Raw genomic sequence first — 71,743 nt, forward strand, 5'->3', positions numbered from 1 at the left:
GGTTGTGTGGTTTGCCGAGAGCAAAAAGCAGCAAATTGAACTAATGCTGCTTGTTGCATCAAGCCAAACCAATCTGGTTTAGTAGAGGGGATTCCTCAAATAGAAATAAAATGAAAATATTTTGTGTGAAAAGGGATGAGATAAGAACAAGAAATCAATAATGTAAAATGCAGCAGAAAGAACGAAGTTATTCATTCAATAAGATACGATTCTCATGAAAAACACATCCGGTTTAATAAATGGTTCCGAAACCGAATGCCATTTGCCATTTTTGCCACTGATTTTTTTTTTTATTTTTCCATAAGCCCATTTCTTTTGTGCGGTGGCTTCAAATCCATGTTCAACTGTTCCAAAAGCTCGCGGTCCCACAGCCATGTGAATAATTTATGAGCAATCGCTTTAATAAGCAAAACACAATTTTCTCCCGCACCGAAGATTTACCGAAGATCAGGTCGCCCAATATCCGCACACACATTAGGGCTGCACGCCGTAACGCCTGCGAATTATGCGAAAAGCAACAACTTTCTCCACCGACGGCACATAAGTTTGATTAGGTTTGCCGGGCGCGCGAAGAAAGCGAAATTAATTATCCAACGTAATGGCAGCTAAGCTCGGCCCAAAGTCACGTAAGTCTAGGAGATTAATGGTTGGGGTCATACACACACACACACACACACACACGCACAAGGAGCCTGCAGCAGACTGACAGATGGACCGAAGGAGCGATCCGTTTTGTGGCTCGTCAGGACATGAGCCCGTTGCCATTTGCTGCGTCTTACACTGATTAGGGTAAATTAGTTTAATCCAACCGGAACCCGTAGAGCCGTCAATTTTCATAACATAAATTACGCCCACGCGAATCGGATGGGGGGGGGGGGGGGTTTTCGCGGAGTTTTGTTTCTGCACGCGCGCACGCTCGCGCAATGTCCACGGTGCAGGTGTAACGCTGCGGGTTTGGATAATTCAATCCATCATCTTTCACGTCGTATTTGCAAACGCTAATGAAGTGAGCTCCACGGAAGGGATCGGAAGACCGGGCAGTGAGGTGGTGGTGGTGGTGGTGGTCGGTGGGTAAAGCTTGCGGGAAATGCGGATCATGTCCATCGGGTAAGCAACAGATGATGATAGTGGTTTATTTCGATTCTTTCTTCCTTTCGACCGTATTACAACAGAAGGTGGAAGATTTATGAAGTGACCATTAAAAGTTCGCACTGTTGCTTCGTCTCGGCTCGGTTGTGCTGTGAAGCAATGCTGACTCTATTCGTTTTCGGTACGCTTCATATTGTTCTACTGATTCCGGGAAGTAGTCCTATCCCAGCTAATTTATTAAATGTGGAATGTTTCCATGTCTATCAATACTGAATCTAACATGCCACGTGCAACTTCGGACATTGATTCGGGTGACTGGCTGTACTGGATCTAATTCAAGCAGGTTTTTGAAGGTATTCAAGAAATCAAGAATACCTAACAACGCGTCAAAGTGATAGGAGGTTGAGCGCAGAAACGTTATCTCTGTGATTGAAGGTCCGATGTCTAAGGTTCCTAGAAGTCTCAGTCAAACGCATGTCTTCAATATGAGAAAGATCACCGTCGCCTGGCTTGGATATTTGGATATTATGGATCATCTTCAACAACCACTCGATGCAGCAGGAAGTATGTGCATAATTAAGGCTGTTTTTCTATTATTATAACTAGAACGGCCAGGCCGTATATCTTATAGACTACACTTCATATCTAGTAGTTCAACACTAAGGAGTGGGTCATTTCCTTCTCTCATCATTAGTATGCACCTTATCCCGGGTGATATCGGTAGGAGTAACTGCATCGTTTTGGAGTACCTCGTATACTTCTTTTTCTGTGGGCTTTATTTTCGGCCTATTTCCACATTCAAACAAGCTTTCTGCGGCGTCTTTTGGTCGGAGATAAGCTTAAGTGGGCAAGACGGTCAAAACGGCCGGCGTCCGATGACGAGCTTGCAAGTCAACAACTTGGAGGCATGATTAAGACTACATGTGCTCTAAATATTCTACAACTTTATATGGATCATCTGGAATAATTGTTCTGGTTGGTGTAACAACAGCATCATCTTTAAGTTTTTCGGATGATTTAATTCGCTTTACGATTGTGAATTCATTATACAGCTCGTAGAGTTCGTAATTATAGCAGCTCCTCCATTGTCTTTCCACGCATACGGAGCCTTGGGCTGGGATCTGAATGATCATCTGTATGATCTAGATATAGGTCTGGATCTATGTGTTGGGTCTATAGGAATGATTCGCAAACATTGGAGTTGAGATATTTTTCTTACTCAGATTTTCAACAAGTACAGATTTCTACTGAAGTATTGCATGGAGGTCGATATCCTCAAGGAATGCTGCCTAGTTCATGAGGACTTATGAGGACTTGATGGTCTCAACTTAACAATGGTTTCATTGGACACGAATATATCTTCGGTTGTTAATGTTCCAGCTGTTGTCCAACGAATCATTCTCAATTCGCAGGTAATAAAGAATACATTGCAATCCACAAGTGTTTAATGTTTAATTGTTTAATTATTTATTAATTTTAAGTAATGACAAAACATGAGATTACCTAGACTAAACCAAGATTAACACAAGAAGGCGCGTAAATAAGCATAATTTACTGCATGTTCACTAATTGGCCGTACAAATGATGATTGGTTGAAGTAATTTAACAACAACAAAAAATGGTTTCCCTCCCATTAAGACACATTAAGTTCAAGTCAAACGAAGTACCATGAACGAGTGGTGCAAGTTGAAAGAGGGCGAAATACAAAGTGTGCATGGGAAAGTAGCATTAAAAGAGAGCGAACGTTTCAACTATGTGCCAACTCATTTGTGTGTTATTTGGATGCTTTAGTTTTCCAAACGAACAAACAATTCCCACTCAACTCCTACGACATCAAGGCATCATTTAGCTCCCATTCCCGCCACGACTCGACAGTCGTATGGCAAAGCGATGTGACGAATCGTCAAGAAAGTAGCAAGAGCAACAATAAAAAAAGAAAACATGCACAAATAAGATGATAAAATTGCATTCACTCTCACCAAAACTAGGCAGCAAAGGAATGTGCACAACAATCAAGCGCAGTGTGAATGGGTGAGCAAAGCGAAAAATGGTGAGAGAGCGCACACACATAATTATTTGCCACCAACCACCCCGCCTCGCAATCTCATCATGTTCGCATGAATACACACGCGTACTGCAAATAAAAGGCAGCTAACGAAAAAACAAAATCGAGACCCACTCCACCCCACGCCATCACACAATCATACACCGAAAGATCTTGCCGACAGTTCAAAATAAACAAAGTTTTTAATTAAATTCCAAGCAAAAACTTTCCCTCACCCGAACATGACACTTTTTGTTACTCTTCTTCCGCGAGGATGGGAAGCTGTTGTTCGGGGAAGGGAAAAAAATTGGCATCACGAATGCTGCTTTGCTGCGAACTGCGAACAAACCCCCGGCTGCGCCCAGGCAAGCCGTAACGGGCCGAGAAACCGAGTCAGGAGACGACGAAACGACTGATCTTCGCGTCCGATGTCAAGACAGCATTTTCGCTACAAAGTTTCCTCCGTGTCGTTTACCCCGTGTGCCGGAATCACGGATCGTTATAGGCTTTGCTTCAAAAGCAACTTTTTTCCCCTGCTTCTTCGCCACAGTTTACCATTTCCATTCACAAAAATTTCGTTCGTTTAAGCATCGTTCTTACAAAAAAAAATGGCAACCCATCGCGAGCTCACCCGCAAAGCACGCGATGGCAAAGTTTAGTACACATTCTTTTCGGTAGCTTGCTGTGCTTTTAGGGGTTTTTGTGTGTGTGTGTGTGTGTGTTTGGTTGTTTGCGAGAATGGTAATTAAATTTATAAAAAAGAATAAAATTTTAATGCCCATTTTCTTTCACTTAAAATGACCGCAAATCGCTTCGTTTAAGCAGGCCATGCGACACCGAAAGCGGATGGGGTAATGGATACTCACCCATCGACCCACACCAGGGGCAGAGCAAACCGCAGCACTGGTTTTGCTTGGATTAAATTTTTATCATCTTCAACTTAAACTTTTCAGCACACCAATCGCTGTGACGCTCTCTTTTGGGACTTTTTCTTTTTTTTTGGAACCCCCCGACCCTTGCGGGTGTTATGTTCGACCTTGCGTCAGGGCCCAATCGTTGCCCACAAGCTGAGTTTTCCGTGGAGCGGGGGGCAGCTTTTTCCAGCCCAGTGTAAGCCTTCCGGGAGCCTGTGGAACGTAATTTCCGGACCAGACCAAAGATCTTTTCCCATTCGGTTCCGGTCCGGTGGTCTCAATACCACCGCCAGTGCGTGGCACGGTGTTTTCGGGGGAGGGTAGCGAGTGGGATAGAAATGAAGTGCCAAGTGCCGTTCCATGTACCTTCCCCCCAAGCTGTGGCTCATTTTTCAGTGGCGTTTTAATCCCCCCGAAAACAAGGAGGCAAATTTTAACCAACCGTCCGCACCAAACCGTTTCCTGGTCAGTGGACCGAACGTGGTCAAACCGTGCTAAAGTTTATCAGCGATATTAGCCAGGCGGAGCAACATTATCATTTGGGTGGCCGGTTCGTTGTTATGCAGGAATGGGTTTTTACTATGTAAAATGAATTTTAATTGCATTAATGTAAATTTTTGCGCGCTGAATTAGTGACGGCCATTATTTGATAATTATTGCCACATTTCAGTAAAAGCAAAGCTAAATGAAGCAAGATATTTATGAAAATGATTTTATTTATAGCACATTGAAATTCTTTGTGCCTCTCGTACCTCGTTCAACCAATTAGTTTAGTTACATTCTATATTAAGGGGGAGATAAGATCTATATCAAAAGTTACGGTGAGAAACAATATGCATTCAACAGAAAAACGAAAGGAAAAACAAGCATTCTTGTTGGTTTTTTTCAACAGGTTTTTCTTCAAATTTTTGTACTTTTTAACTAATTTATAATTTCTTACCATTCGATTCTCACCGTAATTTAAAATTCTGGACACCGGAAATATGAAGATTTTTGTAATTGGTTGAAGATGATTTCACTCACAGATCTTTAGCTACTTTATTCGTCTTTGTCTTGAAACTTTCAAAACATGTTTCTAAGTTCTATAACAATTTTGTAATTAAATTTATAATAAATTGAGAATTTTTGCAATTTTTTGTCCAATAGAAAGTTTTACATTCAAACGACACTTCCTCACCTTCATTCACGGCAGGTTTTGTTCTAAATAAGATCTACGCTCACAGATAAAGCACAAATTAAATACTATTCATCTCATCCGCCCTGGCTGCGATTTTTCCGCATAAACACCTACCTGTGCGAACGGTGCCGAGATGTCTCATGCAGCTATTCAGCGGAAACCCTGCCACCGACCCAGGGCACGTGCGGCAAGAAAATTAAGCCATCAGTATGAGTTTTCCGGAGATTGCTATTTCTGTCTCTCCCATTCGCTTTGTTCTCCCGTCCCTTCCACTCACAATTCATCGTAGTTTTGCTTCTGTTTTGACTTCACCTTTACTGCGATGTGTGCGTGTCCCTTTTTTTTCTCGCTGTCCAGCTCATCTCCGCATCATTTCTCATCCGAGATTGCCACCCGGTCGGGGAAGCCACTTTCGGGCGAGCGTGGGCATCCACTTTCCACACTGTAATGGGTTTCCACTTTGGTTGCGCGTGGACGTCCAACGCCCGCCGGCAACGCGCTCCACAGCGGGGCAAAATGGATTTCCACCGAGACGACGATGATTATTATTATTATTATTACCAGAGCGATAATCGCTTCCAGGAAGTGGAACTTTGTCAACCTAGGCCATGCCCGTCGACTGTGGCCGGTCCGGTGTCCTTGCAGGTCCTTGCTGCATCCGTGTGCTCTGTGTGCATCCCGCTGGGTGACACGAAAACTTGTGCAGTAGCGAAACGGCACCGCGAAAGGAAAGCGTAGCATCGAAGAAAGTAGTTAAGGCGGTGAAGTGATGGTGATTTGAATAAATACTGCATTAGCGTCAACCTACCGCGGAGGGCCCGTAAGTTAGCTCGTGTTAGTTCGGGCGAGAATCTGGCCGGGATTTTGCGTTACCATTTTCGCGACGTTTCTCGCTTCCCCTCGCAGGATGCATCCCACTTGAGCCGGGGGGTTTCGGAACGGCTGCAGGAAAACCGGGATGACGATGGGAATTGACGGCGTATCTACCTACAATCTGCTTACAAATAAGTCAATTACTGGGCAAATGGAAGGCAATGTGTTCAACTTTTGCAGCGGAAACAATGACGTATTAATTATTCAGCGCTTCATGTGCGTACTGTCGGTGACGATGGCAAATTGAATTGAATTTAGAATGATTGTAAGACGTAAAATCAGAACCTGATTGGGCGTTTGAATATGGAAGGAGGATTTTCTTTAGTTTAAAGCAAATAAATCTTACTAGCCCTAATACAAAGTGTAAGTTTGGTGTCCGCTAATTCAGGGCCTTTCGCGATCGCACTGACTCGGTACTGACGCGATTGCATATAGGAATTGGAATCGATTTGATCAAAGTGGTAGGATAATTTCAAGAAAAATTGCTAAAATAATACATTTTGTAATTATTTTGCAATTAAAACATCATTAAACTACATTATTATTAGCAACTGCTTCTATCTTTCAACTTTCTCTAAGTATTCAGGGTTCTCTCAGGGATTGGAAAGGGAAAATTCATTCAACAACTACAACTTTTTGCAATAAAATACACAGGAAAGATAAATTTTACTCTTAAAAAAAGCCCTCTCTATGGCACATTATGCCTGCGCATAACTAGGATATGTGCCTATCATCCGTGTTATCCCATTATCCGGCTACTGTCGAGTCCCGATAAGCACGGATATTCGGCGCTCCACTGTAGTTCAAGTTCAAGAATATTATGAATAACTATTATATTTAGCCAAGCGGCAGACATGATTACGGAACAAATAAGCAAATCTGAGCTTTACCCAGCATTAATAGAAGTCATAGTTTGAATCGACTCATAAAATATTAATCAATCTTTAAACTAAAGATGCATCAATCGCAATTTAAATAAACTCCGAAGGTACTCAAATTTTCAGCGAATCATTCATTTAAAATGGAAAATCATTCTTCATCAGCAATTCAATTTTTTTTTTTGGGAAATTCATAATAGATTTGCAATCGTTAAAGATTCATTAATTCTCTTACTAGAGTTTCTAAATCTCTGACTCAAATTCTCGAACGTAATTCAGATTCACCAAATACCAGTCCCAAGACGGGTATGGACAATATCAGACCAAGTAATGACCCCGCACATTATAATGAAAATTCAACAGATTAAAGATATCAACCTCTACCTCTACTGAAATGGTCATTTACATTCCGAGCACACCTAACTCACAAACACCGAAAAATTCATCAGTATAAATCATCCTGCCATAAAGCAATAATTAATTCACCGAAATTTGGGACCCAGTTTTTATCATTCCACAGTACCTCCCATCGTAAACAGTTTGTTGATTTATCACTGAAAATCAAACGTTCCAGTTTAAACATCACTAAACTGTAACCGTAACGCATACATCATTCTTTCGTTCCATTGCAATTAAGATGCCTGTCAGATAATGCACACTTTAAACCATCGGTTGGTCAACTGCACGGTTATCAATGCGCGTTTGCTTGGCGGTCCACATGAGTTTATGTGAACCAAACAAAAGAACCAACCCAAAGTCGTAAACTGTGCACAAACCATGAGAGTGTTTAACTACGAACATAATTTTTGCTCCAATTTTTTTTTTGTCCCAACTTGTCGCTAGTTTACACCAAGACAAAAGCAATGCTTTTACGCGCGTCGAACGGTACCATGTGCTGTCTGGTTACGCGTGCTCAACTCTACGCCGAGCAGCGAAAGGTGACAGCTTACGTTTCGGCAAGCGCGCCCCATGACTGCAGATAAATGGCGCTGTCCCTTTTGTTGTTGTGACCCAGACCGTTCCTGCCGAACTTCCACCGGTGTGCGGGTTCTGTGGTCACCTTCGGTGCTTTTCCCTCTCACACCAGCGATGTTGGGGTGTTTGGGTGCCCATAAATTACCCGTTTGCAATTCATAGGAAAACAAAGCACTCGCATCGCTGCTTTGTGCAGGTCACGTAAGGGTGTCACGCTGGTAACCGTTCCCCCATAGAGAGAGAGAGAGAGAGGGAGCGAGAGAGAAAGGAAGGTCTACTTGCGGAAGTAAAAAGGGCCAAAAACACGCCACAACCCACACTCTAACCGGAAATAAGTCACCTCAAATGGACATTCTACGCTTTGCGCTTCACGTGAGACGGTGCGATGTAGCAAATGTGGCACTCGGTACTCGGATTTCGCGTACCATTTTGCTCATTTGCTGCTTTTCCGTGATAAGAGTGGCGTTATGGAAAGGGGTGCTATAGAGAAAAAAAAAACAGAAATGGCAGTGAACTGCAGCGATGCAATTTGAATATTTTCCGGTACAAATCACTTTCGCTTTTGGTAGCGCATGTGGTGTAGTGTTATCGGGTGTCTGTGTGTGCCAACTGTTAATTAACGTACAGGTGGTGGTAAAAGTTTACTCGTTGAAACGGGACACTTTTTTCTAGCACTCATAACATCAAACATCATAATTACACTCAAATTCGCTAATTAAAAACAGTACCGTAACTGTGAAGCTTTTTAAAGCTTTTGAAGCTTTTCTGTTGGAATCACTCAACGTTACGCAGTTTTTGGAAATTTGACAATGAGTTAGTTTAGAGCACGGCCAATCTAAGCCAAAAGGTGAAAAATTGGTCGAAAATACCTTCCTTAGTCACATAAAATATTGGTTTTTAATTGATTGTAATGTATCCTTTCAAAAATTCGCTTGTTTCGCTGAATAAATTAAGTGCAAAGAAGGCAGTCGACTCTGTGACCGTGAAGCATAAATGAAATTGCACCAGGATGCGACTTACGTGGATTTTTTTTATCGTTTTTTTTAAATTAAAATCCACAGTTGGAAAATGGTATTCATTCCTTTTCAGAACACATTCCAACATCGACTACTTCAACTAATCCAACTTCTCCATCGTATCTAAACAGCACTTTACACCCTTTCACAATAAAAAAAGCACACTCCAGCATGGGTTTTTGTGTTGTGAAAACATAAACCATGCGCCAAATCATAAATGTAAACGGCAAAAAGAGCCACTGGCGCGCATAAATTTTCCGCGATGCCCGCGTGCCAGAAGAATGGAGCCGTATTCTCCCACCCGCCAGCATTTATGAACCATGTGCATACAAGGCGATGATGATGATGGTGTGGAGTAGGGCGTAAAAGAGATGACGACGACGATGATGATGATGCATGGACCGGAGGGCAGAAAATGGGAAAACTTTTGACTTTTCAAATTAATTAATTTGTTGACTTCACGGTGAGTAGGTGGCCAGCGGTGGTGGAATTCCGCGGAATAGCGCCTCTTCTGTTTTTGGGGGTCGAGGTTTTAGAGGTGTTTTTGTGCGACACCATAAACTAAATGGAAATAAAAGCACCTGCCCGCACACATTCACTCACACTCTAAATAAAAGGATTCGGTGAATGAATTCGTACACGATTGTTAATGTGTTTGGCGCCCGGTACCGGGGGTGGTGGTAGCCTCTTTTGTTTTGCTCACGCTTTATGCGGTCGATGTGATGTGTTTGGTTGTGATAGGATTTGTATGCACAAGAGAAGTTTTTTTTTGCTACACTAAAACATCATAAAAACGCCGGCTTTTGCTTGCATAGTTTGGCAATAATGTTTTACTGTCGATGAAAGCTTGATGGGGGTGGCAGTTTTTTTAAGCTGATTGTATGATTATGGCTTTACTTCGGGGTTTGTACATTTTTAGAGAATCTCTTTAAATGTTTGATGGATGATCATGACGATATCTGAAGATAACCTAAAGGGCTGAGAACTGTTTTAAGGATAAGAGGGAGGAAAAAATATGCAACATGATGCAAATATGCTTTTATGCATATTTTTAAGGAAATTCATTAAATATCATTCATTCTAATACTTCATCATTGTATTAGAAGTCAATGCTGGATTTCCTTCAACTTAAACTCCTGGTTAATTTTACCAAATAAAATTGTTGCTCTACAAAACTTTCTCAACTGACACATCCGCCATGGTGGAAAAGGCTTTGAACAGAATCAATTTGATCTTCCAAGAAGCTCGTAAAAGGTGAAAAAGTTAAACATCTACCTTCACATACAACACATCAACTTGAAAAGGATCAAGAAATTATTATATTTTTATTTAAATGGAATATAATTTGCCTGAAGTTGTTATGAATTATGTCGTTAAATAAACCTTCTCACAGTAAGTCAGCAGCTTAGATATCCTATTGGACATAAAGGCCCCTCAAGAAACTTCCCCATTTTGAGCCTAACTTACCTTATTGCTACCTTGTCCGAACTAGATCGATTGTACAACGTATCTTTTGATCTTTCAAATCATTAAGGCTTCAATAGAGCACACTTCCGCAGCTGTAAGAACACTAACAGACTGCTTACAAATGTGTAAGCTCCCCATCTATTGTAGCATTGAAGTTCCAATGATTAGCGAAACTATGTTTTTTTTTAAATAAATTACCGAGTGAAAGACTTCTTTTAAAATTAAATAAGCATTAGCAATAGTAACTAGGCCAAGTCTCATACACGCTGGAGGGTTATTGCTATTGTATTTGGCTTCATCACGATCAGAATAAATCAGAATCAGAATCACAAGAAGAATAAAGAAAGGATCCAACAAGAACTTGCTTGAATCGATGAAATCGTAATGGTCATCAAAAGAGAAGAAACTTAAAATGAGGATAAATGATCATAAATAATCAACACAAAGTTGATGACTTTCTTTCTGAAATTTTGCAATACATAAACATAATGTTATAATGCTACAGAGAGGTAATACTGATAATTTATGGCATTATTTTACAGTTTTATATTAAATGATTTAATAAATTATAAGGAACAGTTTTATTAACCGACTGTTTATAAATATTGTTTCTTCCTCTCCTAAATTCCACTTTTATAAAACCATTTCTGATAATTGCACGGTCGCTGACACGATCGGACGGACAGTTGGAAAACTTTTACTCCCTCCCCATGCCGGTAAAACGTGCCTACACGACATAATTCCGCCCGATGGGTAATCTCTGTTTCATTTGTGAACAAATTTCTGCGCCTAATAAATCATCCACCGGTACGAACTCTCCAACTCCCTATCGCTCGTTTCGACGATCCCAGCCCCAGCCCGGGATGCGAGTGTCCTCTTTTAGGCACCCACAAACAACTGAAGCATTCCACACAAAAATTGTCCGTTTCTGGTTTCCACCCCTGCACGTGTCTAATTCCACACGGGGGCAACGATGACCAGGAAGCCACGTACGGTTTTTCACTTTTTCAACTCTCCTGTCTATTTGCTCGGGGATGTCACATTCCGTGCACGGAGCGCACATAGCATTGGCCAGGAGAGAGGTCCCAAAAGTAAGTGCAAAGCGTTGCTCACTGCAAGCCGTAACGGCGTCGCACGTAATCATAAATTATCATGCAACAACACCTTTTCCCGACAAATGGAATTTGTAGCAAATTAATGGGAGGCACCCGATGTCGGATAGCTTTCCAAACTCTAACCCTCGGTTGAAAGTGGACACTATGGGGGGTCTCGATTGTATTTTTTTTTCTTTTATTAACTTTTCAAACTTTAAAGTCCCCTAAAGGCGTTGTGCAAGTACTTTAGTTATGGTTTTTTCCCTCCTGACCAGTAAATAAGTGTCAATGAGTTCTCCAATACCCTAGCAATGTATTGTTGTGTCCTTTTTAGTCTCCGATACCGTGTGCTGTCAGTTCCATTTCCGGAAATCCCTTTTCCGAGGTACTCACCGGCAGAGCAGACCGCCAGGAAACCGAAGGACACGCACATTATTCCGGAACCCACGTTTCCTGTACGGTGCAAACTGCGAATGGTCGAAAGTTTATCTATTCTGCCGCTGAATGTATGCTATCTTCACCGTACCATCATCTTCCGCCGTTCACCGTTGGCATTTTGGGGTTTGTGCGTTCGTTTGGCCACTGCGTCTGTTCCGCCGATTGCCACTTGCCAGGGTGAGCACTATCAGTGCTGACGGTTGCCCTGACAAACGATCCGTTCATAAATCAACTCCCGGTGGTGGTGGTCCGCTCGGCCACACACAATGGCATGGGAACACTGGGAACCGTCATCAAATATGTTATGCAACGGTGTGCAGCGAGAGTGGGTGTGTGCTGCATCATGATGCATTTCCATCAATTCCGAATGTGACACCTACACTGGTGGATAATGCGTGAAGGTGGAATGTATTGTTCGAGCCCTGTCCCAGCAAAGGGGCATCATCAGTTAACCCTCGGCTAGTCGGCCATAAATATGTTTTTCGTTCGTGTGCGCTCAATGAATCCTCCCTGACATCTGCAGCGGTGCGTTAACGCAAATAAACCACTGAACCGGTGGTTACTTTATTTTTGCCGACCTGTTTTACCCTGTCGATGTTTTCCACCAGTGGATGATGCTGTCGGGGTTATGGGAAATAAAATTGAATTATTGTAATTACTATTAACAGTGGAGGATCAATCCCCTTGGAGGCCCAGGGCGGAATTATAGTTGGGGCCTCTAATTTCAAAAACGATGCAGGAGGGAAGGGGAACATTGAGGGGACTTGAAATGAGACAAGGCGAAAAGCGCAGTGAGAAGGGGCCTACTCCGCCTACCGTTTGATCCGCCGCTGGACCGTTCCTAATCATCTTCTTCAAATGGACCGCCAGGGCCATCACCATCTTCGAATACAATATCGGAACCGGCTAAATCACCACCAACACCAGTTACCACTGCACCTGTACTCTTCTAAATGTAGCTACAATCATAGGTGCGCCAACTTCGAGAAGCTGCACGTGGTGGAATTTACAACTACAGCATCCAAGGAACACTTTGCCATCGAATTGGTTCGCTCGCTGTGCTTCCGGGATATTTGCCATGCAACACTCAGTTTTACTTCTTCGATCTTAACTTAACTTAACAAAACACTCAAGCACCAGCATTTGGTGGTGGACTTAATCGATATTGTCTGTCCTGCAGCGAGTATTTATCATACGCAATCCACTAACATGGATGTTCAGTCATACGTATGAACGCATGTCTGTTCGCGATGAGCTGCGCCTTTGCCTCCTTTCACGTATACCAGGTATTGACCAGTGCCGGAACAACACACCGACTGCAGGTGAGATGGGTCATGTGTGTTTGGGATGATATCATCGGTAGCACGGAATATACACGGGAGATTATGCTGCAACATCGTGTTTGTGATGTGCTACAGCATCCTTAAGGCCAGTGTATGAAACCAACCAGATGATGCGTCCACTACAGTACCCGATCCTGTTTCCACGGGGTGAAGCCGGTTGGACTCATGGTATGTTTAAGATACGTCGCCGAGGAAGACAGCCGAGACCATCGAGCACGGGGACAGACACAAATAGTGGTGCCGTCATCAATGAGGATGATGCCCAGATGGAGCCGAATGCAGAGGAAAATTCATCCAATCAAATTACTCCACGTAAGTATGCCGCGTATATATTGCATATCCTGGCGGGAGATCGCTCATTCTCTGATGCATTGTGAAGGGTAGTCACCCGTCATACGTTTTGCAATACAAAATGAGCGAGTTACTAAGTTGTGAATTTCGATTTTTTTTGTTTATTTATTATTTAGTGGATTGTTTAACATTGTGTATCCCTTTAAACAAACAACGCAAATTTTATATAACAATAATAATTTGTGTTATGCTAAATTTGAAAACTAAAATGCTAGGTCAAGTTTTAGTGTTGAAAGACTACCTCCATGACCATTCGCTAACGTCGATGTTTTAGGCAATGAACAAAAATTAACGGTTGATTTCTGCGGTGAGCTTCTACTTACTAAACTTTTTCAACAATTGATCATGTTTTATAGCATTCTTTAATCCATTAGGTGCAGGGCCACAAGAGTTGACAAAATGTTGACAAATTTGTCCATTGACCAAATCAGCTGGTCAACTGTGAAAACCACTATAGCGTAGCCGCGCACACAATTGTTTTCAGATTTCCGACACCAGGAAAGCATGTTTTTCACGAGGTGGAATAAATTTGCGCTGCAGGTGAAATAACCTGCAGCGTGGAATAAATTTGCCCATCAATATTGCATTGCATACTATCAAACCCGTGAAAGCGTTCACTAGTTTAAGGAAGATGGATGAAACCGAGAGCATCCTTCATTTCGCTCAAACTTTCCATGGGCTGGTACGAAATTCCATACAAAACCCGCTGTTTTCAGATTCCCGATACCAGGAAAGCTTAAACGGAAGAGGTAGCACCTTGTACAGTAATTTTGCTCGAAAACCGCCTAAAGGTATGCAATGTTTAAACAATAACTTTCCCGTTGGTCGTGAAAAATTTCTTCGAAAACCACCAGTTTTCGAATGTATAGTACCAGGAGAGCATGCACGGAAGAGGTAGCTCCTGGTAATTTTGCCCGCCTAAAGGTATGCAATCAACTTGCAATGCAATGCGCCGTAAGGTATGCAATGTTTATACACTAACTTTCCATACAAACCAGCTGTTTTCAGATTTCCGATACCAGGAGAGCATGTTTTTCAAGAGGTAACACCTGGTACCAGCAGAGCAAGATGGCGCCCAACAATTCATGAAAAGTTTCATGAAATTATTTCATGAAATATTTCATGAAATATTTCATGAAACATTTCATGAAAATTTCATGAAAATTTCATGAAATATTTCATGAAATATTTCATGAAATATTTCATGAAACATTTCATGAAATATTTCATGAATGAAATTTTCATGAATGAAATTTTCAGGAATGAAAATTTTTTGAATGAAATTTTCATGAATGAAATTTTCATGAATGAAATTTTTATGAATGAAACTTTCATGAATGACATTTTCATGAATGAAATTTTCATGAATGAAAATTTTATGAATGAAATTTTCATAAATGAAATTTTCATGAATGAAATTTTTATGAATGAAATTTTTATGAATGAAATTTTTATGAATGAAATTTTCATGAATGAAATTTTTATGAATGAAATTTTTATGAATGAAATTTTCATGAATGAAATTTTCATGAATGAAATTTTTATGAATGAAATTTTTATGAATGAAATTTTCATGAATGAAATTTTTATGAATGAAATTTTCATGAATGAAATTTTTATGAATGAAATTTTTATGAATGAAATTTTTATGAATGAAATTTTTATGAATGAAATTTTCATGAATGAAATTTTTATGAATGAAATTTTTATGAATGAAATTTTTATGAATGAAATTTTTATGAATGAAATTTTCATGAATGACATTTTTATGAATGAAATTTTCATGAATCAAAATTTTATGAATGAAATTTTCACGAATGAAATTTTCATGAATGAAATTTTCATGAATGAAAATTTTATGAATGAAAATTATATGAATGAAATTTTTAAGAATGAAATTTTTATGAATAAAATTTTTAAGAATGAAATTTTCATTCATAAAAATATCATTCATGAAAATTTCATTCATGAAATATTTCATGAAATGTTTCATGAAATATTTCATGAAATATTTCATGAATTTTTCATGAAATTTTCATGAAATATTTCATGAAATATTTCATGAAATAATTTCATGAAACTTTTCATGAATTGTTGGGCGCCATCTTGCTCTGCTGGTACCAGGTGTTACCTCTTGAAAAACATGCTCTCCGGGTATCGGAAATCTGAAAACAGCTGGTTTGTATGGAAAGTTATTGTATAAACATTGCATACCTTACGGCGGAAATTTGGTTGCAAAGTTAGTGTATAAACATTGCATACCTTACGGCGGAAAATTGGTTGCAAAGTTCGTGTATAAACATTGCATACTTTACGGCGCAGTACCAGGAGCTACCTCTTCCGTGCATGCTCTCCTGGTACTATACATTCGAAAACTGGTAGTTTTTGAAGAAATTTTTCACGATCAACGGGAAAGTTAGTGTTTAAATATTGCATACCTTTGGCGGTTTTCGAGCAAAATTGCTGTACAAGGTTCTACCTCTTTAGTGGATGCTTCCCTGGTATCGGAAAACAGCTGGTTTTGTATAGAATTTCGTACCAGCCGACGGAAAGTTTGAGCGAGATGAAGGATCCTTTCCGTTTTATTGATATTACTTATTAGCGATCGTTCTCACGTGTTTGATAGTATGCAATAGCAATTGTGATGGGCAAATTTGTCCCAAGCTGCAGATGTCACCTCTGGAAAAACATGCTCTCCTAGTATCGAAAATCTGCAAAACAATTGTGTGCACGGCTACGGTATAGTGGTTTTCACAGTTGACCAGCTGATTTGGACATTGGACAAATTTGTCAGCATTTTATCAACTCTCGTGGCCCTGCACATATTAATGTGAATTTCGATCGTTCGATTGATTTTCGCGTATTAAGTTTGATGCTCCAAGTTTAGGTCAGTTGTCCGTGCGTCAAGAAATCCTAGAATTATTGGGCCGATCTCTTCGGTCATTGTGAAGATACTTGCGATCATTTCGTTACATTTACACTTGCACATTTACATCAGTATGAAACACACTATGTGTTCTTCAGGCACAATTTGATAGTCAGTAGCAAATTATAGGGATACAACACCACAAAGCTCTCACAAATTTTTCTCAAACAAACTGAGTTTTCAATGCAAAAAACGAGACCGCTTTCAGCACGCACGATATCGCCAACCATGTTTTAGCCAAATGTTACCGAGATTACAACAATGTAGTTTGAACAGTATTCTACACGGGGATATGATGAAGTATTTGGACAGTTTGGGATGGGTGGACATAAGCTGGACCTACAATCCAGCTTCGATTAAGTAATAATCAAGAAAAACAGAAATGTTATTCCAAGAACCATGAGGTATGAAATATCAAACGGAAAAGAGAGTTCTAATGATTGCAATATGATTTTAATAATAATCTATGACAATGCTAGCTATGTCGTAGTACACTGACAGATTGTGTCGGTTATAACATCATTACCGGCTTGCAAACTTGCAGAAATTGTGACAATCGAAATACTAAACACAATACTCCACCACAATACTGTTTCGAAACACGTAGGCTGGACATTTTCACGGTTTAATCGGTGAGAGAAAACAATACCACACCACGAGAATCGCAATGGCAATTGCTGGCGAATAGCGCGGAAGTGAAAACAAGCATGGTTTCTATTCTAGCATCTAACGGTAGGATCATTTACGAACAGATGAAAAAATCCCGTTCAAGAAATAGAATACGTGAATAGGTTGAAGCAAAAGGGCATATACGGGTTCACGGGGCGGCCAGATGGTGTATTGGTAGCGCAGCCGGTCTGCACAAGACAGGACCACGGAAAAATTTCATTTGGACCACCAAACCTCCGTACGCAGCACTAACTATCCTACGGGTAAATAAAGTCAAAAAAATAGAAATGGCAGGCTTAAACATCCTGAAGATGTCGTGCCGATAAAGAAGAACGAGTTTGAGTACACTGCATACTTCTCTTGCGTAGCCGTGTAACCGGGCCGATGCAGCTAATCAAATAGAAACAAATGTTTTATATAACCAAGGATATTTTCGATCAATTGTTTACCTTTTTAATTAGATTTTGTGCTATAAATTAACTCTGCTGCTAAATTTCGAAAAATCGCACAATCGGCACAAGTTGTTTGGGGCCCCCAACACGGCGAGGCCCTAGGCGACCGCCTACTCCGCCTACCGTTTAATCCGCCGCTGACTATTAACATTCAATCCGGAATTGCCGGAATCGTGGCATAAATAAAACCATTGCTGGTCCGGTTTTAAACATCGGAATATGAGATCAATATTTTATTTATTTCACTCAAATTGTTTTGAGCAACTCAATCATGTAACATGATTACTTATATTCTCTGAATTTGCTTGGTCAAGCTGCCAGATGTTGATAGTAAAATGTAGTTTATGTAGCATCTTTGTTTTAATTTTAGATCATTTTCGAATCACTAACGCGTAATATTTTTCTACTTCAAGCGCTTTTATATAAAATTTCATCACAGTATTAAGAAGAATTATAGAAATACTGTGTAGGCTGTGCAGTGGATGATCAATCCCCTTGGAGGCCTAGGGCGGAATTTTTAAAGGGGGCCTATAATTTTGCTACGGAATTATCGGTGTTAGGGAGGTGTACTTCAAACATGATTTAACAACACCAGCAAAGTCTCGGAAAGAAAGCTCCCTCGCGTACACCTCAGATTTTCGTTGCGTAGCCCTGTAAACCATAACGCCACTACTTGGGTCACATTTTCTACGATTTACGTACATTTACGATTCCTGAGTAGTCCAACGCCTATAAATAATTAAAAGTTTATATCTTCCACTTCTATTTGTATCTCATTTGCATGCGTAATTATGAATGAGTTTGATGCGTGGAAGTTGTTTGACATGAAAAGTAGACTCGAACAAACGTACCAAATGCTCAAAAGCAAGAACTTTTTAAAAACTACGCAAAATTAAGCAAACATACACATTCACAACACATTTCCACATTTACAATTCAAACGAATTTAAAAGCAGCACTCAACCGTCAATTTGAACTTTATATCTATCCACCGTTGACAGTATTTAGTTTCCAAAAAATTGAAACAGATGGCGCTCACTGCATTCCACCGTGCTGTCACGACTTGTTTATTTACATCGATCTCCCCACTTTCCACTCGCTAGAAAAGTAGTAAAAACGAAAACATTCTTTTCACTTTCGAATCTGCTGAAACATCACGGAAAACATCAGTGCAAACAGAACCTAACAAACATCACCTTGATCACCATGCCCGTACCGTGACGATTTCTATTAAACTAGTGCTCCGGAGGGCGTCTTTGGTTGGCCGCTGTTGTTGCGGTGGAACTCGAAGCAACGTTCAAGCCAGGCGCACCACGTCAGCGCGGGCAGCTAGTGCGCGGGAGAAACCGATAAAGTAAGCGTATCAAATGATGGAAGAAAAGCTTAAATATTCCTTCCTGCGCGATCTTAACGATGGGCAAAGTATATGGACCAGGTAGGATGTTTGTCTACCGAGACGGGTGTCACGGTGGCACCGAATCAATATATCGAATACTCGCGGTACGAACTACACTTCCTTTTCGGCTTTTTTTTTAGAAATGAAAAGCGTACCTGGTTCTTAACACTCCTGACGGGGACATGTATGCTTTACTCAACCCGTACCACGATGCCACTGCTCGTACCGGCCGTAGCAGCCGAACGCAAATGGAGCAAAACCGATTCCGGCACCGTGTTAAGTTCGTTCTTCTGGGGTTACACGCTAACGCAGGTGCTCGGCGGCTATCTGAGCGATAAGTTCGGTGGTCAGAAGGTGATACTGTTGGCCGCCATCGGTTGGTCGCTTATAACCTTCTGGATGCCTAACATCATCACCTCCTCGACGCTCTTTGCGTCCTATTCGATCCCGTTTATCGTTACCATTAGAATAATCAACGGCGCCTGTCAGGGTGTCCACTTTCCCAGCATGATAAGCATCACTAGTCAGAATCTGAGCTCCTGCGAACGGGCCAGTTTTTTTAGCATACTCACTTCGGGATCAGCCCTCGGGACGCTGCTGACCGGCATTGTCGGTTCGTTTCTGCTCGACTACTTCGGTTGGCCGACCGCATTCCGGGTAATTGGGTTCCTGGGCCTCTCGTGGACGCTTTTTCTACGGTACTACACGATGGCATCGGATCGGAGCAGGATCATTAACATTTCCATGCCAAGCCGGATGTACACGAAGCTTGGTACCCCCGAAACCGTACCGTGGTTACGGTTGTTCGAACGAAGTAGCTTTTGGGCCTGTGTGTTGGCACACGCGTGTGAGATGAATTGTTTTTTCGTGCTGCTCTCGTGGTTACCAACGTATTTTCACGAGAATTTCCCGCACGCTAAGGTATGTATATTGGAGGGCGCATCAATTCCTATTGATTGATCTGACATATTTCTCTTTCAGGGTTGGGTAGTAAATATGATCCCTTGGCTAGCGCTTCCACCGGTGACATTCATGGGAAAATTACTTACCGAGCATCTGCTCGCGAAACAGTGGTCACTGACGCGCATCCGCAAGCTAGTCCAGAGCTTATGCTTTCTGGGCCAAAACTGTGCGCTCTTTGTTATGTGCCGAACGCAGGACTTTAATATGGCACTTACCTGCATGTCAATTATTATCGGTAAGTAAATCGTACTTTTCCATTCCATCTTCCACCAAAACAACATCGCCATTTATTGCATGTTTTTGCCCCCTCCATTTGCAGGTCTCTCTGGGTTGCATAACAATGCGGTGACCGTAAATCCACAGGATCTTGCACCGAGCCATTCGGGTAGTGTGTTCGGGCTGATGAATACGGTCGGTGCAATACCGGGCTTTCTCGGTGTTTATCTTGCCGGACACATACTAGAACTGACGCAATCGTGGTCGGCTGTGTTCAGTACGGCAGCTGCCATCAACACGTTCGGATGGCTTATCTTTACCGTGTTCGGTTCCGCTGAAACGATTGTTTAAAAACAAACCTTTCATCCGGGGTTTCGGGATAACCACTGGAAGCCAAAACCAAAACCCTCTAGATTAAAAACTTTCCGCTACCGATACAGATAGGTGTACAAAAATCTTATTCCCCTTTTTGCTCTTCTTCTCCAAAGCACTCCACAGTCCACGCCCCTTACGATCATCCTCCAGAACAAATCAACAAATGTATCGAACAAATGAAAGATGTGACTGGTGATCGAACCAAAGCAACACAAAACTTAGAAAGCATCATTCGTACTAGGGATTGGGGGCTAGTAAGGTTGGAATGGAATCGAATCAATTGGCTATTCATAAAACGCATTCCTCGAGAGAAATAGAGCTGGTAGAAGAGGTAGCTAAACGTCGAACTGCAAATCTGTTAGATATTGTCCAAAAAATATATTAGAACAAATAAATCAAAATCATTGATGTACCGAAATATGCAGTTTGTGGGGTGAAAGGGAGAAAACCATCTTGGATTGTATTTATTATCAAAAATGCGCCCACAAGCACGGCACTTTTGCTGGAATTATACTGCGGGTACGAATGAATGTTCAACACATCGAAATTATACAATTATGTTCTGTCTGTGTTGGTTGCTGTTTTGGTAGCCGTGCTCCAGAGCAATTTTCTGTCTAATATCTCCCGTTTTTTGGCCAGTACGTATGTTACATCAAAGTACAGCTAAAAAGAGCTGTTTCGCAAGCCGTTCCTCGTAAATAATTAAATTTCTTACATCCTCTTTGCCCCTTTCTTACACGAACGAGGAACTGTCCATTGCACGCTCTGCGAGTACATTTTCATATTTCTTTTTTTACAAGTTCTTACAGAAGCTTCGGAATATCTCGCTACTTATTTACCTCTACAATCACTGATGCTATCTTTGTGCTAATAGGGCTTTGCTTTCGTTTTAGTAAATTCATTCGTAAGTCCACTAATCGTTCGATTATGCAAATGTAAAACAAAAACTTGGACCCAGAGCAACACCTTTTGTCATGGAGTTATTGAGGAAGTGGGAAATTATTGGGGAAAATGTGGCTTATGACTAGCGATTGAGTTGAGCAGTGAAAAAAATCCCTACAAAGAGACATTTACTGGGCGTTCACACCACAACATTGTAGAATGTACGCTTAAGAACGCAATCTGATACATTCCAGCGTGGATGAACTACTTTATCCACCCACGAGAATAAGAGGACAATAGTGCACGCGATGAACTCTACAAGTTCACAAGTCTTCGTTATGTTTTTTTGTTCATAAATATGTCTTTCTGAATAATGATCACATCGAAAGCAACACTAATAGGAAATTACAGTAAAGCACACGGTACGTAAATACTACTTAAAACAAAAACCTACAGTTAGCTTGGGTATATAAATGTACAACAGTGTAGAGATAGATAGTGTGGTAGTCGATAGGGTAAGAACACAATTCCCGCTGCAGCACGGAACAGTACAATTTAGGTCCAATCTATCAATGGATGTAATATGGAACTAGTTCTCAGTTCTCATTTCGCCTGCTCGCGTTCCCACTTGTCTTTGTGTTTATATCAGACCCTCAACCGGCGGTAACACTTCGTACATGGCATACTTCCACGTCCAACGACGTGCGAGGGCTTCAAACTTTGGTCTGTCGTTCTCATACATACGGCCTAATTCTGGTTCCATGCAAATCTAGTCGTGGAAACAAGGATGAAAGATGTTAAATTCAATTCATTCTATAAAGCTGCCTTGACTTACCTGTGTAAACGGATCCGTCAGTAGACTCTGCACGGACAGGAGCAACTTGGAGATGGTCAGTGCCAGCGACCAATTGTGCTGTATGATATCGATACCGACATCACCGTGGCGGGACACATTCGGGTGTACAATTTTTGTAAGAAACCGAACCTGTGGCGGTAACATCGGGTACGAGCAGGGTATGACGATGTACAGGAAAAATTTGCCTCCCTCGTACGGGCTGCCGGCCGGACCGAGTATCGATGCTTGCCAGTGAAACAGCTGATTGTCCAGAGCGACCGCATCAATTCCTTCCGTCGCGTCAAGATCCAACGAACGGATGTCATTGCGAAGCCGGTTCGCGCGAATATGATTCATCCGTCCGCGCATCGGTGCCTTGTGTGCCATCTGTATCAAACACGTGCGACAGAAGCACGAGTTCATCAGTGCGCCATACATCTTGGGTGAATAAAAGAAAGTTTTTTCTATTAACCTCAAGCAATGCTTGTGGCAATAAGCAGCCCACACTTACATGTAGCCAGTTGGGAATGGTTGATATCTGCTGAAATAGTGGCCACCGTTCCTTGGTGTACTTCTTCCACATCTGCTGGGGAATGTGTACTTCCAGTATTCGCTTCCACTGCTTGCACACCTCGCTCGCATTCCACAGGGAAAGATCGTCTAGGTAGGAAAAGATCGATAGCAGTACCTCAACCGGAAGGGCACAGATTTGCCGTTCCGATTCATCCGCTTCCCGTGGCTGTGAGAGCATATCGAGATATTGATTCACATTGCGCGGTGCCGATGGCCGGGGCCTATCCAGATGGTCGAAATCCTGATCGCCATCGGAACGATCCTTCGCTTCCGAACCATTCTCCGGCGGTTCATCGTTACCGGAATCTTCATCGTCGGATACCTCGGTCGCCAGTCCTTCGGCTTCGTCTTGTGGATGGTTAGGAAAGATGAACGAATGGCACGTACCGCACAGCGGTTCTTCATAGTTCGGTCCGTAGTACCCATTGCAAATCCAACAGGTCGATGAGTTCTGCCAATTATGTACACAAACAATGATTACGCAAACGCAGGGATCGAAACAGGGTTGGAATGATTGCCAACTTCTCTCGAGGGACAAAGTTTCTTGTTCGACTCTTAGGAGACAGAACAAGGGAAAGTAAGCAACAAAACCAGTGACGACAACTTACGGAAAATTCAAAGGTTTTGCAAAACTCCTCATACTCCACATCGTAATACAGCTCCTCCTCGTATTTAGAGGTGAACGTCTTGCTGCATCCAGCAGCCATCACACTACACCTTCAGCTATCTGATGCTAGTTTAATTTTCTCGTCTGCCACGCACAGCTAATTCTCTTCCACCACAAGAAAGGACAAAAATACTATTCCCGCACCGAGGCAAGAACTTGCAAAAGCAATATTGCTTGTGAAAATGTATGTAAACAATGCCAATTGAGCTAACCTGGTGTGTTGACGCTTGTATAGTTCATCTTTTTGCCGCTAGAGCACGCTCATGACTGTCAAACGGTGGCACAGTGGTAAAGCGGAATAGGAATTTGGCGCAACATTTTACCATGCGTTTTAGAATCACATGCGATATTCATTTTGCTGTTTTTATTTTACCACGATTATGTTCAATACAAACCATATACAACGATAAACATTTCACAAAAGTTGTCCGACCAGAACCAGAGTTTGGTACCAGTAAAAATAGTACATCAAAACAACAATTTTAGTACTCGTGTTTTATTTACTTTAGAAACGAACCTAGCAAAGGATTTACAAATATCGTACATCTCTCTTTTTATTTATCCATTGTCCGGATCTTCAACTATATTGGTTTGCGTCACAAAACTAACCTTCGCGAACTCTCTGCACAACCGTCGACGGAGAGCTCTTGGAGCCTACGGTGTATTACAAGCTAGGAAAGAAACTGGTAATGAAACTAAAGGCCAAACACTGAACGTTTTCGAGTGTTAGCTGCACAAGAACACGTGAACACGGCAATGTAGCGCTCTCCTCTGCTGTTTTCCACTTCGTTTTAGTACACGGTATCGACTATACTAATTGGTTAGGTGCGCGCCTTCGTTTCCTATCACGCTCGTTATGGTAACTAAGTTGGTGACATTGCACTAAAATTATTGAGTTGTCTTTTATCCGCACGTGGGGTTGATTTGCAATTGTAGCTTTTTATATAATGCTAAACCGTTAACTAAACATTTGTCTCAAACCTTTCATGGTGGACTGATCAGCTTCAAATCATCGTGTTTCATCACCGTTTGAGTTTGAATTCTGTGGACCATTGTTGATGGGAACAGTATGCGTGTTACGGAGCATCGGTTCGTCTTGTGGATGTTGTTGTTGCTGCTGTTGGTGGTGGTGTAGTTGTTGCTGCTGCGTGTACTGCATATGTCCCGGTGGAGGTGGCTGCAGTATTAGTGGAGCGCCGGATGTCGACTCGACGATTGCCATTTCCGGTCCCATCTCTTCCTCGGGAAAGTCATGATCGCAATGATGCTCGCCACATATCTTACACTCGTAAATATTCGGCTTCAAAGTATTCAGCAGTTTCTGCAGCAGAAAGATGATGTTAACATTATTATATTGTCATCACAATCTTTCGATCTGCAACTAATACAGTTGGTTCGATCACTTACCTGTCCAAACGTGTTGCCCTCGGCACGAACGATCTGATACACGGCATACGATGGAATGCAAACCAAAGAAGCGGAGGCAATTGTCCATCCAAGTCCGTGCGCCCAGCCCGGATAATGGTACTTTCCATTATGATACGTTGGGGCTTCATAGTTGATCAAGCTGAATATCCACAAGGACTGGAAAGTAAGAACAGAAGTCGTCAGCGTCTTCATCGTTGCTAGCATTCTTTCTACGTTGCATCACTTACGATCAACAGCAACGGAACGGCGACTAGCAAACAGAATCGCAAATAGAGCGACGGATATCGTCCCGTCATTTGCTTCACGTTCTTCGACAGTCGGTTGATGCCATAGAACCACGCGATCGCGATCGTCTCAAAGAAGGCAAGAAACATGATCGATACCGAGGCGGCATAGTGGTCAATCAGCTGGAAGAAGTATATGCCGCCCTGTATGAGATTGGGCAACCCGGCAAAGAATGATACGACGCACACGATCAGCACCAGCAGCTCATGGTAGACGAGCTTTCGCTTGATCCACCGGGGAAATCCGTCCTGAATCGAAGTTACCACGACTTCCACGATGGCAAACTGCGTGAAGGTATGGAGGTTAATTTTTAAACTTAATACTTCTTCAAATTTTTTTTAATTCCAACTCCACCTACCTGGCTGTTTAATCCCAAACAGAGTAGCATGAAGAAGAACAGCACGGCCCACAGCTGAGCGGCAGGCATTTTCGCTAGCGCCTGTGGATACACGACGAAGATCAATCCCGGACCACCGCTGATCACGTCCTCGACGGTAGTGCTCTGCTCCAGCGCTATATTACCGATGGTGGCAAATGCGAAGATACCGACCAGCAAGCTCGTAATGGCATTGACGAACGACACTGCCAGCGTGTCGTGCAGGATGTTGTTGTTGTACTTGTTGTAGCTTGCGAACGAAATCATCGAACCGAACGCAATACCGATCGAGTTAAAATTTTGAGCTGCTGCATTGATCCAAACCTAGTGAAGGAACAATAGCAACTATTAGAACGTTTGCTCGCATTCGATACAAGATTCATCATGTACGCACATTGGCCCTTCCCAATTCTTCCCAATTTGGACGGAAGAAATAGTGCAGCCCCTTGTCCGCACCTTCCAGGGTAAGCGAGCGTCCCAGAAACACGACAATCAGCACAAATGGAAGGGTTGCCGTAAGGTAGCGTACTTTTGCCGACGATTTGATCGACTTCCAGATGGCAAAGTACACCAGAATCCAAGCGCACACTAGGCATGCTACCAGTTCCCATCGCATCGCACCCGGATATTCAATACCGTGGCTAATTTGCAGCACTTTATTTCTGTGGAGTAATGAAGCACAATAGTCAATGTTATACGTTACGCTAGATGCATGGTGCTACTTACTCGAAAAATTCCTCCGTCGGTGTGCGGGACATATCCGGGCGCGTTAGGTTGTGCTTCATGCGCTCCGGAATCCAGCAGTCCGGTGTGTTCCAACGGTGCGAACAATCCGTCCACGGTAGCTCAGGCCGGAACGAGGTGAAGAAGTAGTAGATTGCATACGCTATGATCACACTGTAGTACGTTGACATTAGGAATGAAACGACCACACTCGCCAGACCGGTACCTGTGGGGGAAGAAAAAAGTAACCACAATGATAAAGAATATTTTACAATTGTTAATTAGAATTAATTACAGTAAAGCCATCGATCCTATCCAAAAGGGTAAAAAATCTCTTAACGCAAAACTTAATTTTAGAAGAAGCAGTAGATTAATTCTGATGTCTGAGAACCAGGGTGCCTGGTCTAGTATATCGACAAGTAAGGAAATATAATGGGGCGGTGCTGCGGTGTGTTTTGGTAGCTGCCAGTGGAGGATCAATCCCCTTAGAGGCCCAGGGCGGAATTTTTAAAGGGGGGCCTAAAATTTTGCTACGGTATTATCGGTGTTAGGGAGGTGTACTTCAAACATGATTCAACAACACCAGCAAAGTCTCGTAAAGAAAGCTCCCTTGCGTACATCTCAGAGTTCTGTTGCGTAGCCCTGTAAACGGGCCTAGTAAGCTAGTCTATATATAAACGTTTGTATGCGCTAAGGAGAACCATAACGCCACTACTTGGGTCACATTTTCTACGATTTACGTACATTTACGAATCCTGATTAGTCCAACGCCTTCTACGATTTTTCGCCCTTGGTACAGTTTTCAATCGGTTTACTTCGATCTCATCACTTCACCATTGTCACGTGTTCTTAATCATTTTTTAGTTATTACTTTTTCACTTATTTAATTTGTCTCATTATCATTTCCACATCATGTGAATGCAATTATGGTGATAAAACACACACAATAAGTAGAAATGCACGTGTGCCAACCTTCCAATAAAACCAGTGTCGATCCGTTACCGCAAACAATTGCTGTGATGTAATGCCGGATTTGGATGACAATTGACGGGCTGCTGTTTGCATTGTTGTTATGAAACTGCGAACGATTCTAACTGGCCACCGCACGTGCATCAGACTCTGATTACAGATGTACCATTTTATTTCCACCATTCGGTACGATCGTTATATCGTTGTGTAACGGCCACCAGCATGGCAGCGTTATATGCGGAAATGCATGCCACCTAATTAATGCGTCCTATTGCAGTGCAATAAATCAAAACGACCTTCCCATGCACACTCCACAATGCATCTCCCAGCACGAAAAAAAGCGATGAGAATGTTATTAAATTATCATCAGAAAGATTCTTTTTGGACGTGCTCGCAGAATGCAAAGAGACGCGCAGAAGAGTTTTCATTATAAATCGATTAATTGACGAAGGCAACTCCATTGACGATGGCGAGATGATCTAATGGTATAGAAACGTGGTTTTTTTAAATTAATTTTTTCTACTGTTCGCTACGAACGAGCTATTAATGTTTCATTCGCTCGATACGGTACTGCAGCTAAAGTGGTATTTAAATTTTCGTGATTTATTGCGACAGCTTTCCCCGTAAATAGTGGGTACGCAAAACAATGCAAATAAGCATTTAACTTCTCGATTTTGCCCACTGGATCATGTCTGGGAGCTACTTCCCCAGCAGCCTAAACGATATGCATTATTTATCAATATCGATAGTTATTGCACGAAGTACGATCGATCGGGTTCGGGTGCTAATGAATGATTTATTCATTCGCTCACGATCGCCATCTTGTTTTAACTTAAACTGGGCGGTCCAACGAGCTTAACCAGAAGCGGTTTCTTGTTAGTAATTATTTCCTCTTCTTGCATCCATCGAGGGTGCCAAGCTGTCTGCTTTGACTGCCCACCAGTAAACATGGAAGTGAAGTCATGAGTAAGCACCGATTATGTTAAAACGGAGCAATACACACAAAACCGTACTGCCCCGTACTCTTTCTCTTTAACGATCCAGTCTAACGGCACCGCGGTAAATGATTAATGATTGACACATCATTCACTTTGCAGGGTAGAGAAGAAAACAAAATACACACACAGCACTCTGTTTGAACACCCGCTGGCAACGCGTACAAACAAGTGCCCTGGATGGGGTGCCAGCCATTAGCATAAATAAATGCGACATCGTCACGACAGCTAAATTAACTACCGACGGTCGGTTGGTTGCATCGCGGTGCATTAGAGGATGCATTTGAGAGGAACAAAAGAGTGTTGAAGTTTGCCATTCTTCTTCATCACCGTGTCATCGATCAAGCACGTGTTGAAGGTGTTGACAAAGTCTGATCGATGATGCTCTCGCTAAGCGCAACGTTTAAGAACACTCGCATCAAGATGATCTGAATGTCTGAATGAAGGGAAATGCTATAAAAGGGAATTGCCTACTCGGTAATTAATTGATTACCGTAATACCATTAGCAAACGGGCAAAATCACACGAGTCACGACTGCGAGTCAGGAAGCTCAGTATTCATTCGCGCTTGACATAACTCTGTGTCAACGGATTGTGCTACACAGCAAATAGCACCAACGGGAATGGGCGAAAGGGCGGGATTTGAGATTTATGACCCAACTGACCTCGGTCTCGGTCTGGGCACAGAACGTTCCCTGCTGAGCGCTGAACTCACCGATCATTAGAGCCGGTTTATTCTGCGCGTGTCATTAATGAATTGAGCCGTCATTCACAATTTAGATTTCCTCTCCAATGCTCGCACACAAAGGTTGGGCACGGTGGAGTTGTTCGCTTCATTCATAAAAGCGGCAGCAATATTTTAACCGTCACTAAACACCGTTGACAAGAATGTTTTAATTTGCAAAAAAAGGTTAATTGGGCTTATTTAGCTCTCCCTCTCTCTCTCTCTCTCTCTACGTAACAAAAGATTTGGCTCTACGTGATGGATTGCAAGCGACGAACCTTTTTCGAACGGATTGTTTTTCTTTGGTTTGTTTGTTTTAATATACCGCACGTACCTTTGAACAGTGGGCAGAGTTGCCCAAGTGCACCGATCGGTCCGCGGCCCGTATACTGACCGACCGCCAGCTCCATGAACAGCATGGGAATTCCACAGATTAGCAGTATGATGAAATAGGGCACCAGAAATACTCCTGCAAATGAGAACGGGAAGAGAAGTATGGCGGTGATTATTAGCGATTGCGATGCTTGGGAGTATCTTCCATCGTGTAATTCACATACCTCCTCCACTTTTATAACACAGATACGGAAATCGCCACACGTTCCCCAGGCCCACCGAGTATCCGATGCAGGCAAGCACGAACTGCATCTTGTTCGCCCAGTGTTGCTTGCGTGGTTTGAGATTATCAAGGTCGGAGTCATCCGACAAACCCCCGTAGCTTTCATTCTCGTACGTTTCATCGGGTGGGCTACAAGATAGGAATTGAAAATAAATTGTTATTTGAAAGAAAACTTCCATTTCGTTGCTCATTTTTTATGACATAAATCAGGGCACATGTTAAAATATTTTCGTTACAAAAACACCCATTATTTAACTGTATCAACAATGGTTTAAGCCCAATGCGGCCCACCTAAAGTGAATTTGACTATTTATACCGCTCTAATCTATCGCACAGTATAATTAACAGCAAATATATTTAGCACCATAAGTCTAAAAGTAAAGCTCAGTGAAGTGAGCTAAGGCATTAGTAAACAAGAAATGAACATAAACAAACACAACCAGGTCGAACGGCCATCAGAATATGCTGAACGGCACTAGGTGCCAAAAATGCCTCTTATCACATAACCATAAACGGAAATGGTTTCCCATTTTTTCCATTTTTTGCTTTCTCAACTCCAAAAATCACTTCCTGATATGCGGGATAGCATAACATGTTTGAAGCTTGTTTTTTTTTTTGCTACAGGCGCCCTGTTCTGTTATTGGAACTAATTAACACCATTTAAATTCACACGAGCACCTACGAGGTTAGTGAGCAGACAAAAAAAAAAACTCGAGCTCGATATAATTTCGTTCTCAAGAGCAAAGATCTCGTCTATAAAGAAACATTCCGTCGCTCGTTTACATGTCAACAGAAGTGCTAATCGATCGCGCTGGTATCACAGAACGGATCACACGATCATTACCATGGTCACCAAGGATGGCTTTTAAATGTGATGGCGTGAGCAAAGGATGTTGTTTATTTGGAATTTCAGACACTTGATGGATTATGTATACTGTTAACAACAACGTTTATATGAAATAATTTCTAAGTTGCACAAAATCACGGTATATTTTGGCCTAATTTAACTTTTCTTATCTACCCCGTTCAACTTCTCTGGCAATTGAATGCTTATTAGTCGCATTCAACAACATAAATAACTTGCACATACAGTAAGGCATGCGAGAAATAAACTCTTCATCAGCCATATCTCGATAGATTGATGGGTGATGGGTACGGAAATAAACTATCATCGTGACACATGAATGCGAACGATTTTGAAAGCGATCAGTTGAACGGTGGACCCGGGAATGGCAGGAAGTGGTTTATGTAAGGTCGGTTCAGGTGAAATGATACCGGTCCCAAGCAGGAACTCTGAACGGTTGCGGTTTTGCGGAGCGTAAATGATGGAAGGTCACATGTAGTGCATGAGCTGACGATCATGTTCGTGAGTTTCATGTCTTTTTGTCGTAGAAAAAATGTATCTCTTATCCGATATGCTTTACGATGCTTTTTAAGATTCAATTTTGAACTACATTTTATAAGTTACTTTACAACGGTTTTCTTCTATGATCACGTGACTATCTCATGTGTCATTAGATCCGGTTCGTCACTTCCACTTTCCATCAATCTTTTTGTCCAGTTTTGATCACCAAATCGCAAACGATCAAGGTCACTTCTTCCATCCCTTCAAGAGTTCTTAATTTATTCAATCCGATTCAACCATTCGGAACAGAAAATATCACTTACTCTCCAATAAACCGTCGCATCATAACCGGGCTATTCGGATAGCTTGGTAGCGACGTCATCAGAGGCGTCCTATCCGTAGTACCAGCCGCTCCATTCGGATAGACAGGGATCTTCAACGGGTGAGGATTTGTCTTTTCGGTTCCATTAGCGATCGGTTCTTGTTTTGCACTTTGCACACTCATTTTGTTACTGAGAACTGTGTGTGTATCTAATTATTAAACAACTACTGCACTGCATACACCATATTCACCAATATAAAGGCCAGGATACACAGAATTCTATTTCAAGAACAGCTCTATTTTAAGCTCACTTAATCCCTGAGATAATTAGAGTACGACCGAGCTCGATGGACACTAAACCACGGATACGGATGCTGCTAAAGCCCTTGATCCCTTCGAACTGGATCAAGCAAAGCGATTCGTACCGGTTCACGTTCCGGATCGTACTGAGCGATCCAAGCTGGCCCGTGGCAACATCCCGTGGCAGTTAGGCTTTTCGGTCAACTTGACAAAAGCCATCGTCTACGATCTACGTCATATCAGGACAGGTGATAATCGTTTGTGGCAACATTGCCCTGCTCGGGCGGAGAAAAAGATAATCAGTATCGTATGCCCAGGGTACAGTTTGATAAGTAACAATGCACGTGAGTGGATACATTTTATCGTATTATGATTTCCACGTACAAGGATATTAGGATACAACCGCCATTGAAGTAGTATTTAAAATTGAAGCATATTTAATTGATATTGATACGATGGTTCCTTTTTCTTTTATAACATCTTTTTACAAAAGAAAATTGTTAATTTTATTTAAATATTTTAATGAGAAATTATTCATAAAACATCAAAAACACTATCAGCAAATCAAGAACCCAGTGCTCACTGTTATTGCTCGTGCACGCAATGGCAATTCGTTATCGCACTATATCCGATATTTATCATTCCACCGGACACTTTAATCGTCGGCAATGCAAACTCCTGTTTGCACGGGGGAGGCTGTTGCGAGACAACCACAGCAAGCCGGCTGCGGAAATGTGCCGGGAACGAACCACGGTATCTACACGGCGGCAACGTCAAGTACACGTTTGCGCACAAGACACGCTAATGGTTGAGATAGTTTATGACGATGGTTAAATATTTGTTCACCAAATTCACGGCCCTCCGAGCGACCTGAGCGGTGGCTGAGATGATTCGTGTGCCTTTTTTACTGGACTCGCATCAGACACCGGACCCGTTGCCGCTGTGTTGCGGACCGACGCGTATACAAAAAAACGAAAACACTTGGGGTAATAATGAGTTTAGTGTTTTATTCCAGGGGAAAGGTCTATTTGAATTAATGGCATATAATAAGGATGCTTGTCGGGAGAGTTTAATAATGTGGAAGCACAATTATTGCTGGCATTATTGCGGGGTTAGATCATATTTGTACAATTGATTGTCTTTCCTGTTGCAAGTAGGAGAATTTAAACATTATTTGATATACTGTGCATATCTCTTAGTAAACAAGAAATGGTGTATTATGAAGCATATTACTCTTATTTCTTTGTTTATTTAATGGATTTTGGGCCCTAGTTTTGATATAACCTGATGTTAAAACATATAAAATTATTATTAAACTATGATACAGTTATTAATAATTTTAATGCAAATAAATAAATTAACAAATACAAAGAAGCAATCATTCATTTACCTTTAAAAATTTTATTTGAAAACTATGTTCGAATAAATTATTAATATGTGAGGACAGAGTTTAATAAACCTGAACAAAAAGCAATATTCTGTTTCTGCATTCTTCACAAAAACCATCTTCAAAAGCGCTGAAAATACTTCAATAAAGGACTGATAGTACTTCTTTGTGAGATCTGACCGATAACTTAAACTTAAACGCTTCCTAAATGCAACATTATTCGCACACTTTCACCCTATCAGGCCCATTTTCGCAATGGCAGCAACTTGCAAATCAACTGGAACACCAGCCAAGTGTCACCATGCCTCAGACCCGGGGGACTCATGCTAATCGAACGAAATTCTACTGCCATCCCCACATGATGACAATTTCCTCAATTGAGCACCATCGTTTACTGGCTCGAATGGATTAGAACTGTGCAGGCCAACCATATGCTCACCTCTGAACGCACCGAAATCCGTGCAGTCCAAAGAATGCTTCAGCCGGTGCCAATTTAATCCGCACAATTCACCGTCCGAGCGTCCGAATTGACCTCATTCCGCACGCGCACGATGACGGTCCACTTTCCGAAGCCACAAACATCGGTTCCCCCCGCGATCCGGTGACATCCGTCCAGGCGCGGACGCGTAAATGTGGGTTGACAAATTTAAGCATTCATATCAGACGACATGTGGCTGTGGACATGAGATTGGGCTTTACCCTGTGGACAGTGCGGGTGGACAGTGCGGGCGTGCATTTCAAAGATGCATCACTGTCAGCTGCCACCTGGGTCTCTATCTAACCCATTGTGTCTTATATAAAACGGGGAGTTGTGGTAAACCACAGCCAACGAGGTACGGTATCGTGTGAATACCAGTCTGTTTGAATCTACCTTTGAATTCCGGTGCGTTCCAGTCTCATTCTCACATCTCCCAGCGGACTCTCTCGACTGTAAGAGTCCCAATGAGCAAAGAATTCACCACTCCACTATCAAGCGTTGTCCACAACGCTTTGTAAGGAGCAGCGTAGTGGTAGCTAATTCAATTTCAGTTCATTATCCGCCCAAGTTGCGCAATTTAATAACGCCCGATCTAGATATCTGGGTCATTATTAACCAAACAGATGCAGTACTACCTTGGCTGGAGTGCTTTACATCGAACCACCGCACAGTTGATGCGTGCGATCGCGTGTCAGCACGTTAATCACTTTCGCTGGAAATTCCCTCCCTTTGCGCAGTACCGAACCACCGGGGGATTCGCTCAATTGAATAATTCTTCAGCTTCCAATCTTCCGCGTAGTACGGCCCGGGTCAGTGTGAGATACAAATCTATGCTCTTTACGCAGCTGTTATGCCGAAATTGGCCACTTACGTCGGTGGGTTGATCATGGTGAGCAGCTCGTTCGGGGAGTTCGGTACCCTACGGATGACCATTCGCCGCCCATCGGTAGATCCCATGCCGATTGATGCGAGCGATCGGATCGAGGTGGCGTCGGAAAATAGCCGCGGTGTACCGCCGACATCGCTGAATATGTACGAACCACTGCGTACGATCGAGGCCTGATTCTGCTGCAGATTCGCCAACCCTTGCGGATCGTTCGCTGTGGAAAAGTTTATTGTTTGGTGTAAGATAATTACCTCATTTCGATCAAGTTTTTGCTAAGCAAAATTAACATGCAAGCAGAATCAATCTCACCTGATCGTACCGATCGCAGACTGTTGAAGTATTTCGGCTTCATATAGGATCCAACCGGCGCCGTTGGAACTGTTATAGAGCTCGGTCCGCTGGACGTCGAACCCTCGCCGGGTTCAACCTTTACACCGCTCGTTCCCGGATTTCCCCCTCCCGCACTCGGTGCCGTTCCACCGGGATCTCCTACAGCGCCACCCGTTTGACATGGTACGATCACAAACTTGCGCCCGCTTGGACCAATCGTCGGCAGGAGTGCCTTCGTTTCCTCACTGCCACCGGAAAGATTCCCCAGTGTCGCATTCGTTGGGCTGCTGGAACTGTTACTATTTAGCTTGTTCTGCTGCCTGTAGTTGCTGTTAATGGCACTGTAATGCAGATCGTTGATTGGACGTCGGTTGGGTATTGGGTTCACTGATTGTATTTCCACCTGGTTTTGCTCCTGCGAATCCATCGTACCACAGGTGAGGGTAAAGGAACTTTGGCAGCGATACACACACGCGCACTCGCACACACTGGCAGACGGCGCACTAAGGATTCTCAGTTGCACCGGCGATCTTCAAATATTTTATCACAGCACGTATTGATCTCTCACGCATTGAGTTCGATCGATAATGCACTCACGGACCGTTGTCAGCATTATTTCCCTTGGCAGTTTTGCTATTTACCGTCCACGAAATTAATGTTATGCGTTAATTCAATAAGCTAAAAGCTAATCACAATTAATATGCAACAAATGGTATCACACAGTTGGCACAAACACAAAAAAATAAAACAATTGTTTACACAACGAATTCTACAACACCCACGTCGCGAAAAATCGCACAGTCGGCAGTGGGTCGTATGCTTCGTACCAACATATTTTTATCGTATGTCTAAAGCAATAATTTTAAGGGATATCTTTTATTTTAGAACGGTTCTGCTGCTAAATATACATCAACATAAATCGTCATTCTTGCTGTACAAGAAAAAAAAAATATCAAAAACACTAAACCATACATAATGTGCACGCAAAAATGGTACTCCGTTCCCTTTTAATCCTCGTCCATTTCTTCATCTTTTTTTGGGGGAGTTGCGATAGAAATAAAATAAAAACAGACAAAAACAATACAGTACCACAACAAACACTCAAACAAAATTCTTCATTCGCACTCTTCATTCACACAAAGACACAAGAAAAAAAAATCCGTCTGTTGAATGTTGGTGTTGCGTTGATCACTTTTGCCACCCGGCGCTACGCAATCTTCGGGCCGCTATGCAAGTACATAAAATTCTTTCCACAGGGCGATCGTAAATCAGCACCACAAATCCTTCTCAAACGATCCGCAAAACAAACGCGGCTTGAAGGAACGCGGAATGGATGGAGGCGCGCAGCCGTGCAAGAGGTTCGTTCGTTGGGCGGTCTCAAGTATTAGCGATTTTAACGAGTATCTATTAGCGGTTCTTAAATTGATACTCTCAACGGGCGAAGTAAATAATGTAGGGAAAATGTACTAAGAAATGGGTACAGTTATGTGCCTTGGTGAGTTGTGTAGTTCGGGATATTGAGAGTATTATTTGAAAATTGGGAAATTTATTGCCTTTTTGGTTTTAATCCATTTCTCCTTCTAATTTGCATCTGTTTGTCTTATACTTTCAAACTATTTGTTATATCTATACCGTTAACACTAGTCATATCTCTTAAAGATCTTCTTTTTTACAAAATTCTTCTAGTCTTTGCGATAGGATGAGTGTAATTTTTGACTCCCCGAATCATTCTTCTAAACATTCGAAGATCATACCGACCATACCAACAAAATCTTTTGGCGGTATCTCGTCCAACGACAGCCGTAAATGAAATTGTTATTGACAAACTCACCCCGGACCGGGCGTCGTAAACTGCGGGATAAATTTTGGTGTGAAATACAAAGTTCTCAAAAACCACCTCGCAAGACCACCGAGTTCGAAATGATTTCATGACCATGCTGTATCGCGTGTATCGCTTCGACTTCGTGAGACATTACCGATCACCATGCTTGACACCGTTGTTGAACACATGCCAAACATGACATGGCTGTGATGACGATCGGGTTCTCGGGACAACAAATAGCGACACCAACACTTTTGCTGCAAAAAAAACCCCCCCAACCTCGGAAGTTGTCCCGAGTAGCATCCCGTGTCGTGTGTTGTTCCGGATCAATGTTTACAAACACAAACACGGACGGGGTCCGGCACAGGTGCAAGCGAGATGTGAAAATGGTTTGTGGCCAAACACTGTTACTATTACCACCCCCCCTTACTGCCTTGGGGTTTGCTCTGGGCTGACATTCGCACTCTGTTTTACCTAATCTAAGGACCGCCGGGGAACCGCCGTCCTGGTGTGGTATTCCCGGGGCGATCGGTTCCATAACCCTACCAGCCGGTAACTGATAAGAATTGAAGCACTCAAACTTAAAGGGCACGTGAATCCCATCGCCAATGGCGTTGAGGCGTGGCGAGTGTGTGTGTGTGTTTGGGTGGGAATATATGATCGGTGTTGGCGTTTGATGGACAGTTTAACGGCAACATGACGCTTCCTGTGCTTCTTGCACGAGCTGCCTGCCGTCGGCCTGACGGTATAGTTTGATTCATTGCTTGGCACACTTTTCTGCAGCGCTGGCAATGAGCACGACGAAGCGCAGCTGTGCTTATCAAAAGTGTTACTGTTACGTACGAAAAAAAAAAATGCCTGGAATCCGCGTCCAGGTCAAGCGACTATCTACAACAACTATGCCATTTGCCAGTACATCTAGAGTGGATTAATCACGTTGGTATAAATGCTAAGCTTTTTACAACCCACTAGGCGTTCACCTTCATTTAATCCTGTGGCATAAAACGGACGTAATAAATGTTTGAAGTTTTATTGTCGTTTTGTCCATGTGTCTGTCTTACCATTCTAGAGCACAAGTTAAAACTGCAGGTTGGTTTGGCTTGAGTATTTTACGAGACATAGCTTAAGTAAAAATAGTATACACAATATAATGATCATAGTCTGATTAGTCATTCCAACCTTAAAATGGATTGCAGGATACTCTTCGAAACTCATTAACATGGAGAATCGATCCATGGATACCATCTTGGTGGAGAATCTAAAACTAACTTATGGAAAGTAGATCGTTCGAAGTAGTTCTCTTTTGTGACCCACAGATTTTATAGTTTGGTATCTCCAGCACATTTAAGAATATCGAAGTAAGGTTTCCAGAGCACGATCTTCAACACAAACAAGGTTAAATATCTTTCCAAGTTTCTTCAAGCTTTTAGAATTTCTAGAACTTTGAATAAGGTTCAAGTCTCAATGGAAAAGGGTAGTACTAGAACCAATGGGTGTACAATAAAGAAACATCTGAGATCGACGAGATTACCTCCGGAATGTTCATCCAAAGTTCTATACTGTTACCTCATTATACACTGTCTGTATACCTAAGATGAGTAGATCCTGACAGAAGATGACTAGAAGATGACGATCAATCTATGGAGTTGGTCATCAAGTTTCCTTTTCCAGTGCTATATCTAGCAATAGCGAGACAAAGCAATCTGCCTTGCAATTTATCACAATCACTGAATGACTTCGTTTTGGGACATTCTTCGGAAGATTCCAGCTATGTCTTCTAGAGGATTCCCAATAATTTCCAATAATTCCCAACATTTTGTTTGGTTTTTTAATAAGTGTCTAAAATCATATCCAAAACATTTGGTATCTAGCATCTTCATCGTATTCAACTTTGCCAATACAATTAGCCTGTATCTGCATGACTCACTGCGCAATGATTCACCTCACTTATGTAGCCCAAAATACGCACAGTAATGGCACTAATTGTGCATTGCAAAACCGGTTGTACGTCTTGCTACCGATATGAGATACTATATCGATAAAAATATTCTTCCGCCAAAAAGTTCACAGTGTATTGGTGTTAACCAACACATCGGTGGTAACTCGCATGTGGTTTATAATATGCTCGGCAGACAATCGTTCCGTCACGATCCGTCAGACCCATCAAAGAGTCGAGTTCGAGCCGTGTCAAGTTCGGTGGTGACCACACGCTTTCCGCAAACCGCAACCAAACACCAATCAACGCTATCCGGCGGCAGTAGCGCGACACCGTTCCGCCATAACAATAGCCGAAGCAGCAGCAGCAGAAGAGATTGGCTAATTTTAGAATGTCTTCAGTCAAAACGGATAAACCAAGGAAGCGAAAATGTGTTTTCAAAGCGAAATACAATGCCTTGCACGTTTGTCAGGTGGTGGAAATGGGAGAGAGCAGAAAAAAAACGAGAGAGCAAAATACATCAACGCCGCTATCAATTTCCCGGACTAGACGGATTTTTTTACCCCCTTTTGCTTGTGGGAACTTGATTTCTGCTACGGATACTTCAGGTCACTACACTGGGCAAACTGGCAAAAACTGACCCAACGCTGTTGGACGAACTTGATTCAGGTGGGCCAAACGATTATCTACGCCCCTGGGTGCAGACTTGCACTAGAGGTCTTCAAGAGGTGCCCCTAACAGGTCTCACAAGGCAGGGACATGTGTTTCGGGTGATAAGAGCACTTCTCAGTGATAACTAGCGATAAGTTCGACATTGAAGACTTTAATCGAATCATACTTTCATGGTACTGGTGTGGAAGTTGATTGATATTCGGCTATGAGTATGCAAGTCCGCGTATTTTGGAGCTCAAATCTTGGAAGTCACCAGGTACTTTGAGCCCCAGGAATGCAACGAATTCCTCAACTTCTCTTCCCAAAACCTCTCTGTCGTTGGAGCGACCAGTCCAGATCTATCATTAATCATTGCTCTAGACCACTCGGGTCCGGTGACTGGACGGTTTGGAATTAAAGTTCGCATTAATCTTTGCACGCATATCACCCCGTACCCGTACCTCAGTAGCATCGTACACCGGATCAGTATCAAACAAACACACACACACACACCTACACCGGGGGACCTCCACCACGCACAGTTCAAACGAGGAGGAAGAAGCACCATTAATTAGAACATTGCTGCTGATGACATGACGCGGTGGTGTAACTATTCTGTCACCCATGCAACGTCCCGCACACTACACTGTACGTTCGGTTCCGATGTCACTGTTGTTCACGATGGTAAGGTTGTAAGAATAGTTGGGGCGAACCATTTCCTGCGACCATTCGGACCAGCTCGACCCCAACACATATGCACCTTTTGTAAAACAAATACTCGCTGCTCACTAATTTTCATGCCATAATTGACATTAATTTATACATCGGTACACATGGCACTGCATGGCACGTACGGTGTGTGCGGTTTTGACGGTGGTACCCGCTTGTATTGCTTCATTCTATTTTCAATATTAAATTTTCGCACAACGTGTTTTATGATCTGTGTTGCACTTCTTTATCACATGCTCCAGATAACACGATCACTTGATACACTCAGCTGATGGATGTGAGCACTGTATCGGTTCTAGTAGGCGCTGTACTTGCAGCTGTCAAATTTTCACATCCAGGGGAGGAAAATCTACCACCCCTATGCGGTGCAGTATTCTGTTTTCTCTTCGATACTTCTTTCCCAACACTACAATATGTTTTGTTGTTTCCTATTTTTACGAACCTTGTTATTAAATTGCGGGTTAGTTTCTTTTCTCTTTTTTGCTATCTTTCCCGCCTTCTCTCCATTTCTCACCCTCTTTTGCTTCCCTAACCCGATCATGCTAGAATGCGAACCTTGGGATCGGTTCGCGCGTTACATCGTTTGAAGTGGGTATTGCCGGGTTGATTTTGATTTCACTTTTCAAATTTTCCTTCCCCACGATCTCGCACTTGCAATTGTCACATACGCACGCGCACATTAATCACTCAAACACACACACACAAACACGCACACAGACACACGCGAGCGCGCTTGATTTTCCCGAACCACCCGCCAGCTGTGGGGGTGTGTGCGTACGACTGTCCGGTGACACAATGTCATGCCATCATCTTGAACGCATCACGAAGACTGACCGACGCAATCAGCCGTCCGTCAGCTCGGACTGGTCCGGCTGGTTGATGGACATCGAAGCGACCGTGAAATCGGTCTCTCGATGATAATCGGCGCACGCATGCACAAAAACTGAAGAACGGAATACGAAAAAAAAAACAATGTCCCGCTGAGAAGAGAGTCATTCTGAGACAATCGAACCACGCAATGGACGCCGACGACACTGACGATGAGAGCTGAGACGGGTTTGCCGTAAAAACCCTGGACGAGCACGAAAACAATCTGTCGGCTACCTGTTGCTTACCAGACGGATGCGATTAAAGGAACGTGCAGGCACAATTCACACACGGTTAGAATTCGGGTTCAATTAAAGAGTATCACCACACGCTAGTGACAAATCCGACACCATTGTGGCATCAGACCATAGAAGCGCAAACTAACTTTTAATAGCTAGTGTTTTAAAGGAACCGCTTCTCACAAACGCGTCAGGTGAGTCCGCCGTCGGCTATTGCAATTCTGCGACAGCTCGCCTCACACACGAGACTGACAGGGTGGTTCTATCTAATCGAACCAGCGAACTTCGGGACCGTCTTATCAATGCCCACCACCGGCACATGGGCCACTTTCGTTTGACTCATGCTTATGGACGTCTTGTGGGTAGCTTGGCCGCTTATCAAGCCACCCATCAAGGTGTGCGAAGACCCGGTTGTGACAACTGCTGCAAGATATCGGGTTCTTATCAAATAATGCTCGGGTGTGCGCGTATGTTGCGGGTTTCACCGATTTACAGCCAGAAGTCACGCATTTCATTGACAATTTCCAATTGATCTGTGCTTTGCGGTCTTTCAAACTCCAGTTTGTTACAGTATCTTAATACCGCGCTAGAAACTATCTAATTAACACACGACTTATCGAACACCTACCCGCGCACTGTGCCGGCCGCAATGAGTCGGGACTTTATAGAGCGCACTCGCGTACCGTTCGGTCCGTGCTTTCGCTTCTATCTAGCAGCCGCTACTAAACGATCGACCAACGGGACGACTAGCCGCAACGGCAACAGCCGACCAAGTGTGCACAATCGCTCCAAACCGTACGCGAGGAAGTTGATCTCGCGTCAGGCAACCGCATCTGATCGCATCATTCTCACGCATCCGGACGGACTCCTCGCGAGAGTCCGATGAGCCGCGTATATCGGAGACGACAAATTGCCATCTCCAGTAAATCGCTTAGGCCGTTCAGATTTCTATTCGAGGGTTAATATTCTGTCTATTATTTATGTTGTAAAGGTATACGTAAATCGTTTAAGTCACTTCAAACACGTGCAAAGTGTACATAATCGCGCTAGACATCGTTCATCGTCTGTTGCCGTTTTTCAAACCGCACTGTAATGACACATGATCTGATTAGTGCTTTCCTCCCCGATCACTCTCTAGTAGGTTAAGTGTCTCTCGTTCTGCCGCTTGCTCGTTTGTTGCATCATTCTATGCTAGTCGATGTTTTATTGTTCTGTTTAAATGATTCTATGCTTCTCACACATTATTTTTAACTTTCTCTCTATCTTAATTATATATTATACTATTACTTTCGTGTAATTGGTTGCTTTGACTTCTAGAGTCTATTAAGTCAATAATTAATTAATTATGTTAATAATATTAGAGTGTGATATGGATTAATGGATTTATAATATTTTATTCACTAAAAACCAAGCTTCCAGTAATTTAGTTTCTTTATCAAGCACGTTGTTATTGTAATAAATTATCTAGAATTAATTCCCATACCATGTTATTGTCCATTGCCTATTTAATTATCACATTCATTTCGACTGTTTTGCTATAAAACTTATCAATCGTCTAGGCTGTCTTGGTCATGCAACAAACATGCTACAGTTTGGCTGCTTATCATGCGTTGTTTAAAATCCATAAATAACAGCAAAACATTTCAATTTTGATTACACAAGTGACTGCGCGAAAACGTAGCGAATATGTCTTTATTATCAGAAGTAAAGTGAATAATGTCATTATTATCAATTTATACATTGCTCTTCGCGTGTGAACGTTTGTTAAAGGTTATTTAGAAAGGAACAATTAAACAGGAAAGAGCATTCAATTTATGAAAAACAGTTTATAGAAAGATGATAAAGCTTTTCCGATAATTCAAACGACGAGTTTTACTTTTGTCTATTATGAAGTACTTACGTACGATGAACATCTAACCCTTGGAGTGAGTTGCACTTTGAGGTGGAAAGAAGAAAAACGAAGGAAACTCATCAATCTCCATTAGCGGACGGTCCGATCGTGTCGGGAGGTAAATCTGCCAGAGGAAACGTTAAACATGTCCCAGCATTCACTCTGCCCTTGCCCTTTCAGCTCCATTTGATGTATCAAGCTGGATGCACTGCAGTCAATGGAGAAAAGTTTTCTGTTCCTTTTTAAATTACTTAATTGCCATTTTCCTTTTTCACAAACAGACGGTGAACAATTAGCATACGCCTCCATTAAACCAGATGATAGGGATGGGACTAGGGCAAATGGACTACTAGGAGAGGGGGAAAAAAACCTTGCGTCATGGTCTTGCACAGTGAGACGTAATAGAGACATTTGGCGTTCAAACTCTTAACCACAATGTGAGAATGTGTTCATCCCGTGCCATCATTCGCCGTCGTTCTCGTCTTCGGATGTTACTCATTTTCTGCAATCTACAATTCAAATCGTGCATCTTCCTTCATCCAACCGGCAAAAGGCAAACGGCAAAAGTGTATGGCGGGATCGGTAACAACGTGGGTAGATTTTGTGTCATCCATTGGAGTAACTCGGTTCCATCGTGCCGTGCTTACCGTGTGCCGCTAGGCACTGTCAAAGTCATACTAATGCCGATTACTACAAATTGCTACCTTCCTTTCGGTGTTGTTACATGGAGACGCTTGGTGTTTGCGCTCACTATAGGCTGACAAGCTGACCTTTCGACCATTTTGTTGCTGGTGTTGGACTTATAAGTGATTGGATCTTTAGGATCTCTTTCCATTTATCTTTGAAGATATGTCTCCAATTTAGAGCTTCAAATGTATGAATTTATTTAAAAGATTAAAACATTCCTTAAATCTAACTTAAGCAAAACAGTTTTAAATTGTATCTTTTTGTGTACGAAACTGCTTCCTACTGCTTATCATTAGCTTTCAGCTTTTTAAACAATTCGGCCGCCCGTCGCTTTCGTTCCACCATCTCCTGCTCGTCCTTCACCCGTTGTGGTATGGCCGGATTAAAGTCCGGCATTTTGTTTCCTATTCGCTTTCTTCGTGCTTCCAACGAGTTGTCTATCGCCGGTTCCATACTGCCGGCCGATTGATGGTTAATGTTGGCAATGATTCCACCAATATTTGCCAACGAGTGTGTGGGTCGTTGGGAGGAAGATGGTTCCGCATCGGACTGCTGTTTGGCATCAGTCGAGACCGTTTCTGACGCTTTTTTACGACCACGTTTTGGCTTTGCTGACGTTCCTGCGCCATCCGTTGCTTGTTTACTAGTAGGGACACGTTTTTTCGTTGTTTTTGTTGCTTTAAAAAAATTATTATCCTCTGCACCATCCTGTACATTACCCCCTTCTTCATCTCCGTTCTCGTTTTCTTCCTCGATCAAATCGAGTTCTATTGTTTCGATCGTGCCCTTCCCGACAGGTTGCTTCCGTTTCCGACCTCCCGGTTGTTTTGGTTTCGCTGGACTTTTCTTCTTCGACTTCGGCTCCTCATTTGGATCGATCTTGCCCGCCATCGTGTCGACGGCATGTTGCACTCGTTTGCTAACCTTCAACCTGCTTTGACCGATGGCACTCTGCACCTTAAAGTAGTTCTTTATCGATGCTTGCGATTTGCGCTCATCCAAGCGTTTCAGCACCGGCAACAGTATGTCGTTCGTTTTCGTTTGTGCCCAGCCGAACTTTTGACGCGCATAATCACGTAATCGTTCCGCATCCGGATAACCCCAGGTGAATTCTTCCTCGCTAAAGTCAACCGTTGGACGAAGATACGCATCGACAACACCCGTGCTCGGAAATCCATCACCGATGTCGATGTTTTTAAGCTTCGATTTCAATGCCATCCTAGTGCCGGACGCTCCCGTCCTACCATGTTGCCACCAATCACGAAACTTTCGCAATCCCGACAACATCGACATCATCTCGGATGTTTCTCCTGCTTGTTCCGGTGTCGGTGGAAATGAAGCTAAAATTTCCAGTGCCGTCACTGCACCGATACCATGAATGCCCGTCGTATAATCGCTACCCACTAGCAACGCCAGCTGGATCAGCTTTTTGCGATCCATGTGAAACATCTGCTCGATACCATCGATTGTAAACTCAAGTACCAGCTTCTGCTGGTTGAAGAAGTTTTTGTACACTTTCTTTCCACCGAACAGCCAGATATCGCTGTCGTCCGTAATCGTACCGTCCGTCAAATCGATCTGATTCAAAAACGCACACTGTGCTTCCGCCTCCATGGGCGCCACTATGTATGGTACCCCGAAAAGCTGCAACAGTTCCATACAATCGTTACGCATCTGGTCGGTAATCGATACGCCCAAGCGCGACTGTTTGTTCTTTTCACGTTCCAGCTCACGTTCCGTTTGTGCCAGATTTAGCGCCATCCGTTTCAGCTCGAGCGGTGTGTGAGATTCCTTCAGTGTATCCGCCATTTCGGTGATGAGGTTTTCCGCACTGACAGGTTTCGGATCCGGTGGTGGCTTCTGTTTACTAGTTGAAGGTACTGGCTCGGGTTCGGGGAACAACTCCTTCGAAACAGTTTTCGCTGGAGCAGTGTGCTTTTCTGTTAGAGCTTCCTGGTTTGATTTCTTCGCCGAAGGAGGTGTTTTATTGACGAAGAATGGTTTTGTTACGTGTGGCACCAATTCTTCCGATTCGCTCGATTTTTGTGAATCTTTTCCGGGTGTGCGTGAAAGAATTAAATGTTCCAAAGTTCCCTTTTTAGCAGGACTGTCCGGAATTTCAATTACCGTAGCACCTTCCTCAGCTTTCGGTGAAGGTTTTGATTCATCTTCCGACACAATCTGCTTAGTGGGAGTTTTTGAGATGCTAGAATCAGCATCATAAATAATTGTCGCATCACTATCGGCATCTTCATCGTCGTTGCGTGCTTGGGGCTGCAAAAGAAGAAACATCAAAATTACTTTTCATCGAAGAATAGTTATTTGGAAAGCGAAAATTACCTCGTCGACGAGATCCACCACACTATCCAGTTTAATTTCATCCAATTTAAAAGCATTTGCAATCGATTTCAATTCCTCTAGCTGTTGTTTGAGTGTTTCATTGATACTTATCAAATCTGTACTAGGCGGAACTGGATCAGGTTGGGACAAGAGTGACGTTTTAGCAATATCATCCAAATCTAATACAGAAGGACCTTTCTTTAGATTTTCTAGTTCTTCCTTTAGCTGCGCATTTATATCATCTACTTTCTTTATCTTTAAACCCAAAAACGCTTTCGTTTCTGTTTCTTCTACATTCGGTTGTTTGATGCTTTCCGAACTATGTTTTTCTTGCAAAAGATCGTTCACCTGTAGCTTAGGTATACTGATCATCGGTTGAGTGGGTTGGTTCTGCGTGGAAAAATTTTCTTGTTTCGCTGTAAAAATATCAGCAAATATATCATCCTTATCGCACACTCCTATTTCTTCTTGCTTAATGATCACTTCCACGACTTCCTTCTTTTTCGATGGACCCGCTTCAGATAGCTGTTTCAAATCATCGAGCGTAAAATCAACGATTGGCTTGTAGTGCGGTTTGAAATGATTGGTGCTGTTCAACGGCAGTGAAATGCCTTCTATCGAATCGTTCAGATTATCCTCCGGCACATCGACAAAGTCCGAATCGGATTCTGTGTCAGGTTCGCTGGTTATCTTCTCTGGAGCCTCTTTCTCGTCCGCTATCTTTTCAACCTCGTCTTCTACTTCATACACAGTTTCCGAGGTTTGTTTTACAATGGAATCTCCATTATTTACAAACATTTGCGACATCGAATCATTAATGTCCCCTCCATCGACATCTTGTGTTTGATGCAACAGTTCGTTAAACTCTTCATTAGTCATCCCACCATACTCGAGCATAAAACCACGCGCTAAGCTTTGTGCAGCATTTCCCAGTGCTTGTTTTTGTTTCCTCGACATACGCAACTCATCTTCGTCCAGCTCAATTACAGCGTTAGGATTTTCATCCTGCATTAACGACATTTTAATCGCCAACTGTAGCTCTTCATCCATCTCTTTGTCATCTTCGTCTGTGGGCATTTGATTCGCCAATTCCTCTTTGGAAAGTTTTGGCAATTTCGGTGCCTTCGGTGCTAGCTTTTCTGCTTCTTCTCGTGCTTTTGCTTTCTCGATGGCTTTTTGAACGTCGCGCACCAGCAAGAAACGGGTATTTTCATCCGAAGCGATCTGTTGTGCGGCTCTGTTCGAAGATGTTTCTACGCCTTCCTCGGTCAGCAAAGATTCCAGCTCGGCCAGTGAGAGACACTTGCCACCCATTTCCTTCTCGGCTTCCTCGAGCTCCACCTGCACCTGGCGTCTCTTGAGCAAGCGTTTCATTTGGAATGACGAAAACGAATCACTTTCAACTGGTAGCTCGTGAAGCCTGCCCCAAGAAGACTGTTTGCGAGTTTCCTTGATGTCGTTCAGAATCTCGTGCCTTACATCGGCCGGTAAATTTTTAAAGTAGACACTGGTCACATCGATTGCGTTCAAGTTCAGATGATAATAGTGCCGGGATGACTTTTCATCCATCGAACTATCGCTACGATCCAAGTCGATCGGTTCTTCGGGTGCTTTCAGCGGTGGCAGTTTGAATATCGCATCAGGATCCTCCTCCCGGTCAGGTTGCTTGCTAGTGCTTGGACCACCACTGGTAATTGCTTTCTTTGAAGGTGATATGAGAATGTTTGTTGCCGATCCCAGTGCTTGCTGGACAACTTTTTCCTTCGCCAGCGTTTCAAGCAATAACTGCTGTATACGATCAGCTTCATTCTGGTAGTTATTTTTGCTCTGATGACGCTTAGCCTGCAAAAGAATTGAGTGTGTTAGATTTGTAACACATGCTGGGCATCGTGCGAGTTCCGCTTACAATAGTTTGTTTCTTCAAGATTGGAACACCACCATCGAATACGAAGATGGGTTTGATGCGGTAGTACATCAGTTTACATAAACGATGAAATAAACCAAGCACGTGAGCATTTGGTAATGCGCTACCTTTCGAATCCTGGAACCCTTTTATCACTTGATGCAACCAAATCGATATATCTGCCGATGCACAACGAAATATTTACAATCGAACTCGACACAGGAACGCAATAACAGAAAGCGCTACTTACCTACAGCCAACACTTTGTTCTCCAAGGTATCTAACGGTACCGGCTTACCAGACTGATCGATTAACTTCCAAAGTCCTAAAACTCCCATATTTGCAAAACAAACTTGTCGAATTTCTTTTCGGGACGGGTTTTTCGCGCCGTTTCGTTGTAAAGCATTCCTCACGCACCTGGCACAAGCACCGGAATATTCATGAATGACAGCAGCCGGCGAAAACAATAAACAAACAATGTGAAACATAAATCCATGCGTTTATACGCACATGTTGAGTGATGCAATTCTGCCCAATTTAAAATGACGAACAATGGGCTTCCCTGTAACTTACGTGGATAACCGACTTTCATTAAGTTTAATTAAATTAATTTACCAAATTCGATTGTTCTACTAACTATCCATTATTAGAAAATATTCCGATCTTCTAACATTTCACAGTAACATTAACATTAACATTCATTTCATTTCGTAAATAAATCTTAAAAAATCTCCAGAATCTGATCACAAAACTTAATAAACACTGATAAATTCTAATGAAAGCATTCTTTTAAAATGAGAAAATGAGCTTTTACTTAAATTTAAAATGTAAATCAATAAAACATAGCAAAGGAAAATTAAGAAATTGCCAAAATTAACTAATGTTAGCTAGACAAACCAACGTTGCCGTAATTTTCGTAGTAACTTTAAATTTTTAATATTATTTGCCTTCAATCAATCAACCTTCTTTATCATTTAAAATACACTATATTTATCATAGTTTCAACAAATACAATGATAACATAATCAATGCTGTAAAAGCAGAGAAGATGCGTCTCTTTATGCTCAAGGAAATATTTTAAATATTGAAACATGATTTCCATTTTCATAATCTACTTTTGCACAGTGAAAATCTCATCTACACATGAAATCCTATTTACCTAGACAGTTCAACTTACTTCACATGGTAACTCTCGCAATGGACGCTCATTTCCCACAAAAAACAGCTGCTACTTTACAGCATCCTCTCCTCTCGCGTGCGAAAGGCAGAGATTGTACTGATTGAGCAGATGAAGCACAAACGCTCTGGTCCGGTAGTGTCTTGATTTCTCAGACGTGTATAGCCTCTCGTGCGGGAAAGTAGACGCTGTGTGTCCTTAACGTTGACGACACTGTCGTCCCAGTACAGCACCAATCCCAAGTGCTCGTTGGTGTATAGTCTGGGCACAACACAAACACGGGGAAATTTCCGTGCGAGAGCAACACACAGGAGTACATGGATATGTGAAGTAAGCAAAATACCCCCTCAGTTACCAGTTTTGTTTCGTTCTGGTGGATTCGTGTGTATTTAGTGTCTGTGTGGGAAAAAGGGATCTTAATTGTGTCTACAATCGATGCTACAGTGAACTGCACTAAAGATGCAAAATAAAATATCCAGTCCAGCTATTAGTGCACAACAATGCTAGTGAGATATTGGACAATTTTCCCAGTTTATTCAAGTGAAACGCTTTTCAAGCTAGAACAACCCTCTCCCTGGTGTGTTAAAGTAATTGTCGTGATATTTTCCTCCATTTTTCTTCTCGAAAACGTACCAATAACGTGTGCAATCCGAGTGGTCGAACCGTGTCCGAGCGAGAAAATGTATCCACTTTTTTATTTTAGAACCGCACGCTACCCCTGAGTCATGAGCGCGAGTGTGAGCTGTGCGTTGAGAGAACACCAGTTTTGGGGCGAGAGTGAGTATGACAGTTTCGGTTAATATTCTCGCCCCCTTCCCGCAAATAAGAAAAAAAGGAAACCGTGAGGTCAGCATCCACCCGACGGCGTGCACGGAATGGCGGGAGCGGGATTGTGCTAGCCTCGAAATAAACGTAACGGAGCAGCGAAACCGAAACCCGACTAGAACGCCGTTTGATGCTAGTGTGTAAATCTCCAAACAGTGGCAAGTAGCACTACCAGCGTGGGGCCATCATTAGGAACATCATTATTTACTAATGCGTACGTACGATCTGTCTCCGGGCGGTAGTCGCGAACCAACCGTGGCGGCAAAAGTCGGAAGAAACTTACCCATTCCCTCCGACAAAAGAAAAGGCGGAAGCTAATAATGGTGCGGTGTGTGTCAACTTCATGGCTTGCTGATGATGATATGTGCGGTGATTGCGTGTGGAAAGTTGACCGAAAAGAATGTGGACGGAATATTAACAAACAAACAAAAAAACGCACACACAAAATGCCTCGCAGCAGCAGCTTGGGAGAGTTGGACGTAAACGGAAGATCGAAATCAGCCAACGTTCGTGCGGGTAGACAGCTCTAGTAAAACCGTGCCGGACATTGAGGATGGTTTGTTTTGAATATAAAATCTCCTCTATCGGTGAACGAAATCAAACGGAAGAGCTAATCTTAACAGCTTCCGTCCTGTATCCCTTGTGCCCTATTGTATTGTGGGGCGTGATATTTTTTTCTCTGATTATTGCCAACATGGAAACGATGCTCGCGTGCCATATCACAAAGATGGTGGGCTGCTGCTTTGCGGCAAAACTGGACAATTTTATCCTGCGTTAATCCGTGGCATGATCTGCGTAGCGCAATTTTGTTATAATTTTTTATGCTCGTGAAAAAAACCCCTGCACTGTGCCGTAGATGACAGGAACAACGCCATAATGCAATATCCTGTCCAAGGATGTCCACCACTGGAGTACCTTCATGTTTATCTGATGTTTTCCTTTTGTGTTGCCTCCTGTAGTACCTTTCATCAGAGATTACTTTAGCGAAACACCTTCACGTTATTACTCTCGCGCGTCTCCATGGTAACCGTCGCTGGAAACTGCAAGAGTAAGCAGCAATTTGAACGAAATCGCACAAAGCGAATGCAAACGACGAGCGCAAGCATCTCTTGTTTCAGTTGCGCATTTATCTAGCGAGGAATGGAGTAAGGACCCCGGTGTTGGAAAAAAAGGCACCCTAATGCCGCGAACACTGTTTTAATCCATCCTCCCGGTTGATCTCGCTGAGTGGCAGAAAGAAGAAGACGAATAAAAATAAAAAAAGGATATCACCTCAAAAGAACGCCCGAAGTGCCATTTTTCACCTCCTCTCAGATGTTTACCTTTGCTGAAGCACTCGTTCTATTCCCGCACCGCCACGTACTACCAATTCTCTTTTCGCGAAAGTATTGTGCACCATAAAAGAGGCGATAGAGGAAGTAAAAAAAAAAAAGAAACAAAACCTGAGGATATTCCATCTTGTCGCAGGAACTGACGCGCTGTTGACATTTCGTCCGTCAATCTGCGTTTCACATCCGGACTGGGGATGATGGAATCATCATCATAGTGTGTGGGGTTTTTTTTCTCTCCATCCCTCGCAACACAGCACTGTTTCTTCATCAGTCCGGCGCGTCTATAACACGCGGCGAAGGCAAAGGCACTCTCCTTTGCCGGGAGGGCGAACGCAACGTTTCCAAATGATCAATTTCCTACTGATTACGTATTCTTTGGAGGTTTCTTTGGAGGGCTGGCACGCGACGGAGTGGCTGATGAAAACAAGCGGAGGGAGAAAAATAATCAACTAAAGGCCGTAGGATTGGTCCTTCGACACCTGTTAGTCTGATGGAGCAAGGCGTAATTGAACGGGGAGACAGACGCCGCGATACAACGATTGGTGGGACGGTGCTTGCTCTGGTTAGTGCCGGTAGTGTGCTCAGTAGGTGGTGTTAAGTGAAGGTGTACGGTTGGCCATTTGCACGTACTTAAACAAACCGTACAGTACGTTACCGTTAATGTGCATGAAACGTTTCGTCATGAATCTTCATCAAAAATCATTCCATTTTATCAATCTCTTTCGAAGTAAATACATTTCCATCCAATATCTATTTTACAACTAGGGAGTTTGTCTTAAAGATAGGCATCTTAAAGATTGCGTCGATCATCAATGTTTCACTTAAGATCAATGTCTCAAACACCTGGCCGTGTCGCTCTGTTAACCGGGATGTTTTTTTTTTGCTCGCCGATCGACACTAGACCACACTCTTCAGGCTTTTCCCGCGTAGCAAGATGGTAGACATAGCAACATAGCAAGATGGGAGACGGGAAAAGAATAAACACAACATCACAGCTTCGTCCCGTTTGTCACCGTAATTCTTTGCACAGCGCCATCCACTTGACGCGCACACGACGGGTTAGGTGTGCGAGATCGAAAATAGTTTCATTTGGGCGCAACGGGCGCAAGACGGCGAAACTCGGGGCGGGAATGGCGCGCGTTTTTTGGATTATTATTATGTAACGAAACCAAAACAGGACAGAACCCCGCACATCATCGGACGGTGGGCGCTGTATGTGTGGGCGACATCTTGTGTTTGCTGTTGGGAAGGCAAGTCGAAGCATAAGCAGCGCACTTTGAGTTCATTCAGCATCGACAACACGTCACGATCACCGTGGGGTTGAGGCAAACCAAAACAACAACGTTTCGCCGTTGTTCGAGAATGTTATTGTACAAAGTTTTGGCTCACCATCTCAATCTCTCCGCGGCGGTGGAAAAGTTTACCACAGTGCTGATTTTTAATGTTCTAATTATGAATAATTCTTCAGCGAAGCGAATCCAACCACCCTAAGCCCTCTACGACCGTACGACCGTGGTGAATATTATGTGTTTCTCTATCTCTTTCTCTCCGTGTGTGTGTATGTTTGTACTTGAATGCGTGTTGATAGGAAGATGGCAAAAGGGTGCGAAAAGGCAATGAAAAGTGTGCTAAGCCGTGCAATGATGTGTGAACAATAATAACGACGATCGGGCAAATTGTTCGAGGTGCAGCGCGAGCTATGTGAGTGTGTAGACGAATTTTAGGGTACGCATAGTAGCAACTCCCCCTCCCTTGAGTAAAAAGGCTAAAGAAAAATCTTAAAATCTCGTTTGCAGAAAGTGTGCACACACGAAATATGTTGGCGTTGGTGTGCTAGCGAAACGTGTGTAATGTGCTACCGGGTGCGTATCCACCTCGGTGTAACCATTCGCCACAAATTGCTCTGCGAGCCGAGCGTAGTGGTAAGTGTGTGCGTGCCTGCATGTGTGTGGTAGTGGTGAAAATACGAAGAAAAAAAAGAAATTCACCCGTACGAAGCTAATGGAGGAAAAGGCATCGGCAGCAATACCAACATACCAACACGGTATTCGGTTGCCCGGCGACCGAGAGCTGTGCTGAAAAGTGGGAAGTAAATTAAATCAAATTCTTAAGAAATATAATAATAATCATCGGCATCATCTTACATGCCGTGTACCATCCCCCTCCAAGAAGTGTGTGTGTGTGTCTATGTTGTGTGATGTGTTTTAAAATACCAGTAGCGTGTAGAGGTTAACATGGTCCAATCGGGCATGCCCTATTGCTTATGGATGTGAAAGTTCCGAGGAGTGAAAATTGAAGTGAGTGAAGAAGTGTGGTGAAGAAATGAAATTTTGCCATCAATCAAGCCATCACCTAGAACGAACGTACGTGATCGTCGGTGTCCTTTCGCTGGAAGTGCAATAGAGGCACTAACACTCGACGTCATCCAAAAAACAGGACGTACGAACGAACGGACGCATCTTCGGTTTTCACCTTAACGAGATCTGCTATTAAATTCTCGTTTCGTTCTTCTCTACTGGCGCACCGGTGTCTTCGATTCTGCTGAATAAATTAGGTGAGTATAGAAGAATATTGTTCGAAAACAGTAATGAAAAGTAAGGCACAAGGCTGTAGACAATCATACTTTATTTAAACATAAGAAATTTAAGGCTAATTTTAAATCGCGTCTTAAAATGAGCAATTCAAAGAAGGGACGCAATGGCTATTTTTGCATCGCAATAATATTACGATTTCCATTTAAAACAAATCCCATAAATGTACCGAAAATGCGATGGAGACGCCCAGTACGTCACGTAACAAAAAGTCATGGAGGCGCCTAGTGTTTCGTAAAAATCATTCCCCTTTTACAATACAATAAAACGAGCACTCGTGCATACCCCCTTTATTCTCTAATCCATGTCAAGCACGCTAGAGTGTTATTCATGTTGCTTCAATTGAAACAGACACGACCGCTACCCTTGGCGCAAAGCATCGTTAGTATCATTAGTCCTGGTTGGTACGCATTTCCAACATTATTGCGGCTTTTCCCGGCATATCTAACCGGAGGTGCTAGCGATTATGCAAACGCCCCGTAGGTTAGCTATTCCGCACGAATGTCGGTCTTCCGCCCTTCAGTTCCACTCCATATGCTTAATTATTCTACTGAGAGCTCCACTCCATGGAAGGACCCCCTGCCACCGGGTGGCCGGGAACCGAACGGGTAAAACGAATGGAAATGAATGAATGCAACAAACAGGGGTGGAGAGAGCAAAACAAAAAAAAACATCTACATTCGAGCATGCATCCATCATCGGAATCGTCATCCTGCAACTGAACCAGGATGCCGTGCAAGTGTTGAGCGTGTATGCAGGCGCTTGTCTGTTTAATCACTTTTCAAGCATTATAAACCACTCAGCTGTCATTTCCTTCGCTTCTGTCGATCCATCGCCAATAATTAATTTGATGCGGATTATGAAATTACAATTACCGTTCATTCCCCGGACGACGGACTTGCTCGCATGGGCCGGGTTTTAATTGTGTACTGTAACATATTCTTCCAAACTGTGTTCGGTTCAACAGTTATGAGGGTTTTGCATCAGCTTTACAATTAAGCAAGGCTCTGCCTGATTGACGTTTGCTATCCGTCTTTTCAATTTTAATTTCCCTTTCCGTCCATGTTCGATCATGTTTTCCTTATTATGGTTGGCTTGTTGAGTTCCTCACAAAAGCTACCGGAACACAGCGATAGAAGAGTGGGATGGAACAGTAAATTAAAGTCAAACAGGAGGGTTGCTCCTTAAAAAGGATGATTAAAACGTTGTAAAACCTTCCCACAGGAAAGCTCCTACGGGAAAAACCATGGTACCACTTTTGTGTCTTCAATCCATCTCTTTTATACCACGCAGCCCATTCCTGTTGAGCACTCACTCCTTTCGACATAAACATTAATGATCGTTGCAGAACTGTTTCCGGTGCGCAACGAAGGATGAGGCTTCGCCATGAGCCATAATAGAACCGTTGACCGTTGTTGCCAGCTTGTACCGCCTTGGATTCTGCTCACCCACTGTCAGAAAGTTTCAGAAGTGGCTTCATCTACCCACCGAACGACTCTGACATACTTTTCGGTTCAAATGTCATCCTTTATCATAAGAAGACGGGGGTCAATAAGTGAACACAACATTTCTGTACCAGCACGACCAAGAACAAAGAACCCGTACGCCGTCTGTTCTTTGCCGGTGTGCTTCGGTCGAGACCGAAGGAAGGAAAAATGGGCTCACGAACGGAAAATAGTAAAGCAGCAAAATTGGAAGGGATAATTTCATTGCCCGTTCCGTACGAGTTCGACAGGCCGCATCCGTGTGGCCGGTGCCCTTTATTTCTTTTTCCCTCTCTCTTTTTTTTTTTGGGGTGCTAGGGTGCACAACGACGCAACCCACCCCGCCCGTTTGGACCGCAAACTGTAATAAAAGTAAATAAATATCCTTTCATCATCCGCATTATGGCTGTCTATTATTAAACATTATGCTACCGTGTACCTACCGCACCACTTCACCGAAAACCCGGCGCGCAGTCCAAACGATGAGTGATCCTGCTGAAGTTCGCATGCTGGTATGACCACTTTTGCTGCCACACACACACACACACACACGAGAATGTGAGAGAGGCAATATTTGATTCTTCTTTTTCTGGGCCATTTTCTTCCTTCACGTTCCAATTTTACGATTCCCGCTCCTTTGGGGCTAAAACCTCGCCTTCCCGAGCAACAATCCCGGGGATGTGCGGTACGGTTGAGTTCACACATGGGGCGGCATCGACGTGCGGCATCGATGTGGTTCGCAAGAATAGATTCATGAAGATTAAAGATGAATAGATGGTCATGCTTGGGCGGGAATTCGTCCTGGTTCGGCGTTGCTGCGAGCTCCGCTCAATCAGATTATGTTGAGTTTCCAAGAGGCCTTCGGATGTTTTTCAAGCGCATCCATCAAAATTTTGCTGACCTCCCCGTCCACCCTGCCTCCATTACTCGCACTCTGCATCGTTCAGCTTTTACCGTGTTTATGTAATCTGCGGACGTGTGTGGTCAGCCTTGATGCAAATGCGATGCTGCCGAGAATATGTCGATGAGGTTGAAAATTTGTATTGCACAGCGGTTCCGAGCGTTTTGCCGTCAAACAAATCTGCCTTGTTTTGCCGGGGAATTAAAGGTACTTGCTGAGGACGCTAACAAATTGACCATTAGAAAGGCTTAACCCTTAAATTACTGCGGCTTGCTACAGCTTGTGCACGATTGTGATCGTATTTACTGGTCGAAATTCCAAGCACATTGCCCACATTGAAAGCCGCGACCGTTGCCCGGCAGGGAGGGTAGGGATCGCAAAGGATTTGTTGGAGCTTATAGATCAAGCGGTTGGATAGTCAATACTGCCAGTAAATAAGCCATCTTCTGAGATTTGGTGAGCCATCCAACGTACATCGTAGAATTATTACACGTCAAGAAGCATAAGCCGAAGTTCATGGCGATGGGCGTTTACTGCCAGTTGTCCAACAAAGAGAGATTCTGAGAAGGTTAATCTCTAGTCCATCTATTAGTCGCTGCTATCGGAAGGCTTCCAAAGTATAGATTTAGCAGAACTATAGCAGAACTTCACGACACTTTAGAGAGGTTGAAATGCGCATTTCTTTAGAGAAATTGGATCTTTAAAATCCTTGGAGATGCAGAGTAAAAATCTAAGTACCGTAGTGAAGACATATGAAAACGGTATGTCTATTGCATTTACTACATAATTCTATAAAAGTATCTCATTTTTTCACAGTACATTGTGAACCTTCAAGATTTCTGTCACTATTTTGAAATTATTATACCTTCTATAATATTAATTCATTTCTGAAAGCTCTCTTGATTTTTAAATAAGAAATTCACGTCAATTATTCTAATGTAGTAGCATTTATAGGATACAAAAACGATACATATCTGTTATCTGCTCCGAACTACCACCTTTCCACTCAAGGGTTAACATTGACGCTCGGTCGACCATTTGAACGACCTTAGGTAGATTGTCTATGCGCGTTAAGACATAGCAAAAGTGATGCTTCTCCGAAAACATACATCATCCCCAAACCTGTCATCTTGAACGCCAATATGCTCGATTCTTTCGCCTTACCCAACGCAAGGCCCCGTTGCTGGTTAGGGGTTGCTTGGAAGCATCTGCACGGAAGGCCATTGCGAACATTAACCGCCTCAGGAGCAAAGCCGTCTATTGGTTTAAAGCCGTGGCAGCCGAGCGTCGTCTGCTTCAATGTACGTACGTGTGTCCGTACGGCGCGACCGGCCTATTCCCACCTGGTTCATTACTGTTTTGCCCTGGCGCGTAATGATGTGCTCATTAGCGTACCTGAAGCGTGCGACGAGCAGAAGGCGAGTGCGAGCTGCATGGACACTGTGAGCCAACACACCCGTGGCGGAAAAGTGGCGGAAAGTTGATCTATCGGTTCGGTCATGGCCACCCAGGTTTCGAAGCGGTCATGGATTGGGTCGGGTCTTGGGTCGGGTTTTCCACGGTTTGCCCGTGTCCGTGTCTCGACTGTCTCGTGATTTTATTTTCTCCACAGCATGACGCCTTATTCTTAGCGATCGCAACGTAATGTCATGAGGATCAAAATAACGTGCCGATGCTTCTGTTGCCAAAAGAAAGATTCAGGCAGTGGGGGGAAAAAAAAGATTATTTTGAAAGCGAAAAAAAGATTTCTAGACTAGACGCATCCGGACACGCAGACGCAGATGTCAAATTGAACATTTTAAGATGAATTCTTTCCAATACTATTGAAGATACAGAGGAGAGGGAGATGAAAAACACGCGTACAAACTCACAGCCCCAAACAACTTGTGCCGATTGTGCGATTTTTGGAAATTTAGCAGCAGAGTTATATAGCACAAAATCTAATTAGAAAGGTAGAAACTTGATCGAAAATATTCTTGGATTTTACATATCCTTGGTTAGATAATTTTTTTTAATTTGATTACCTATATCGGCCCGGTTACACGGCTACGCAAGAGAAGTATGCAGTGTATTCAAACTCCTTCTTCTTTATCGGCACGACATCTTTAGGATGTTTAAACCTACCATTTCTATTTTTTTTACTTTATTTACCCGTAGGATAGTCAGTGCTGCGTACGGAGGTTTGGTGGTCCAAATGAATGATTTTTCCGTGGTCCTGTCTTGTGCAGACCGGCTGCGCTACCAATACACCATCTGGCCGCCCCGTGAACCCTTATATGCCCTTTTACTTCAACCTATTCATGAATTCTATTTCTTGAACTTTCCGTTTGATATTACAACCTCATGGTTCTTGGAATACCATTTCTGTCTTTCTTGATTATTACTTATTCGAAGCTGGATTGTAGGTCCAGCTTATGTCCACCCATCCCAAACTGTCCATATACTTTATCATATCCCCGTGTAGAATACTGTTCAAACTGCATTGTTGTAATCTCGGTAACATTTGCATCGTTGTTAGACTGAAATTGTTTTAAAATTTCCAATTCTAAATCCATACGGTTTAAGATCATCACCGCGAAATCGTTCATCTAAATTAAAAAAAGAACACGAAAAATGATACTTGAAGAAATCAATGCACACAATTGTTTTCAGATTTCCGATACCAGGAGAGCATGGTTTCCCAGAGGTGACATCTGCAGCTTGGGACAAATTTGCCCATCACAATTGCTATTGCATACTATCAAACACGTGAGAAAGATCGCTAATAAGTAAGATCAATAAAACGGAAAGCATCCTTCATTTCGATCAAACTTTCCGACGGCTGGTACGAAATTCCATACAAAACCAGCTGTTTTCCGATTTCCGATACCAGGAAAGCATCCACGGAAGAGGTAGCACCTTGTACAGCAATTTTGGTCGAAAACCGCCGAAAGGTATGCAATATTTAAACACTAACTTTCCCGTGGGTCGAGTATAATTTTGCAGCAATTTTGCTCAAAAACCGCCGAAAGTTATGCAATGTTTAAACACTAACTTTCCCGTAGGTCGAGAAAAATTTCTTCGAAAACTACCAGTTCCCGAATTTATAGCACCAGGAGAGCATGCACGGAAGAGGTAGCTCCTGGTACTGCGCCGTAAGGTATGCAATGTTTATACACTAACTTTGCAACCAACTTGCAACGCAATGCGCCGTAAGGTATGCAATGTTTAAACACTAACCTTGCAACCAACTTGCAATGCAAGTTTGGTGCATGCTAGAAACTTGCAGCAAGATGGCGCCCAACTTCGTACTTGCATGCAAGCTTGCATGCAAACTTGCATGCAAGTTCTTGCAAGCAAATTCTTGCATGCAAACTTGCATGCAAGTTTGCATGCAAGTTTGTATGCAAGTTTGCATGCGAGTTTGTATGCAAGAACTTGCATGCAAGAACTTGCATGCAAACTTGCATGCAACAAACTTGCATGCAAACTTGCATGCAAGAACTTGCATGCAAACTTGCATACAAGAACTTGCATGCAAACTTGCATACAAGAACGTGCATGCAAACTTGCATGCAAGTTTGTATGCAAGTTTGCATGCAAGAATTTGCTTGCAAGAACTTGCATGCAAGTTTGCATGCAAGTTTGCATGCAAGTTTGTTGCATGCAAGTACGAAGTTGGGCGCCATCTTGCGCGCCATCTTGCTGCAAGTTTCTTGCTTGCACCAAACTTGCATTGCAAGTTGGTTGCAAGGTTAGTGTATAAACATTGCATACCTTACGGCGCATTGCGTTGCAAGTTGGTTGCAAAGTTAGTGTATAAACATTGCATACCTTACGGCGCAGTACCAGGAGCTACCTCTTCCGTGCATGCTCTCCTGGTACTTTAAATTCGGAAACTGGTAGTTTTCGAAGAAATTTTTCTCGACCTACGGGAAAGTTAGTGTTTAAACATTGCATACCTTTCGGCGGTTTTCGAGCAAAATTGCTGTACTAGGTGCTACCTCTTCCGTGGATGCTCTCCTGGTATTATACATTCGGAAACAGGTAGTTTTCGAAGAAATTTTTCTCGACCAACGGGAAAATTAGTGTCCTGGTCCTGGTGCAATTTCGTTTATACTTTAAAGTCACAAAGTCGATATTCTTCTCTGCATTTAATTTATCACATAGAAAAAAATGTTTTATATAACCAAGGAAGATATTTTTGATCAATTTTCTACCTTTTAAATTAATTTTCAAAAATCGCACAATAGGCACAAATTTATTGGGGCCCCCAACACGGCGAGGCCCTAGGCGACCGCCTACTCCGCCTACCGTTTGATCCGCCGCTGGATACACAATGTTAAACAATCCACTTAATAACAAATAAATAAAAGAATCGATTCACAACTTAGTAACTCGCTCATTCTGTATTGCAAATCGTACTGGACTATATTCCTGTTATCAAGACTCGGATTACAAGTCACGGTGATGAACAGATCTGGTTTGCCCAAAAGCACAAACAATGATCATTGAATTTTCATACTGTGCCCTCATGTATCCGCTGCAACTGAGTGTTGCATGGCGAATATCCCGGAAGCACTGCGAGCGAACCAATTCGATGGCAAAGTGCTCCTTGGATGCTGTAGTTGTAAATTCCACCACGTGCAGCTTCTCGAAGTTGGCGCACGTATGATTGTAGTTCCATTTAGAAGAGTACAGGTACAGTGGTTACTGGTGTTGGTGGTGATATAGCCGGTTCCGATATTAAATTCGAAGATGGTGATGGCCCTGGCGGACCATTTGAAGAAGATGATTAGGGACGGCCCAGCGGGGAATCAAACGGTAGGCGGAGTAGGCCCCTTCTTACTGCGCTTTTCGCCTTGTCTCATTTCAAGTCCCCTCAATGTCCCCCTTCCCTTCTGCATCGTTTTTAAAATTAGAGGCCCCAACTATGATTCCGCCCTGGGCCTTCAAGGGGATTGATCCTCCACTGCAAACTCACAAGCGTTAAGTACTGATCATTAATTTTGTGTAAACTCCAAGCGTACACACTACGCCAAAGCATCGAAAATCCATTTGACACTGACATGTGTATAACAGTGGAAAAACGACCCTTCAAAATTGATTCCAGATACAGATGATTAGAGTACGCTTTTCACTTGTTTCACGTTGCGCAAACGTACCCACCCATTGCTTACCGCCCGAATCCCGACCGATTAGCTTGTCAATCGTTTTAGTCCATCGATTATGCCAGACACCATCCCCGGTCAAAGCTGTCCCGGTCACCCCTCCCTGCTGGGAGTGGACATCCCGTCGATGAAATATGTTGGAACTCCAGCGGTAACGTTCGCCTTTGACGCGACTGTTTGGTTTGGACAAATAGATTTGTCATCCGATGTGTTTGCTGAGCGCTCACAGCGGACATCGTGCATCGGTGCTGCAGCCACTGGAGCAATATGCCCCCGTCTAGCTACGAACAAAAAAAACTAACATACACACAAGGATACGGGTTCTGTGTGTCAGAGCTTCGAGCTTGGGATTAAATTCTGGAGTTCGTATAGGGTTCTCGTCCAATAGATCCACCGTTCCAGCGGGCGTCAGTGTTGCGGGATAGAGCAGGAAGCAATGTAAACATGTGACACGTAACCGAAGACCCTCGACAGTACTCCACAAAATCCATCAAACAATCGATTCTTCTGCCGACCGCGCGCGATTGAGATTTGTCATGTCTCTACTCCCATTTGTCTTTGCTCCCCATTTTGTTCCCCCCATCCCCGGGTTGTGTGTTTGAGGTTGAGCAGATGTGGTGTCAAAACTGGGTGGGCAATATTTTGGTAATATTTTGGCCGCGAACGTACGCAACAAACCCGTCCGGTTTACGTCCGTCCGAGCTGCGGTACGGTTGGTTGATGGCGCCGATCATTAAGCAAATTTGTCTACCAATGCCGTCCGGTCCGGTGGCATCCCAACGAACCGATGGCGATGGTATACTAATTTTACTACCCATCGCTTGTGCTCATCACCGCCGATTCTTACCAGAACGGTACGGGGCACTTTCGATGAGCATTATGGCCAAACCGACTCAACAAGGTTGTCTGGTGCGCGTGCTCAACCATTTGCCGCGGCACCACCAAACGCGGACGGGGCGGCACGTTGACTTGCAGCACTGTTTTTTTTTGCTTTCGGGGGATTATTTTTATTTTTATAAATATGTTGGTCACCCGCCTTTCGCACCACGCCTCGACCGAATGGCGCTTACCCATACAAACTCGGGTATGAATCGGGCAACACCAAAACCACGAGGGACGCCATCTTACCTGTTTGGGGAGTGGGGGATGAGCGTGGTGGGATGAGATAAAAATTCACCAAATTAATTATTACCCACTGCAGGCAGGAATGTGCAGTCAGCGCACGGCAACACACTCGGTGACGCGAACCGTGTGGCTACTAATCTGCAATTAAAGCTTCCTGTCTGGCACAATCTTAAAAGGCAACCGTACGAATGCCGTGTGTGCACACTGGTCAAGTGCACGTTGCGGAAGAAATAAGGGAAGTGACAGTTTGAACTTCAAAGCCCTCGATTTGTTCACGGTCAGACCGTCTGTCTCGCTTTCCTGCTATGTGTGTGTGTGTGTGTATGTCAATGTATTCGCGCGGAACGCTTTCCTTGAGGGAAAGCCCTTTTGCGAAAATGGATACACTGCCAACTTTTTTATTTGCGTGACGGGCACGAAAAACGAAAAACGATAAAGACACATCGCTTTCCGATTGACTCTGACCGAACGTACCGCACACGGATCTACTGCTCGTACGTGTGGACCGTATTGGTTGTTGTAGGTCGATCTCGCATCTGTCAGACTACTTGGATGAACGTTGTTACACGTTCGATACAGCGCGCGCTAACACTGTCGCCGGCCACGACGTCGTATGGTGGGGAGTGCACAATCCCCACTCCCCCACCCCATTGCCTCCCACCTCTCCGTCTGTGAGTGACCTTTGCTTCCGATTTTTGCGCTCGTATGCACCTGCAAGGATCGTCTGGTTTGCGGACAAAATCCTTGCAAAGTCGAGGTACTATCGATAAATTCTTCTCGGATTTGCTAGCGAAACGGATGGTATGCGCACCAAACGGCAAGGAAGGAAGCAAAGACTCGGCAAAAGGTCAGGGAAAACTGTATCGGGGAAATGGATCAAATGACGAAGATGCAACGGTGCTTGAAGGGCAACAGCGGGGGAGACGGGGCTGCTTTGCGGTACATGTGTGTGAGTGTGTTTATGTGTGGGTACAGAAGAAGAGCAGGAGAATAATGTGAGGCAAAGGGAAAATGTACACAAAATCGCGCTGACCATGAGCGCGTGTGCTATTTTTCAATTTCCAACACACGCACTACTTTATATACACAGATACACATGCGCACGCACATTAACAGTATGGTGCAAACAATTCGGGCGTCGGTACAAAATCGGTGTTTTGATGATTTAAATGCAATTGTTGTTATTGTTTATTCAAATATCTATGTGTAGCCATTAAGTTTAACAAAACGTCTTATAATCTTGTAATATAATCTTAAATCTAGTAAGACGATAGGGGAAAAATAATAAATAAATAATATAATAATAATCGAAATTGGATCGATAATATCATGAGAAAAAACTTCTATTTTACTGTACCAGCAAAAAGAAACTATAATTTCTAAAAAAAAACATTATTAAAATTTTAATGATTCATATAATTAAAAAAAAATCGTGAGTGATTCGATATTTACTTTATGTAAAATCAAGATTTTTTCTATGCACGCGTAGCCACTTGGTTCTAATATCGAAATACCATTACTAAACATTGATTTAATAGAAATAAGAGTAGAAAACTTTCCTGTTTACTTTTATTTGCTTGTTTATTTAATGAATGTAATTATTTATTTTATTAAAACTATTTAATTTAATTAAGCTGATATTCATTAGTAAACCTTCTAAATTGAATAATATAATATTAGCTACTAAATCTCTAGTATAATTTGTATCACCACACTGTACGCCAAATTTGCGAGACACACTGTATGTACACGGTTGAGGAAAAGTGAACCCGATGAAGATGATGATGCCGCTTAGGAATGTCCCCGTCGAATGTATCGCCCGCTCGCTTACACACATCGCACACTCCGTTGGAGGGTTTTCCCTCCCCGAACCCGTCCCATTGTATGCCGTGTGTACGTGTCCGTTTGCTAGTGGCGTGCTGCATTCCGTTCCAATTCCTCCGTGTGGCAATATGCGAGGAGACTAACGGGCTTGCACGGATAACTTTTGTTGAACTTTTCTGTGTCAGATCCTTGTCCCGCTTTTCACGTGTTCCTTTTTCGGCGGACGAGCAGCTAGCTCGGTCTCTCGCTCTTCCCGTGCACTGGAGCATCATTGGGGAAGATGTTTCTACCCTTGTCTACCCCTCCTAGCACCGGATGAGGGGCTGTATGCGAGCACAGCATTTCTAATGGCCACAGTGGTGGTGTGGTGCGTCGGTGAAAAAGGAGCAGAAAAGAAGCAAAATTTGTGTCAGTTACGGTCAGCGACGGACCGGTGCGTGTTTTTCCGACGTGTCGTAAACGAACCAACGAACCAGCAACCATCATCAGTGCGACCGGCGCGAGATGTGTGGTAGTGGTTAAATATAGTCCGAATCTGCACCCCATTGAACCCGCTCCCGTACACCAGAAAACGATCCGCGATTTGTCACCTCCTCCCGGTCCGCTTCTTTCACTCCGGGCCCCGTCGGTTAGCGACTGTTGGACGGTGTTTTCATGGTTGTCAGCATTCATGGTTGAGCGTGTTTTATTTCTTTGACTTTTCTTTTGCCTTTTACTTGTGTTTGTTTGTGTTTTCCTCCCCCCACGTTGCCGCTGTTTCCCCTGCAAACCATTCCGGTGTTAGTTTTTAGTGCGAGCTATGCTTGGCATTAGAATGTCTCCATTTATATTTGCCTACCACCACCACCACTACCAAACAAAAACCAATTTTTCACTCAGCCAATTGGGCAGCCTACTTGGACGAATGGAGCTGAATGCAGAAACCCGAATGTTAAAGGGTACGTAAAGTATTGTAACGAGTAGTAGTAAATCTACCATTTGACATTTACGGTAAATTGTTTTCCTTTCCACTCGAGGCCGACTTTCGGCAGCAAAGCCAAGCGAAAGAGAATGGGAAAACAATTCGGTAGTAACGCGAGCGAAACTGCTGCGGCGAGGGAAATGCTTTTCTTTCAACTTTTATCACTTGTAATCGTTGAATCGCTTGTTTACCAAACACGCACACACACACACACACACACACACACACACACACACACACCAACTGCAGCTTAACGACCCATTTGCGTACGCGCCAAGATGTTTCTTGGCCGCTTTGAATGCTGGCGCGCGCCTTTTCAACAAATCCACGAACAGTATGAGACGCTCCGTTTTCCTTCTGGAGTCTAAACGGTGCAAAAGCGATTGGAAAGTGTGGCCTCCGTCGGGTCACTAACGTGATTCGGTGAGTAAACTGAACGTTCCGCTCCCGGTGCGGTTGACCTACTTTTCTCGCTGCATCCTGTTCCTGTTCGTGGAAGCGGATCTCGTGACTTAAAACACTGGCCTCCCTTCCCGAAGGATCCTCATCGTTCTACCGTGAAAGTTGTGCTATCTGTTGGAGTGTTCTTACCTCCTGTTCTAGCCATTGATTGCGAAAGGACGAAAATGCGATTTGCCATCAGAAATCGCGAGGCAAAAGCACAGTGAAGGCAAGTTATTTGTAAATGTGTGTAACTTGTTTAGCTTGAACTTGACAGCGGAACGCTGAACTTTTTTACATGTTAAAGTTTTAATGCAAATAAAGCTACGAACAAGTTCGTATTTGTGGTACATAAAAATAAACACAAAAAGTCATAGTTGTTTGAATTTAACAGTTGTGCTAGGCTGATTGAAATTAGTTTTAAATTGTATGTTGCGATCTAAAGTATTAACAAGATTGATTTGATACTTGGAAATTGTCTGCTCCTAATATCATAATTTCAACAGTTTTACATGTTTTAAATATATCGTTCGTCACGTATTTCCTGTTTAACTCCATTAAAATTCAAATATCTATTTTTAAAATGAACTTGTAAATCTTCTAAATTCAAGAAACCGCAAGGATGTTGGAAACCTCCTCATCCTTTTTTGATTTCCTACACTACATTTCCATTTCAACTTATATTTTCGTCATAAAATGGTATTCATTTTTAGCTCTTGTTTTAAGCTTCACTTTCCTTTTATTTTTTCGTCCCAAAATAAATATTTTGTTAATAACCAACTGTTGCACTCGGTACATGTTTTTTTTGTACATTCCATCAAAAGGTACATGAGCGAAAGATGCGATTTGTCTTACATTGTTTGCTGTGTAAAACCGAATGAAGGATCTGAACAAACCAGCGTACAAACAGGGAAAAGTAGACTACACTAACGAAACACTAACCCAGTAATCGGATATCATCACGTCAGCAAGATGGCTCCAACTTCGAGCAAGCAACACTGTTTGCTTTTCAAAGTACCTCCAGTAAATCAACAAGTTTGTTAAGACAGCCTCACCAAACAGTTTGCTAACTTTGTTTCATCCTCATCAATAACCTCGCTTGAGGTATCTTATTTTGCGACCGAGTTGAGTGTGCTTAATGCCATGGCTCTCTGCTGCCTTTAATGCTATTGGTGCTCATAGTTCGGGTTGAAAATCCGGTTGACAAGAAGCTTGTGTGGACGATGTTACGTACCAAAAGTAATAACTTTAAATGCCAATAGCAAGGGTAAGCTATTGAAAATAATTTCCCACTCCTTTCAATTCTCGAAAGTAACACGAAACCACCGCACAGAGTTCTCGAGTGGGAGCTTTTTTCTCGGATGCCACTGTACAATTTGATACGCAAATAGATCGAAAGCACCGCCGGTTCTAAGGAGTATGGATTGTGCGAATTCCAATTTTACTCACCTACCGCTGCAAGCGAGCAAGATAAAGTAAGGGCGAAGAACCCATCCAATAGGAATACCGCCCTCCGTCTCGCCTTACCCCAAACTCCCCGTGGTGAAAGAAACACTCACGAGGAGAATAAAAAAAACCAAGCGTTCCTTATGCTCCGGCCACTACGGTACGGTGCGATGTACGATGTGAACGAAGAAAATCAGCAAATTCCATCGATCGATACTCATCCTTGCGGTGGTGACATATCCCCGGGGTTGCTTTATGTTTTTGTTTGCCGAATCTATTTTTTCGGCCTTTTCCATGCCACCGGCACACACACACACACGGGGATGTCTCGCGATTTCGTTTCGCTATTGCAGGAAACTCCCGTGCCCGGTGAACTATGTGACGCAGGTGTTCCTGGTGGTTTTATATGAAATTGCGGCGTGACACTTCGGGGCATGTTCTCGTTCTCCCTCGGCGTGCTAGTTCGTTCAATTGTGCTACCGGTTCTACTTCGGAAAGCTATTAAACGATATATTGCACCGACCCCGGACACTACCGGGGGATGGGCAACGAGGCAACATGAAGAAACGTTACCGGAACTCTTCTTAAGCCAGAATTAGAATTTGTACGATCAGCACAGCTTGATGCTTCCCGGATGACCTTCCGGATGTGTCGTACATTAGAACAGATGTTTGTGGCACCATTTTTTTTCTTCTCCGGGCTACCGTCTGTGCTCAAAGTCAAGACGAACCATACGAAGGAAGGAATAAATTTCCCCCGCTGCGACCCACGCAGCACGCTCGGCACACTTTCACTACAATCAACCAAAGGCACACCAGCTTTCGTTTCGTTCGGTCGTTGAAAGGATTACCTCAAATAGCCAAATGCTGTCGGTATGTGGTTTTGGGGCATCGACCGACCGACCGGTCTCGCACGGTCACGCCATCGTCAAGGTACCGAACTCTGTTGATGGCTTTTGCCGAGCACTACATTCTAGCGCGTACAGCCTTCCCCGAAGCCGCATGAAACCGGATCAATCGTAAACAACGTCCAGTAACGGGATTGGGAGCTTTATTTTTTTGGTGTTCACATTCGACTATTAAATACTTGGCAAAGCGAGCTGCCAGGATGAAGCATTGTGATGAGTTTGTTTATTTGAGCACAGTACACACGCATCGGTAGTGTGAGCGTGGACGGAAAGTTTACAGTTTTATTACTGAATTTGAGTTGTCTAGATTGCCCCAGAAGGATGGAGTAGAGTTGATTACAATTTCTAGAATATCGTTCGCCTAGAATAGTTGTTTTACCTTAATAAATTAAAACCAGTTCTGAAAATGAGTAATTTAAAAGCTTCACAAACGTTCTTAGAAATTAAGGGCTATGATGGATTAGAAGCTTCTAGCTTCAATTGCCTACCTTGCATAAACTTGTTATTAGAATTTTGAACAACATTTTCTTTACAGACCACCAATCCGAACCCAGTATCGAGTATTATGACGGATTATAATCATTTTTTGAATGCTGTTGAAGGCTTAAAGATTTTGCAAGAAAAGCTTCTTAAACGATATGTTCTACAAGCGCGAGCACCCGAACGCTGGAAACCATTCCTCACTCAAAAAGGGGCTTCGTTAAAGAGGGAACACCGTTGTTTACATTAGATCGTATTTCATCGGCTCTTGAAGTCCTTAGCACTCCGCTTCCTCCTAAATAACCGAGCAAGACTACTGTGCTAGCAGGCGGTTTGAAATAGCATATGCAAAATCGCTACGGGATGTCAATATTTGCGAAGGACCGTGCCGCAGATAATCGAACCACTTCAGCACCAGAAGCAGAACATCCACAAGTCATTCCGCCGGGGTGGGTTTCCTTCTTCTATTTTCCTTTTTTTTTCGTCGTTGTTGCTACCACTGCCGTTGTCGTTACTCTTCCGTTGTCGCGGCATTTGTGAAATCCCTCTTCAGATGGCGACCGCCCGTTTAAAAGTGGTCGTTTCAGAGTTCGAGAGTTTGCTCCAAATTCCGAGCCACGGCGGAAATGGGAAATATGGACGAAGGGATTAAGGTTGTTGTGCGCCAGTGCTTGGCCGGTCTCATGTTTATGCGATGACCGTAGGCATATCGCTCGCCCATGGACACTTTTACCCGCTAGCGAAAAATTGTTTCCCCTCCATTTTCCGCCATTTTCATGCGTGTGATGGAAATGTGGCCTGAAGAGCCAGTGATAGGTGGCTTACGTAAAAGTTCTACCCCGCATCGAAGTATATGACGAGACGTGCGGTGATATTCTCATCCCCTCCCAAAGGCGGAGAGGGTGGGATCTGTGGGAGGGTCAGCTAAAATATACATATATGCAAATCAAATGAATCGCATCGAACCGGAACCGGATTCCCGCCGGGTGCTCGGTTTTGCCTGGGCCACTGTGCGCGGGCGCCCACACGTACAATCGGTTCGGATGGTTCGGGAAATTAATTTAAATGCTCTTAATCAGATTTGCAGATCTTTTATTCGTTACCGCCATGGCCACAGACATGCTCGTGGGATTTCCCCCTCCTCCACCCACCCAGGTCCAGCCTGGCCAGCCAACCCTTTTCTCCGGCTCGTACCCTGATAAGAGGAACGGAACAACACATCAAAACCCGAACCTTCATTATACAGGCAGGCAGAGAACAGAGACATTCTCGTAATCAGTTTTAACACACATATTTCCCAAGCTTCCTTCGAACCGACCTTTCGTTATTTCTCTATAACGTTGGCTTTCTTTCCTTTGCTTTGCTATCTTTCACTCCGTGTATATTTCTATTCCACTGTGAGTTGAAAATTTACTTACCAAACAGGAAACAACCCAAGACTACAAGGTGCAGTACGTTAGCGTTATACTCCTTGTCCGGGGCTTGTCGTAAAAAATTTCCCTCTCTCACACACACACACACTCAACAAAAAATCGAAGGTAAAATCCAGGTCACCGAATCTCGCCTTACACCTTTTTTTTCGTTTTTTGTTTGCAAAAATGGCAGCATCAACCGGGAAATTACTTAATCAGGCTTTTTTCCTACGCCGACCACCGTTTTCAAACCGGCTGGACAGCTTGGGTCCACTTCCACCCCCCCCCCCTCCCCGGGCCACCCGGGGGACTTTATTCCATCTGACGGTCGCGTAAATTACGGACCAGTCGTTTAACATTTCCCTGAATTCATCAGCGTTCGGGGAGATTTTTCATGCTTCGCAAAATTTAAGCAAACCGATTGTTGGTGGTGGTGCAAAAAATAAAAAATACACACCAAAAGGGAACGGGGAAACGCTTTGGGCATCCACCGGCCAAACGGGTGGAAAATTATTGCACAGGTTTATTTTACGTTCGGCCGAAACGCTTTGCTGGTAAGTTTGCTGAGTAGCTATAAGTACCTTGCGATGAAAGCGAACCGTACCCTATCCATATGCCCAATTTCAATCAGAGCGACGACATTGAGAGCTGATTTCGGGTTCGTTTGTAATGCATTCGAACCGTGGTAACTTATTTTGTGTGTATCATGATTCAAAGGGCGCAAGTCAAAGCGGAGGACATTCTGCGATCATTTTATTGCTACTATTTGTGGATCACATCAATGAGGTGATTTTGGTTGAAGAGAATTGTATTGTTTCGTTCGCATTATGCACTGAGCAAACAGTACTTGATAAATGATTAAAGTGTACTAATGAACAGCAACATTTAGCAGCTTAACAGTATTGCAAACGTATCAAAATAGGGGGTGGATTTTGTTTGATCGTGGAAAGCAATGGTGTGTCGGATGCGATAGTATTTGCGTGCGATGTGCACAAGCCATTTTAATACAAAGGGTCCTGTATCCTATTCCAGCAAATAAAGCTACACGGACTTTGAAGTTCGAAAGCATTGTGAACATTTTAGCTTATTTACGTGAAACCACGAGCGATATTCTTGGTAACGCTAGACACATAAATAGTACACCATTACCACACGCTGATTTTGTGAGTAACAGAACAATGTAGTTTCCAATATTATTTTCTCCAAATTTTGCTAAATACCTTTGTGAAATTATTTTACATGGATTGAATTTCTCATAGAACTTCGATGTTTTCATCAAAATTACAGATGAGAGAAAATTCTCATGTTCTCGAAACAAATGAACTTCAATAACACAAATAAATTTTTCCTAAATAGTTACTAACCGAACAAGCGAAGTCTAACTTGGTCTTTGTTGGAATATTGCTGAATCGGGAATGGTGTCTTATTTTATTCATTTTCTAGTTTTTCTAGTTCGTTACCGTTTTTCAGTGATGATTTGTCTGCTCAAACACTGTCTCCATTTTAAACAGATAGTTCTCTGATTTACTGTTTGTTTCGTTTCTCTTCTTGTTATCTAAATGAGTTAAAATATGATGGAGTTTCGAAAGGACACACATTTAAAATTGTATCTGTTAAAAGATGAAAGTCCCCACTGCGAAACTGTTTGCGACATTCAATTTGTACCTATGTTCGTTCAGGAACCGAAAAGTTTTCGTAATGCAGGAAAAAGCATTCCACGGATTTGTACGTTGAACAAATTCGTGCTTCATAATTTAATTAAATTGTTTTGCCCCGCCATCAAAAGCAATCGCTAGGTATGAATAAAATGCCACCCGTGCAATGGTACGGAATGGCGAAATCCGGG

The 71,743-nt window shown here is 43.0% G+C and overlaps 4 protein-coding genes across 7 annotated transcripts; 1 reads left to right on the forward strand and 3 right to left on the reverse strand.

Moving 5' to 3' along the window:
* The first annotated feature begins 18,797 nt into the window (after positions 1 to 18,797).
* On the forward strand, positions 18,798 to 21,065 carry LOC128300586 (solute carrier family 17 member 9). Its single transcript, XM_053036704.1, has 4 exons — positions 18,798 to 19,141; positions 19,243 to 20,023; positions 20,084 to 20,300; positions 20,385 to 21,065. Exons 1-4 carry the CDS (start codon positions 19,074 to 19,076, stop codon positions 20,630 to 20,632), a joined length of 1,314 nt encoding a protein of 437 aa, XP_052892664.1. The 5' UTR covers positions 18,798 to 19,073; the 3' UTR covers positions 20,633 to 21,065.
* A 29-nt stretch (positions 21,066 to 21,094) lies between these two features.
* Positions 21,095 to 23,763, reverse strand: LOC128300587 (uncharacterized). Its single transcript, XM_053036705.1, has 4 exons — positions 23,555 to 23,763; positions 22,885 to 23,397; positions 22,374 to 22,811; positions 21,095 to 22,307 (listed from the first exon to the last, which is right to left on the reverse strand). The coding sequence occupies exons 1-4, from the start codon at positions 23,651 to 23,653 to the stop codon at positions 22,179 to 22,181; spliced, it is 1,179 nt and encodes a 392-aa protein (XP_052892665.1). The 5' UTR covers positions 23,654 to 23,763; the 3' UTR covers positions 21,095 to 22,178.
* Positions 23,764 to 24,103: 340 nt separating this feature from the next.
* On the reverse strand, positions 24,104 to 41,730 carry LOC128305781 (sodium- and chloride-dependent GABA transporter ine). Of its 4 annotated transcripts, none has more exons than XM_053043389.1 (11): positions 41,650 to 41,730; positions 34,757 to 35,410; positions 34,433 to 34,661; positions 29,671 to 29,858; positions 29,448 to 29,582; positions 26,429 to 26,651; positions 26,097 to 26,364; positions 25,685 to 26,026; positions 25,269 to 25,610; positions 25,021 to 25,197; positions 24,104 to 24,934 (listed from the first exon to the last, which is right to left on the reverse strand). In XM_053043389.1, the coding sequence occupies exons 2-11, from the start codon at positions 35,202 to 35,204 to the stop codon at positions 24,623 to 24,625; spliced, it is 2,664 nt and encodes an 887-aa protein (XP_052899349.1). In that variant the 5' UTR covers positions 35,205 to 35,410; positions 41,650 to 41,730; the 3' UTR covers positions 24,104 to 24,622. The 4 variants fall into 4 exon arrangements, with proteins under 4 accessions (XP_052899349.1, XP_052899346.1, XP_052899345.1 ...); XM_053043386.1 differs by lacking the exon at positions 41,650 to 41,730 and adding an exon at positions 40,358 to 40,726; XM_053043385.1 differs by lacking the exon at positions 41,650 to 41,730 and adding an exon at positions 40,358 to 40,726 and having other exon boundaries at positions 34,757 to 35,462.
* A 2,041-nt stretch (positions 41,731 to 43,771) lies between these two features.
* Positions 43,772 to 48,180, reverse strand: LOC128302142 (DNA excision repair protein ERCC-5). Its single transcript, XM_053038887.1, has 4 exons — positions 48,093 to 48,180; positions 47,846 to 48,021; positions 45,940 to 47,781; positions 43,772 to 45,873 (listed from the first exon to the last, which is right to left on the reverse strand). Exons 1-4 carry the CDS (start codon positions 48,178 to 48,180, stop codon positions 43,879 to 43,881), a joined length of 4,101 nt encoding a protein of 1,366 aa, XP_052894847.1. The 3' UTR covers positions 43,772 to 43,878.
* Positions 48,181 to 71,743: the final 23,563 nt, after the last annotated feature.

Source organism: Anopheles moucheti, chromosome 3 (assembly GCF_943734755.1).
Source record: "Anopheles moucheti chromosome 3, idAnoMoucSN_F20_07, whole genome shotgun sequence".
NCBI lineage: Eukaryota > Metazoa > Arthropoda > Insecta > Diptera > Culicidae > Anopheles > Anopheles moucheti.

What these genes read in the sequence shown, in the direction of transcription:
- LOC128300586 (XM_053036704.1), top strand. Translation starts at nt 19,074, where the DNA reads ATGATGGAAGAAAAGCTTAAATATTCCTTCCTGCGCGATCTTAACGAT. An exon ending in AGAATTTCCCGCACGCTAAG is followed by an intron (nt 20,024 to 20,083) that starts GTATGTATATTG and finishes TTTCTCTTTCAG; the next exon opens with GGTTGGGTAGTAAATATGAT. An exon ending in CTGCATGTCAATTATTATCG is followed by an intron (nt 20,301 to 20,384) that starts GTAAGTAAATCG and finishes CTCCATTTGCAG; the next exon opens with GTCTCTCTGGGTTGCATAAC.
- LOC128305781 (XM_053043389.1), bottom strand. Translation starts at nt 35,204, where the DNA reads ATGGATTCGCAGGAGCAAAACCAGGTGGAAATACAATCAGTGAACCCA. An exon ending in ACCATGATCAACCCACCGAC is followed by an intron (nt 29,859 to 34,432) that starts GTAAGTGGCCAA and finishes CCTATCTTGTAG; the next exon opens with CCCACCCGATGAAACGTACG. An exon ending in AAGAATTGGGAAGGGCCAAT is followed by an intron (nt 26,027 to 26,096) that starts GTGCGTACATGA and finishes TTCCTTCACTAG; the next exon opens with GTTTGGATCAATGCAGCAGC.
- LOC128302142 (XM_053038887.1), bottom strand. Translation starts at nt 48,180, where the DNA reads ATGGGAGTTTTAGGACTTTGGAAGTTAATCGATCAGTCTGGTAAGCCG. An exon ending in GAACAAAGTGTTGGCTGTAG is followed by an intron (nt 48,022 to 48,092) that starts GTAAGTAGCGCT and finishes GTGCATCGGCAG; the next exon opens with ATATATCGATTTGGTTGCAT. An exon ending in TGGTGGATCTCGTCGACGAG is followed by an intron (nt 45,874 to 45,939) that starts GTAATTTTCGCT and finishes CTTCTTTTGCAG; the next exon opens with CCCCAAGCACGCAACGACGA.
- LOC128300587 (XM_053036705.1), bottom strand. Translation starts at nt 23,653, where the DNA reads ATGGCTGCTGGATGCAGCAAGACGTTCACCTCTAAATACGAGGAGGAG. An exon ending in GCAAAACCTTTGAATTTTCC is followed by an intron (nt 23,398 to 23,554) that starts GTAAGTTGTCGT and finishes CATAATTGGCAG; the next exon opens with AACTCATCGACCTGTTGGAT. An exon ending in TGACGGATCCGTTTACACAG is followed by an intron (nt 22,308 to 22,373) that starts GTAAGTCAAGGC and finishes TTCCACGACTAG; the next exon opens with ATTTGCATGGAACCAGAATT.